The sequence below is a fragment of the Gorilla gorilla genome, chromosome X (genome assembly GCF_029281585.2).
Source record: "Gorilla gorilla gorilla isolate KB3781 chromosome X, NHGRI_mGorGor1-v2.1_pri, whole genome shotgun sequence".
Classification (NCBI taxonomy): Eukaryota; Metazoa; Chordata; class Mammalia; order Primates; family Hominidae; genus Gorilla; species Gorilla gorilla.
The window spans coordinates 100,243,244-100,315,332 of NC_073247.2; positions in this window are offsets into that span (position 1 = coordinate 100,243,244).

The window sequence follows — 72,089 nt, forward strand, 5'->3', positions numbered from 1 at the left end:
AGGCCTTGCTTTGAGTTCTCACACCTTTCTGGATGAAACTAATGTAATTATTTCATATATTTATTGATGTCTCATGCCTCCCTAAAATGTCTAAAACCAAGCAGTGCCTTGACCACTTTGCGCACATGTCATCAGGACTTCCTGAGGCTGCGTCACAAATGCATCCTCAACCTTAGCAAAATAAACTTTCTAAATAAACTGAGACCTGCCTCAAATTTTCGGGTTCACACTTTTGTAACCATGGGGAGATTCTGAGTGGAAATGCCCCTGAACTTTGACAAATCTCCTATCAGGGCTTCGTACCAGCATGAGCTAACTTCATGGCTCAAACCAATAGGACAATTTGCTGAGAGCAGCCCCTTCCAGAGAAACTCTGATCTCCCAAAATTTGGTTGAGATCGAAAGTTTCTTTTGCCATACAACTCCTCTTATGTATTTATTTATTTATTTTTTTCTGGAGTTTTACTTGCTTCCAACACAATGAAGGCAAGTTTTTTCCTGCTTCCAATGTGACGGAAGTCACGTAACTACTTTATGGAGTTTGAGCTTGCTTCCAACAGTGGAGTTTTTGTTGTTGTTTTTTTTTGTCTGTTTTGTTTTGTTTTGTTTTCATGCTTCTAGGATGGTAGAGAACAGCCTAAAGCCTGAGACCCATCACCAGGTAAGAAACTGGTTTGGGATTCTGTCTTGCAAATTCTTTTTAAACAACTAAAGTTAGCATTAACAACCAGCTGATGTTAATTTCTGTTTACACTTAGAGCGCTCAGAAGTTGTATAATTTGTGTGATCATTTTAAGTTTAGCAGCATAAATTTAAAAAGATTTTGTTGTTGTTGTTAAAGGAGCTCAATGGTTAAAAGTGAGCTTAATTGAAAGGCTAACATCCAAGATGTGTGTGTGTGTACGTATGCATGTTTTTGTATTTAAAAGGCCTTCATGTTTTTGTTGTTTTTTTTTCTCTCCCAAGACCTTGTCTTGTTTTTGAGCAAAAGTTTTTTTTTCTTCTCAGTTGACTGAATTCTGTTTTCACCTGATTTTTTGACCTAAATAGTTATTGCAACAGAGGATACTCTTGGGCTTTTAAGGAAGAATGTGGTTTAGACACTCAGAAATGTCTTCGTTAAAAAAAAAAATAAATAAATGCAGTGTAAAAGCATCTCCCTCTAGCACCAGCAGGCTTTTTCTCTCTGTACTTTATGATGTAAATTTTGCTATTTGATTTTCACCTGAGTTGTTTCTTTTAATATGCAAATTAAGGTTGTTTAGCTGACAACTGCAGAGTTGTAAAACAGGTTATCAAGAATCTGAAAATGTCAGACAGTAAAAAAACGGGGAGGGGGGTCCTCATAAATCTATACAATGTACTTCCTTCCTCATGCCTAATCTATGTATTTGTGTTGTGTACACAATGTTTCACTACTAAAAATATGTAACAGAGCTTTAATTAATTGGCTTAAAGAAAAATAAAAGCGCTTAAATCAGATTCTAAAAAAGAAAAGACTAGTTAAATCCTTTTTCAAGTTTATGTAACTTAAGTGAAATCTTTAATAAATAAGCTAGCTTTAAAGTTATTGCCGGGCACGGTGGCTCATGCCTGTAATCTCAGCACTTTGGGTGGCCAACGCAGGCAGATCACCCTGGGTCAGGAGTTGGAGACCAGCCTGGCCAACATGGTGAAACCCTGTCTCTACTAAGAATACAAAGATTAACCGGGCATGATGGTGGGTGCCTGTAATCCCAGCTACTCAGGAAGCTGAGGCAGGAGAATTGCTTGAACCCGGGAGGCAGAGGTTGTAGTGAGCTGAGATCACGCCATTGCACTCCAGCCTGGGTGACAGAGGGAGACTCCATCTCAAAATAAATAAATAAATAAAATAAAATAAAATAAAATAAAAATTATTGGTAAAGTAATATTCAAAATATCTTAAGAATTGCCAGCGTACATTTTGGTTTGCATTTATTAATGAAGCAATTTCATACTTATCCCTGCCAAACACTATAAGGTGTCAATATTTGACACAAGGGTTACAAAACTATAAACCCAGCCCTAAAAAGAATGATCTTTGCTCGTGTAATTTTTAATAAAAAAGACATTGATATGGGTTTAATGAAAATAGCCGGTTCTAGAATTTATTAAGATTACCATAACTTCTAATCCTGTAGTTTTAGGCAGTTTAGTCCACAGACAGTAAGGTCTGTTTTGGGAAAGGACTGTTACTGTCTTTGTTTCAAAACTAAAGTATAAACTAAGTTCCTTCCAAAGTTAGTTCCGCCTATGCCCAGCAATGAACTAGGACAGCTTGGGGGTTAAGAGCAAGAAGAAATCAATTAGGTCAAATTTTTCTCTTACTGGCTCAGTTATAATTTTACAATGGCAGTTTAATAACTTAAATTCATGACTATCACAGTTTTCATAAATAATCTAGTAAACAATTAAAATAAAATAATTAGGTAAATGTAATATGACAAATACTTGTGGACAAACTGGATATAATTTAGAATATAAAGTTATATTAATTAAATAATAAATATTTCATTATTTGGATATTTTCCAATAAATATATATTGTAGGAAGACATTCTTGCTAAAAATAAAAAAAGAGAGAAGTGTGTCCTTTTAAAAGAAAGGTAAAAAACTTTTGTCTAATTCAAAGCTTATTTAAAGGTTATGTATAAAACAAGGTAAAAGGAACCAGGAAATTAAAAAAAAATGTAATGAACATTATTGAAATAGATTATTTTTTTGAGATAAAAAAACTTAAAGAGAAATAATTTTTATATAAGAAAAAATTTTGTATGGCAAATTTAGTCCTCAAATAACTGGTTGTATTATTATTAAGTTTTGGTTTGCTTAGGAAAAAAAAATGAGATAATTTTTTTTTTTTTTGATACTGAGCCTCGTTCTATTGCCGAGGCTGGAGTGCAGTGGCAGGATCTCTGCTCACTGCAACCTCTGCCTCCCGGGTTCAAGTGATTCACGTGCTTCAGCCTCCCGAGTAGCTGGGATTATAGGTGAATGCCACCAGGCCCGGCTAATTTTTGTATTTTTAGTAGAGATGGAGTTTTACCATGTTGGCCAGGCTGGTCTTGAACTCCTGACCTCAAGTGATCCACCCACTTTGGCCTGCCAAAGGGCTGGGATTACAGGTGTGAGCTACTAGGCCCGGCCCAATAATTTTCTTTATAAATTAAAATTATTACATCCATGTATCTTCCTGTATGTGCCTTTAAAGTCCTTGTAACATTGAGTTACAGGGCTTTAACTCCGGGGTCTAAAAAGGACATCAAGTCCTGCTAAATCTTAAACACTGACGACAATTAAAGCCTCTTCGTCAGGCCCCATAGAAGATGCCAATCAAAATAAACTGCATTCCTGAGACACAGGGCAAGAAATTAAAGCTATTCCATTCTTCAAGGCCCAGGGACTATCGCGCAAGAGGTGGCTGTGTAAGATTGCAAGGGCCCATTTTGAAAGATAAAATAAATTCAGTTTCTCTATAAGTTAATTATCAGTGTCAAACGCACATTGATGCAAAACCAATATATGGCCCCTTGTGTCAGATTAACAAGGTTTTCTTGAAGCATTAACCAACTTCTTTATAAAGGTTATAAAGGTTATAAAAGGCTTATGGAAGTTATATTTTATAATGAAGATTAAATTTTATAGATTGTTTACAAAATTAAAAAAATGTAATTGACTTCATGCTGTTTCTATTAGGGCTTCTTGTTTAGAAAATTAAGTCTCCTCTCTCAGAGAATGAAAGTTTTTGCTTTTTTTTGAAATCCTTGAATTATCACTTTGGTTAAATAAATAACTTTGCAATGACCTGTAATCCTATTTTGTAATATCAAGTGTTTTAAAGCTTTTGTATCTGACAGACTTTCCAAAATCAAATTATAAATTATGTATTTTTCTAACCTAATTAATCTTTTAAGACACTAGGTTTCCTAAAGTCCAAAAAATGACGTAATTTGGCTTATTAGGTATAAAAATTATACAGAAAGCATTGTCAGATATGAAATGGTGTTTGATCTTTGGCCCGTATTTGTATAAATATGTTATTGGTATGTTTTCCACAATTATGGGAAACTCCTGTAATTCTGATAGAACTTAGTGTATATTATCAGGAATAATCAAAATTGTTATGTTAAAATTATTGTGTGCCACAGAGGTAAAACATTTCCTTGTCAATTGTGTCTTTTGAGTATGGCTGCCTTAAAACTTTTTTTCATCCATAGACAATAACAATTGTCTTGTTTTGGTCCTCTTTAGAAGGTGGCTTTATAATTAGCTATAAAATTCCAACAGGTGCTCTTAAATGCAGGTTTCTGATAACTTTGGAAATTATGACATCAGAATAGAGAAAAATATTTCAGGATTCATAGAGAGGTAAAATGTTCATGAGTATCAGGCGGAACAGGAATTAACTGACTGCATGGACTGAACCAATTGTTTTGACTTTTTGCTTAAAATGTTTGCTGATTGTTTTCTTTTTCAGAGTCTTAAAACTTTCTTTTTTTTTAAGCTATTGACAGCTTTTAACAATTTAGTATAATCCTATCAACAAAATTTGGAGCATATTTGTTTCTCTCTACCTGCTTTTCCAGAATTTGGAAACTATCTGTGAGAATTCTTAACTTATGGCAATACAGTTATTTGAATAAGTGCAATAAGAATCTGTTTTCATTCATAACAGGACACAATTGGAGAAACTGGTTATTTTACCAAGGCTTTGGAATAGTGTGCTTTCCTTTAAGGAATCAAACTTGACTTATGGAGCCAATAAAAGCCCTTGGAAAACTGGCCTCACGTTCTGTGTACACAGTCTCTGTACAGGGTTTCTGACCTGTGGTAAGTAAAGAATGTCACTTTCTGACAAGCACAGAAGCCTCAGATTTATCCTGGAACCTCAAGAAGAGAGGAAATTCAACCAAATCGTAGGTATTTGATGGCACAAATCCATGACTGGGCTCAGCTTTAAAAAAGTATTATCTGGGCCAGGCGCGGTGGCTCACACTTGTAATCCCAGCACTTTGGGAGGCTGAGGCGGATGGATCATAAGGTCAGGAGATCGAGACCATCCTGGCGCACATGGTAAAACTCTGACTCTACTAAAAATCCAACAAATTAGCTGGGCATGGTGGCAGGCGCCTATAGTCCCAGCTACTTGGGAGGCTGAGGCAAGAGAATCATTTGGACCCGGGAGGCGGAGGTTACAGTGAGCCGACATGGAGCCACTGCACTCCAGCCTGGGCAACAGAGCGAGACTCCATCTCAAAAAAAAAAAAAAAAAAAAAAAAAGGATTATCTGAGATTCCTCCTATGGAACAAAGTTCCATCAAAGCCAATTTTACAGCCTATGTAAAAAATAATTATTCTTGCTGCACTATACACAAATAATTAGGCCAAGCATAATAAGCAAACCGGTTTTACCATGATTTGTTTTTAGTAACATGGGAAACTGGAGAGAGAATAAAATTATGTTTCAAATCGATTGTACACTTGTTGTTAGATTCTAGTCTTGCCTAATGGGATTTTTTTTCCCCCAATTTTTATTATTTTCTACAGTTCGGTCTCAATTCTAATTTTTCTTGGTTACAAGTCTTCAAAATAATGTTTTCAATTTTTTTCCTTTTTTTTTCATTTATCCTAATTTAGAGTCAGTGAAAACTCAGCTGTGTTTTCTTAAAACCCTATGGACTGAAGAAAGACAAACTTCAGAAGAAAATAACATTAACATATTTACATACATAAGCCACTTCCATACCTGCCTACTAATATATGGACTTCAGAGTAATGTGGCTTATATTGATTTTTCTAGGATTGTTCTTTTGTTTGTTGTTGTTATTTCTCCTTTCCTCCCCGCTGTTTTCTCTTCACAGGACATGAGACTTCACAACCTGCTAAAAATGAGCTTTCGGGACCTACCCGTCTAGGAATAAACCATCCTAGCCATGAGAGACAGATGAAACCTGAGACTAGAGACTCATTTTTCTTGCAAAATGCTATCTCCAGAAGACTTCGAAAAACTAAAGGGAGGAAATGTGAAAGGAAAATATCTTGGACTGTTTCAAGCTGGGAACCTCTCAGGCCAAATCTGCCTCACATTCTATTCAAAGTCATCTCTCTGCCCACAGAGATAGATGCATATTTTGATTGGCTCCTTGGGAAAGACTTACAGAAACTCAAAAGAATGCAACCATCTGTCTGTCACCTACCTGTGACCCGGAAACCCCCAGTGGTGGGGACTTGGTTTGAGTTGAGGCAGCCTATCTGGACAGAACTAATGTACTTCTTACATGGATTAGATTGATGTCTTATGCCTCCCCAAAATGTCTAAAACCAAACTGTACCCCAACCACCTTGGGTACATGACATCAGGAATTCCTGAGGCTGTGTCACGGGCGGATCCTCAACTTTGGCAAAATAAACTTTGTAAATTAACTGATAGCTGTCTCAAATTTTCAGGGTTCACAAGAATATAAAACAATTGAACTCATAGAAATAGAGAGTAGAATGGTAATTATAGAGGCTGGAGGGTGGGGAAAATGGTGAGATAATAATCAGAAGGTACAAAATCTGTTAGGATACATTTTTTGAGTTGTATTGGACAGTGTGGTGAATATAGTTAATAGTAGAATATTGAGGCAGGGCGCGGTGGCTCACGCCTGTAATCCCAGCACTTTGGGAGGCCAAGGCAGGTGGATCACGAGGTCAGGAGATCAAGATCATCCTGGCTAACACGGTGAAACCCCGTCTCTACTAAAAAAATGCAAAAAATTAGCCGGGCATGGTGGTGGGCGCCTGTAGTCCCAGCTACTCGGGAAGCTGAGGCAGGAGAATAACGTGAACCCAGGAGGCGGAGCTTGCAGTGAGCCGAGATCCCGCCACTGCACTCCAGCCCGGGCGACAGAGCGAGACTCCGTCTCAAAAAATAAGTAAATAAATAGATAAAAGATAATAATAATAATAGAATATTGTACATTTAAAACATTTTTAATTTTTTTAAGAGTAAATTTCAAAGGTTCTCACCAAAAAAAAAATGTGAAGTATTTGAGGTAATGAACATGTAAACTAGTTTGACTTCATTATTTCACATTATATTCATAAATCATCACATCACTTTATACTCCATACATTTATACAGATATAAATTGCCAATTTATAAGTAATAATGCTATGAATTTGTACCACTTCAAATGTGGCTTTTTTCTTGATTTGGCATTTGCTTGATTGCAGGAGACATTTCATCATTTTTCCAGAGCTACATTGAAGTTATTTTATTCAGGATCTAATTATATTTTTAATGATTCCATTAGGGTATGAGGGCCTGGAACTTCCTAGTCCACATCTTGCTGAAATCCTCCTGGGTAATTTTTAGACTGACTTTTAGCCACCATAAAGAGCTCATATTTAAAGTAAAACACACCTGAAAAATAATAATACCTATCTCAAAAGATGATAGCAAAAATTAAATGAGAAATATATGAAGAGATTCTAAACCAGTGCTTGTGAGATATAGGTTTGCCTTAACTATTGATAAAAGAACAACTTCAGCTGAATTAAATGTAAAGGAGTTTAATTTAGCAATGAATGATTCACGAATTGGGCAGCCCCCATAATCACAGCAGATTCACAGAGACTCCAGGGGAGCCTCGTGGTCAGAACAAATTTACAGAGGAAAAAGGGTAAAGTGATGTACAGGAATTGGAAGTGAGGTACAGAAACAGTGAGATTGGTTACAGCTCAGTGTTTGCCTTATTAGAACACAGTTTGAATACTCAGCAGTCTATGAGTGATTGAAGTATGGCTGTTGGGATTTGCCAACACTCAGCTATTGTTACACGTGCATATACTACAAAGTTAGGTTTTCAACTTTGTCTGACTATTAAGCTAGGTTACAGTTCATCCACGAGGATGCAAATATAGAAGTAGGGAATCCTTGTCCAGACATATTTAGTTTGCTTTAACAATTCTCCCCTTTGGGTCATTTTCTCAATTTTGAGAGATTGATCAAAACTTTAGTCATTAATATTACTGTCACTGTTGTAAATGTACTTATATGGTTTTGAAACCCACAGTAGAACAGCGGGTTTTGCAAGGAGGGAATAAGGACTGAGTAGAGAGTACCTCCTCATGCTGGAACAACCTGTTTACAAGAGAAGAACAAAACCTGGTCTGTTCTAGGATCTATGTGTTTTCTTAGAGCCTTAGCTTGATTATGTTACATTTAGCACGAGTGACTCCATTTTAGTTTGGTTTGGTTTGTTGGGGCCTAGTGCATGAGCTCAGTCCAACATAATGGCTTCCCATAATTTTTTTTAAAAGAAAATTTCCCTTTTTGGGCCAGATTCTCACTTAGGTTAGAGTGTGATAAAAACTTAGGGCCTTAGCACCACTCTCAGTTACCATCATTTTAAGTTTGCAGTCTCAGCGTGTCATTCATAGGAGGTTACAGTGTCCTCATGGTCTCACATTTCTTCCAGCTTTTGTCATTCCAGTTGAAAAGATACCATTAGACATTCCAGAGATGGCTGCATGAAAACATTTAAAATCCTTGAGAGAATACAGTGCACCAGGGAGACTATTATTATAACGATTGGGAGGATAACACCAAGAGTTTGGAGTATGATCCTTACCCAGGGTCTCCGTAAACCAAACCACCTAAAATTAAATTGATTAAAGAATAAGCTAGATTAAGAGTGTACTCGCTTGACTAAGTGGTCTTTCCATTAATCCCTACAATTGAATTTTTATTATCTATATTTGATGTGTTTCTCCATAGGCCACAAGCATCAGCATGAAACGTTCTTAACGCAACAAAGTAATTAAGGTTTAAATCATAACACATCTACTTTTTATTTGAGTGAGCACTTCTAAATGACTTTTTCCTCACTAATCCACAGTATCCGAATTTAACAAATGTGTATAAAGATTGTGCTTTAGTAAAAATTAAATGAAATAAAATAAGCAAATAATTTTAACATAGCATCTAGTACAAAGTAAGAATTTAATACATGTGAACTACTCTAAGGGCTTGTGTTTCCCAAGTAAACCCACTAATTTCACACTTGGTGAATTTCAACTGTGTAAGCCTTTTTGGGGGATTGAAACCTTAATTTATTTTCTCAGAGTCTGGCACACACACATCAAAACTATGATCAGTTATCATTAAGAAAACCAATTTGTCCCTAAGACCATCACAGAAAAATCAACCTAATATACACCTACTACTATTATTACTATAATTTTAACTGTATTTGTGAAACACTTGTATTTAGTCCAATATACAGGTGCCACTTTTAATGGAGGATACTAAGCAGTTTAAGATGACAGAAACATCCCCATTCTGGGAAAGAAGTGAAGTGTCAGAGAAATGTATAGTAATACTTGAAAGCCTTTTCTTTCCCTTTGTACCAGTCCTAAAACAATTCTGAAGCAGTTATTTTAAAATCTGAGCTTATTATTTAGTACCCTCATGACTTGCTAGCCAAGTGCTGCTACTTAGCCTTACAATCAACATTTCCTTCTGGTTTCTGACAGGCAGTTCTAGTCTTCTGTACAGACTAAGGCAGCATGTCAAGAAAGGGGATTCACGTGGGACATTTTACCATAAAAAGGGAAACACACCAAAATATACATACAAACTTTACTGTCTTTTTCCTTCCTATTGACTTTCCTGGCTAGTTTTCTCATATGCAAATCTTTTTGTTTGATTTGAAAGTGTATAACCTAATGTCTGTTCCTATTAGATATTTGAGGATGTAGTAATCAGAATCAAGGGCTTATTTTCTCACATATTACAAATGCATGGGCGATAGATTTAATCAGAAAAAATAATATGCTTCAGAGTGCATTGAAGGGAAATCTATTCTGGAAGCTATCTGCAGGCTTTCACAACTTTTGCTATCATCCAATGTTGGTAATTGAGCTGTAAAACGGCCAGAGTATGTAAGAGTAGGTTAGCTCCACCAGTAGATGTTTAAAAATCACCAGAAGCTCATGGGCATATCATTAATCTAATTATTTCCTAACTCCTAAAAGATGTCTGTCTTTCTACATATACTGTAAACTTTATTTCACTCCTTCAGAAATTCCTGTCAACCAAATGTCAGCTACATAAAAATGTCAAGAAGAGGGGAAGAGCCTAGCATTCTTTGTGCTTTTTTTTCCTTTTGCTTGGGATTTCCCAGCTGTTCAGGTAATGAAATTTAACTGTATTCTTGCCCTCTTCCAGAAAAATACCTAAGCCTGGGTAATTTATAAAGAAAATAGGTTAAATTGGTTCACAGTTCTCAGGTGTTATAGGAAGCATCATGCTGGTATCTGCTTGGCTTCTAGAGATTGCCTCAGGAAGCTTACAATCATGGTGGAAGGCAAAGGGAGAGCAGGCATGTCACATGGCCAGAGTGGGATCAAGAGAGAGAGACAATGGGGGAGAGTTGCCACACACTTTTAAATGACCAGATCTTGTGTGAACTCAGAGAGAGAATTTGCTTGTCACGAAGGGGATTGCCTAAGCCATTCATCTGAGCCCATAACACAAATTCCTCCCACCAGGCCACACCTCCAACATTGGGCATTATAATGTAACACGAGATTTGGGCGGGGACAAATATACAAACTATATCAGATGGAAAAAGAAAAGGCTGTAATCTGGGAATAAGGAGAAGCGTGTGCAAAGAGCCTGAAGTGACAGCCATCATGGCTATTTCCAGGAATTATATATAGTTAAGTATATTGAAAGATATTTGATTTCAAGAATATCTAGAGCTGGAAAAGAAAACAATGTTCACTTTGTGAATGAATTTACCTATAAAATGGAGGGTGGACTTTATTCCAAATCCTGTGTAAGATCATTGAAAATTTTAAAGTAGAAGAGTGTTGTGAACAAATTTTCCTTTTAGAAAGATCACACTGGCAACTATGAGGAAATTTCATTAGTAATAGGGTGAATGGAGGAAAGAGAGAGAAACTAGTAAACTGCTATACCATCATAGGCAAAAGATGATGATGTCAAAGAGGAGGCAGTGACAGTAGATTAGGAGAGAATGTTTAGAGACATACTAATAATGCAGTATTTTCGGAACTAGGATAACATGTTTATACAGAAGGCAAAGAAAGAAAAAAAAACAGTCATAAAATGACTGTAAATTGTGTTTTTAAACACAAATTTACAATAATGAAGAGAAAAGCAGAAGAGTTACATTGGAAGCCAGAAGGCAAATGGATGTGTAGCAACTGCTTTAGCATCCCTTTGGAAAGCTGAATCCTGATAAGGCAATTAGAAAAACCAAGATGCAATGACATTTACATTGGAGTACACATATTTGACTTGCAGGACACCAAATTCTGCTGGCTTTTCTCTCCTCGTTGCTACTCCTTCTCAGTCCCCTCTTCTGATTTTTCTTCATTCTCTTGACCTGAAAGCAATGGTGTATCTTGGAGTTTATTCTTGGACCTCTCTCTGTTGTATTTACATTCTCTTCTTTGGTAGTGTCATCTAGCCCCATGACGTTAAATATTGCCTCATTTTCAAATGGATGGTAAGAATAACTTCCTGCTATTTAGTCTAACAACTTCAATTTTGGGGGGCTTCTATCTCTTTCTCTCATTCTTCATCTGATCTGCCTAAAAATTATCTGTTATTATTTCAAATTATTTTTAGAATCCAAACACTTCACAGAACCTTTGCTACTACACTCACACATAAATCATTGTTTTACCTCTTACCTATATTAATGCAATAGCCTCTTAGCTAGTTTCCTATTGGTCAACAACTCCCCAAAAGACTACCAGAAAAGTCTACTGATCAAGTAAAATAAGTTTATTAGACTTATTGAAGTAAGAGAGAACACCACATTGATAGGCTTAGTAATATGTTTCAAAAGAGGGAAGTCTCGGGTGATATTAACTTAGCTTAAAGGCCTCAGCTTGGTAATATTAGGATAGGCCATTCTAGGTGGTAAATTAGTTGATATTGGGTAAAGATTAGAACTTACAAGCTTTATGTTGGTGGGCACAGCAAGGCAGGAGTATTATAGTGAGTAATGATGATTTAGTAGTTAAGTAAGCTATAGTCTTAATTCACAGACTTATCTACAAGCAACAGGTATTTTTTGGAACAAAAAACTAAGATAGTTTGGCGAACCTCAATATTTTTTAACATACAGGCCAAAAGAACTTATGCTTTCTCTCAAAATTATTAAACACACGGATGAGAAACAATGTAGGTTTCAGTTCTCATCCCTTTCTTCTAACCTTGCTTCACTTTAATCAGTTCTCAATAGAGCAGTGGGAGTAATTCTTTGAAAGTACTACTAAGATCAAGTCGCTACTATATTACAAACTTTAAATAGCTTCCCATCTCATCAGCAATACAAGTCAATGTTTAAAACATGGCCTACAATGGCTACAAGATCTGATCACCACCTTTTTTTTTTCCTATATCTCTTCACTAACTTATATTCTCCTTGTTCATTCACTCTATCCACATTGGCTTTCATATTGTGCCTCAAACACACACCAGTTATACTCTTAGCTCAGTTATTTTTTACTAGTTCTTTTCTCTATTTTGGACACTTTCCCCAAGATAATCATATATATAATTTTCACTTAAGATACCTTTTCCAGCCAGGCCCAGTGGCTCATGCCTGTAATCCCAGCACTTTGGGAGTCCGAGGTGGGTGGATCACGAGGTCAAGAGTTAGAGACCAGCCTGGCCAACATGGTGAAATCCCGTCTCTACTAAAAATACAAAAACTACCCAGGTGTGGTGGCACGTGTCTGTAACCTCAATTACTCAGGAGGCTAAGGCAGGAGAATGGCTTGAACCTGGGAGGCGGAGGTTGCAGTGAGCGGAGATCACACCATTGCACTACAGCCTGGACAACAGAGGGAGACTCTTCTGTAAAAAAACAAAAAAACAACAACAAAAAAAACAAACTTTCCCAGGCTGGGCGCTGTGGCTCACGCCTGTAATCCCAGCACTTTGGGAGGCCAAGGCGGGTGGATCAATTGAGGCTGGGAGTTCAAGACCAGCTTGACCAACATGATGAAACCCTGTCTGTACTAAAAATACAAAAATTAGCCAGGCATGGTGGTGTGTGCCTGTAACCCTAGCTACTCAGGAGGCTGAGGCCAGAGAATCAGTTGAACGTGTAAGGTGGAGGTTGCAGTGAGCCGAGATGGTGCCACCGCACTCCAGCCTGAAAAAAAAAAAAAAAAGGAAAAAAAGGTACCTTTTCCAATGTCATCTTTCCAGTGAAGCCTTCCCTGGTTTTGCTACATAAAATGGCAATCTCCATCCCACTTCTTGCCTCCTTCTCTGCTTTATTTTTCTTCATGGCACTTACTACCATATCTGGAATTTAAAAAATAGTTTAATGTTTATATTCACCAATTAAAATGCAAGCTTTGTGCAGGTAGATATATTTGTCTGCTCTTCTCACTGCTTTGTTTCCACTGTACTCAGCAGTTTCTGGAACACACTAAGTGCTCAATAAATATTTGTTAAATAAAATAATAAGAAGTACTTAGGAATTTGTGGTACTAGATTCCTATAAGAATGGAGGGTGCGATTATCTCTCCTAGACTTGGAAAATAATCAGTTATCGTAAGTTCATACATTGCTCATATATTTTTTGTTTTTCTTTAACTTCAGAGGAAGCCTTTACTCATACTAAGTTCATTCATGCACTCATTCATTCATTGAACAAGCACTTATGAGTGTCTTTTATGTTCTGAGAATGATGACAAGTGACATGACATTTCATGAGATGAATGGACAATTGAGAAAGGAAAAAAGTCTAATATAATAAGCAATACTGTGTTGGATTTTTATGTCTACTATTCCATTTAATTTTTATGGCAACACAGATGGGACATAATATTATTATCCAACTTCTAAAAATGAATAAATTAAAGCCCCAAGAGAACCTAAGAATACAAAACTTGCCAGTTGAAAAACTGAGACTTGAATGCAGCATGGTTAATCTAAAAAGTCCATTATTCTTTAATGAGCAAAACATAATCCGTTTTTTCAATTGTCATTGCACAATTTTTGACCAATTTACTTTATTATAGACCACATTTATCATTTACTAAATTCTTACCTAGCTTTTGTCTTAAAGCAAACACATCTTATATTTTAAAATGGATCAATGCCAATTGACAAATAAATTGGGATACAGTTAAGAATGAAGAAAGGAATAAACATTTAGTAGGTAATAACAGTTTCTGCTTTATTCTGCCCTTTGATGTCCAATATTTAATCTGATTGCTTGTATTACATATACATTTCTACAAATGGTAGCACACATATCTCTATTTACTCACCCACTTGCCTAACTCCAAAGTTGGAGTGGGTTATGGCATTAAGTTCAATTTTCAACATCTCTAGGTTATATTAAGGTCTTTAAAACAGAATCAGGTGTAGATTTTTTTTTCACATGCTGAACCATAGTTAAAAGACAAGTGATCTTCCATTAATAGCCCAGTATATGCAGCTGTCAAGAACTTAGAGTACAACTACTACCAAAGCCCTCATCCTGCACAGTAGAGAAAGGAAAACATAAGGTAATCACTGATTCATGGCACATATTTTACTGAACAGGAATAATAAAGACTAACTGCCATAAGAGTGGAGTCTTTTCCTGGGTTTTCTGAAAAAATATTCTTCCATGGAAATCCATGGGCACTGGTTATGCCCTCTTGGAGAATTTTTGTTGTCTATTTTCCTCCATGGATACATCTGGATTTAATAATGAGGAGGGTCAGTGTGAGATCAAACTACAGGGGACCACAGGAAAGAGTAAATAGGGAGGCTACATTCATTACGAGAGTTAATTTTCAGGCTGAGGCATTTTAACCCCTGAATTTAATGTGATTGCACAAAGTTATATAAAGTACTATCGCCCACTACTATTAGACTCTCTGGCTACTTTAAGAGTTTATTTTGCTATATTTACTATTATATCTCTATCAAAAGAAATCAGGGCATGTATTATATGCTTTTTAAAGTTATCCATCATATGTGTGTCACATAAAAATGTTCTAGTACATGCTCTCAAATTCCTAGTATCGAGAACTAAATAATCTCAAGGTATAATTTTTCCAGCACAAAATAAAGTGCAGTGACATTTATCCCAGTCTGCATACTCTTTGATGATATACAGCTCAAGGTTGCATTTTTGTTAACTACATCACCATATTTCTACTTCTGTTGAGTATATTGTCAAACGAAATCAGAGAAACTGTCGTATGTGCTGTAATGAACAATGCATCACCAACACCCTTACTTAGATAATTAGAACCTATACAAATTATCTTATATTATTATTTGATTTCATCTCGTCATATTCTGCTCATATTTCTTACAGCATGCAGTTATTGAGTGCTTTCTCTAAATTGTGAATATTAGGAAATGTGGGGAAAATGCCAAGTAAAAACATTTCAAGGTTCAAGATTGTGATTTGAATACACGTATTATTTTTCCTATTAGATTTAAATTATTTAAAAAAATAAAAATAAACAAATCATAATGTAAGAGATTTGGAAAATATATAATTTTCTTATATCAATGGTCCAGTAATGTAAAGGGACTGCTGTACAATATAAAAACTTCTAATTATTAATTACTTGAAACCCAAGTGACCTTCTCTCACATTTTCATCTCATATAATGCTAAAATGAGGCAGCCAATTATATTGTACATGAAATGGATTGTATTTGAATTAGTTGAGAACATTTACTCTGAGACTTTCTAAAAGAAGAAAATAAAAATTCCAATATAATATAGGGTATTACACTTAAGGTCAGAAAGAAATTTCATATGTACAGTAAAAAAATGAGAGCTTGTATAATGTTAGTATTTGTGTTATACTATATAAAGCTTAGCCATACAAAATGTAAATGGCCATTCTGCGTTTTTAGCCAAGTGTAAAATTAACACCAGATATTCATAACCAGGTAGTATCGTAATTATGTTAAGCAAGATTATAATTATTATAAGGTAGTTTTGGCACAATTAGAAATAAGAACCCATGAAATTCAGTTTAAGACAAATTACATTATACAAATCCCACTATTTACTGAAGAATAGCATAAAATGAAAATAGTGTTGAAATGACTGTATCTCAAATACATATTCTTCTCTTTTTGAGTTATCTCGAATTATTGATGAGGGTCTAGTAACACATCCTGTTCTTTTCCTTACCTTAATCTTGTATGCCATTGTATATTGTTGATATTCCTCATTTAAATTATTTTTTCCCTTGGTTTCATGGGCATTATTACTTCCTTATTCTGCCTAATATCTGTGAACATTCTATATTTTTCTTCTCCATGGTCTGCTCTTTCTTTACCTTCACATGAAATATTGGTGGTCCTTTAAGGTCTATTATGATACGCAGTGTGTTCTTATTCTATACACATTCAGTGCTTGGTGCCGTGGGTCCCCATAGTTTCAAATGCCACCTAATATGCTGGTACCTCTCAGAACTGCCTCTCCAGCTGTCATGTCTTCCCTAATAAATATATCCGCCTGCTTATTGATAGCTCTATTTGAATACTTCATATTTTAGATTTAACAAGTACTATATTGAATTAGTGATCTCTGAATCAGACTTGTTGCTCCTTTTATATTTTGTATATTGATAAATGTTATAACTATCCATCTAGTCACTCAACTCAGAAACTGGCCTTCTCCATTTCCCTTATTGTCAATATGTAACTAGGCATCAGACTCTCTCTAGTTTAGTTACTTAGAATTTCCTAAATGATTCGTTACTTTCTTCTTTCCTTAACCATGGTCTGTCATTACCTCATGCCTAAGGCATTACAGTTTTTCAAATTGATGTCCAGGACTCCAGTTTTGCTCTCCTCTAATCTATTCTCCACACTGATATTTGAGTAATATTTTCTAAACTTGAATTATGATTATTTTATTTTCTTATGTAAAGCAAAGTTAATTGTTATTGCTCACATCCAATGGTCTCAAATTTACTGTATGTATGAATTCCTTGGAATTATATTCCAATTTATGTTTATACCATGTTTTCTTTATCCATTCATCTCTCCATGAATATTTGTGTTGCTTCCACATTTTGTCTATTGTGAATAAATCTGCTATGAACACTGGACACTTGTTTAAAATGCAGGTTGTTCAGTTCCCAGTACCAAAGACTGAATTATTAAGAGCACAGTGGGGCCCAGGGACCTGCGTGCCAAACAAGCCCCCCTCTTGACAATTTCTACATAAATGGAATTTATGTAGAATAAATTCCAATAAAGCTCAAATATTGAGAAAAATTAAAATAAAGATTAAAAGCCAAATATCTTGAGATGACATAAAATGAGGTATCTTCTGATTGTTGATGTTCATGTAATACCATTACTTGATACATAAGGTTTCTTTTTTTAATTATTTTTATTATGGTAAAAGACACCTCATATGAAATCTACCCTTTTAGCAAATTTTTAAGCATACAGTACAATATCATTAGCAATATGCACATTTTTTACAACCGATGTCAAGAATATTTTCATTTTGGAGGACTGAGACTCTACTCACTACACAGAAAATGCCTATTTCCCACTTCCCTCAGCCCCTGACAACCATCATTCTACTTTCTGCTTCTATGAGTTTGAATATTTAAGATCCCTCAAACAAGTAGAATCATATAATATTTGTCTGTGACTAGCTTATTTCACCTAGGATAATGTCCCTCCAGTATCACCCATATTATAGCATATGACAATTTTTCCTTTTATATGGTTCAATAATATCCCATTGTGTGTGGGGGTGTATGTATATATTCCTTATACATTTATCTGTGTATAAAAATTAAGGTTCTTTCCACCTCTTGGCTATTTTGAATAAGGCTACAATGAACATAAAGCGTAAATACCACTGAGATCCAGCTTTGAATTATTTTAGATAAATATCCAGAATTAGGATTACTGGATTATATGGTAGTTCTATTTCTAATTTTTTGAGGAAACTCCATAGTATTTCCCATACTGAATATTCCACTTTACATTTTCATCAGCAGTGCACAAGGGTCCAAATTTCCCTACATCCTCATCAACACTTGTAATTTTCTGTTTTTGTGAAAATGGCCATCCTAACAGATTTAAGGTGATATATTTCATTGCAACTTTGGAGGATTTTGTTTACACTTTTATACTGGTGAATATACGTAAGTTTTACTGTTTTAACCATTTTTAATTGTTCAATTCAGTAGAATCAAATACATTTATAATATTCTGCAACCATCACCACCATCCATGTCCAGAACTTTTTTCATCTTCACAAACCAAATCTTAATTCCCATAAACATTGCCCATTCTCCCTTTACCCTTGTTCTTACAACAACCATTCTACTTTCTGTCATCACAAATTAGGCTATACCAGGAACCGAATATAAGTAGAATTATACAGTATTTGTCTTTTTCTGACTGGCTTATTTAAGTTACCGCAACACTGTTAGTGTTACTCCATGTTGTAGCATGTGTCATAATTGTCTTCATTTTTTAAGGCTGAATAATAGTCCATTGAATTTATATACCACATTTTCTTCATCAATTCATCTCTCCATGGATATTTGCAATGCTTCCACACTTTGGTATTGTGAATAAAGCTGCTCTGAACATTGGAGAAAAAATGCTATCTTTTTGAGTCTCTGCTTTCTTTTTGGCATATACACAAAAGTAAAATCTGGACAAAATTACAGTTGAGTAGATGGAATATATTGTATGTATGCTTATGGTAATTCTGTGTTTAATAGAATTAAACATGGTAATTTCATATTTAATATAATTAAAAGTATGGTAATTCTGTGTTTTAAGTTGTAGAGGAGCTGTCATAATTACAGTTGAATAGATGGAATATATTGTATGTAAGCTTATGGTAATTCTATGTTTAATAGAATTAAACATATGGCAATTTAACATAATTGAAATATGGTAATTTTATGTTTAAGTTGTTGAGGAGCTGTCATATGTTTTCCATAAAGATTGTACCATTGGCGTGCACCTGTAGTCCCAGCTACTTGGGAGGCTGAGGCAGGAGAATCATTTGAACCCGGGATGTGGAGGTTGCAGTGAACTGAGATCGCACCACTGCACTACAGCCTGCGTGACAGACCAAGGCTCGGTCTCAAAAAAAAAAAAAAAAAAAAGAAAGATTTTGCCATTGTACATTCCCACCAGCAATGCACAAGCGTTTCAATTTTTCCACTACCCTGCCAACACATTATTTTCTATGTTTTCTGAAAGAGTATTTTAATTGACAATTTTTGTACATATTTGTGGAATACAGTGTAATATTTTGTTACATGTATACAATGTGTAGTGATCAAATCAGTGATTAGCATATCAATAATCTCAAACATCATTTCTTCATGGTAGGATCATTCAAAATCCTATTTTCTAGCTATTGCAAAATACACAATAAATTAATGTTAACTATAGTGACTCTGTAGTGGTATAGAGCCCTAAAACTTACTCCTTCTTCTTCTTCTTTTTTTTTTTTTTTTTTTGGCTATTTTACCAGTTTTTACAATTCACATGTCATATAACCCAACAATTTAAAATTTACATTTCAGCCAGGCGCGGTGGCTCACCCCTGTGATCCCAGCACTTTGGGAGGCCGAGGCAGGTGGAGCACCTGAGGTCAGGAGTTCGAGATCAGCCTGGCCAACATGGCAAAACCCCGTCTCTGCTAAAAAATACAAAAATTAGCCAGGCATGATGGTGCATGCCTGTAATCCCAGGTACTCGGGAGGCTGAGGCACGAAAATCACTTTAACCCAGGAGGCAGAGAGAGGCAGAGGTTGTGGTGAGCTGAGATTATGCCACTGCACTCCAGCTTGGGTGACAGAATGAGACTCTCTCTCTCAAAAATAAATAAATAAATAAATAAATAAATAACAATACAGTAAAATGAAATGTAGAATTCAAACATTTTTTAAGATATTCACAAAGTTGCAGAGCAATTACCAATATCTAATTCCAGAACATTTTCACCACCTCCTAAACAAACCAAAAACCCATTGGAAGTCCCTCCTCATCTTCTTCCAACCCTCCTAGCCCTAGGTAACCACTAATCTGCTTTCTGTCTCTATATAACTTGTCTGTTTTGAACACTGCATGCATATGGAATCATACAATACGAAGCCTTTTGTTACTGTTTTCTTTCACATGTTTACAAGGTTTATTGCCATTGCAGCATTTATTAGAATTTCATTCCTTTTTATTGCTAAATAGTATCCCTCTGTGAGGATATACCACCTTTTATTTATCCAAATACTTACAGCCAACTGATCTTCAACAAAGCAAACAAAAACAAAGTGGAGAAAGTCCACCCTATTCAACATATGGTGCTTGGTTTATTGGCAAGCCACACGCAGAAAAATGAAACTGGATCGTCATCTCTCACTTTATAGAAAATGAACTCAAAATGGATCAAAGACTTAAATCTAAGACCTGAAACCATAAAAATTCTAGAAGATAACCTTGGAAAAACTCTTCTAGATATTGGCTTAGGCAAAGAGTTCATGACCAAGAACCTAAAAACAAATGCAGCAAAAACGAAGATAAACAGAGGGGACTTAATTTAACTGAAAAGCTTCTGCACAGAAAAAGATATAATCAGCAGAGGAAAGACAACCCACAGATTGGGAGAAAATACTCACAATCTATGCATCCAATAAAGGGCTAATATTCAGAATCTACAAACAGGAAAAATTTGACTCCCTGTTATTCCAATTTGGATGCTCTATATTCTGTGTTTTTCTCTTGCCTAATTGCATTGGCTAAGACCTCTAGTACTATGTTGAATAAGAGTGGTGAAAGTGGTATTCTTGTTTGTTTCAGTTCTTTTTTTTTTGAGACAGACACTCGCTCTGTTGCCCAGGCTGGAGTGCAGTGGCATGATCTTGGCTCACTGCAACCTCCGCCTCCCGGGTTCTAGCAATTCTCCTGCCTCAGTCTCCTGAGTAGCTGGGACTACAGGTGTGCACCACCATGCCCGGCTAATTTTTGTATTTTTAGTAGAGACGGAGTTTCACCATGCTTGCCAGGCTGGCCTTGAACTCCTGACCTCGTGATCTGCCCACCTCAGCCTCCCAAAGTGCTAGGATTACAGGCGAGAGCCACTGCACCTGGCCATTTGTTTCAGTTCTTATAGAAGGAGCTTTCAACTTTTTCCTATTCATTATAAAACTAGTTGTGGATTTCTCATATGTGGTCTTAATTGAATTGAGGAACATTCCTTGCATATCTAATCGGTTGAATTTTTTATCATGGAAAAATGTTGACATTTATTAATTGCTTATTCTGTGTCTATTGAGATAATCTTATTTTTTTCCCTTCATTCTATTGATGTGATATATTATGTTTATTGATTTGCGTATGTTAAACCATCTTTGCAAGCTTGAGGTAAATCTCACTTGATCGTAGTGTATCATCTTTTTAGTGTGCTGCTGGATTTGTTTTGACAGTGTTTTGTTGAGGATTTTTGCATCATCTATTTTTATCAAAGTTATTGGCCTGTAGTTATGTTGTTGTTGTTGTTGTTGTTGTGTCCTTATCTGGTTTGGGTATCAGGTTCAGGCTGGCCTCATAGAATGAGTTTGAAAGAATTTTCTCCTCTTTTTTTTTGGAATAATTTAAGAATAATTGGTGTTAGTTTTTCTTTAAATATGTGGTAGAATTCAGCTGCAAAGCCATCAGTCCTGGGCTTTTCTTTGTTAGTAGAAATTTTATTACTCATTCTACTTCATTACTTGTTTTGGTTTGTTCAGTCTTTTAATTTCCTTATGGTTCAACGTAGGTATCTTGTATTTGTACAGAAATTTAGATTTTCCAATTTGTTGATGTATAGTTGTTAATAATAATCCTTCCTTATTCTTTGCATTTCTATGCAAAGGTGTTAGAAATAATATCTCCTTTTTGTTCCTGATTTTATTTGGGTTAATTTTTTTCCTATTCAGAACTTTTTTTTTTAAATTTTACTTTACGTTCTGGGATACACGTGCAGAGCGTGCAGGTTTCTTACGTAGGTAGACATGTTCCATGGTGGTTTGCTGCACCTATCAACCCATCATCTAGGTTTTAAGCCCTGCATGAATTATTTGTCCTAATGCTCTCTCTCCCCTTGCCCCAAACCACCGCCCCACTGATGGGCCCCCATGTGTGATGTTCCCTCCCTGTGTCCATGTGTTCTCATTGTTCAACTCCCACTTATGAGTGAGAACCTGCAGTGTTTGGTTTTCTGTTCCTGTGTTAGTTTGCCGAGAATGATGGCTTCCAGCTTCATCCACGTCCCTGCAAAGGACATGAACTCATTCTTTTTTATGGTTGCATAGTATTCCATGGTATGTATTTGCCACATTTTCTTTATCCAGTCTATCATTGATGGGCATTTAGGTTGGTTCCAAGTCTTTGCTATTGTAAATAGTGCTGCAATAAACATATGTGTGCATGTGTCTTTATAGTAGAAGGATTTATAATCCTCTGGGTATATACCCAGTAATGGGATTGCTGTGTCAAATGGTATTTCTGGTTCTAGATCCTTGAGGAATTGCCACACTGTCTTCCACAATGGTTGAACTAATTTACATTCCCACCAAGAGTGTAAAAGCTTTTCTATTTCTCCACAGCCTCACCAGAATCTGTTGTTTCCTGACCTTTTAATAATCACCATTCTAACTGGTGCGAAATGGTATCTCATTGTAATTTTGATTTGCATTTCTCTAATGACCAGTGAGGATGAGCTTTTTTCAATATGTTTGTTGACTGCATAAATGTCTTCTTTTGAGAAGTGTCTGTTCATATCCTTTGCACACTTTTCAATGTTTTTTTTCTTATATATTTGTTTAAATTCTTTCTAGATTCTGGATGTTAGACTTTTGTAAGATAGATAGATTGCAAAAATTTGCTCGCATTCTGTAGATGGCTTCTTCACTCTGATGATAGTTTCGTTCGCTGTGCTGAAGCTCTTTAGTTTAGTTAGATCCCATTTGTCAATTTTGGCTTTTATTGCAATTGCTTTTGGTGTTTTAGTCCTGAAGTCTTTGCCTGTGCCTATGTCATGAATAGTATTGCCTAGGTTTTCTTCTTGGGTTTTTATGGTTTTGGGTTTTATATTTAAATCTTTAATCCATCTTGAGTTAGTTTTTGTATAAAGTATAAGGAAGGGTCCAGTTTCTGTTTTCTGCATATGGCTAGTCAGTTTTCCCAGCACCATCTATTAAATAGGGAATCTTTTCCCCATTGCTTGTCTTTGTCAGGTTTGTCAAAGATCAGATCGTTGTAAATGTGTGGTGTTATTTCTGAGGTCTCTGTTCTTTCCCATTGGTCTATATGTCTGTTTTGGTACCAGTACCATGCTGTTTTGGTTACTGTAGCTTTGTAGTATAGTTTGAAGTCAGGTAGCATGATGCTTCCAGCTTTGCTCTTTTTGCTTAGGATTGTCTTGGCTATATGGGCTCTTTTTTGGTTCCATATAAAATTTAAAGTAGTTTTTACTAATTCTGTGAAGAAAGTCAATGGCAGCTTGATGTGAATAGCATTAAATTTATAAATTACTTTGGATACTATGGCCAATTTTATGATATTGACTCTTCCTATCCATGAGCCTGGAATGTTTTTCTATTTGTTTATACTTCTTGTTGAAGAGGTCCTTCATGTCCCTTGTAAGTTGTATTCCTAAGTATTTTATTGTCTTTGTAGCAGTTGTGAATGGGAGTTCACCCATGATTTGGCTCTCTGCTTGTCTATTAGTGGTGTATAGGAACGTTTCTGATTTTTGCACATTGATTTTGTACCCTGAGACTTTCATGAAGTTGCTTATCAGCTTAAGTATTTTGGGGGCTGAAACAATGGGGTTTTCTAAATATAAGATCAAGTCATTTGCAAACAGAGACAATTTGACTTCCTCTATTCCTAATACCCTTTCTTTCTTTCTCTTGCCTGATTGCCCTGCCCAGAACTTCCAATACTATGTTGAATAGGAGTGGTGAGAGAGGGCATCCTTGTCTGGTGCTGGTTTTCAAAGGGAATGCTTCCAGCTTTTGCCATTCAGTATGATAATGGCTATGGGTTTGTCATAAGTAGCTCTCATTATTTTGAGATATGTTCTATCAACACCGTGTTTATTGAGAGTTTTTAGCAAGAAGGGATGTTTAATTTTATCAAAGGCCTTTTCTGCATCTATTGAGATAATCATATGGCTTTTGTCATTGATTCTGTGTATGTGATGGATTATGTTTATTGATTTGCATATGTTTAACCAGCTTTGCATTCCAGGGATGAAGCCAACTTGATTGTGATGGATAAGCTTTTTGATGTGCTGCTGGATTCGGTTTGCCAGTATTTTATTGAGGATTTTCATATCAATGTTTATCAGGGATATTTGTCTGAAATTTTCTTTTTTTGTTGTGTCTCTGCCAGGTTTTGGTATCCAGATGATGCTGGCTTCATAAAACGAGTTAGGGAGGAGTCTCTCTTTTTCTGTTGTTTGGGATAGTTTCAGAAGGAATGGTACCAGCTCCTCTTTGTATTTCTGGTAGAATTTGGCTGTGAATCCATCTGGTCCTGGGCTTTTTTTGGTTTGCACGTTATAAATTACTGCCTCAATTTCAGAATTTGTTATTGGTCTGTTCAAGGACTTCTTCCTGGTTTATTCTTTGGATGATGTATGTATCCAGGAATTTATCCATTTCTTCTCCATTTTCTAGTTTATTTATGTAGAGTGTTTATAGTATTCTCTGATGGTAGTTTGTATTACTCTGGGATCAGTGGTGATATACCTTTTATCATTTTTTATTGTGTCTATTTGATTCTTCTCTTTTTTCTTATTAGTCTAGCTAGTGGTCTATTTTGTTAATCTCTTCAAAAAACCACCTCCTGGATTCATTGATTTTTTTAAGTGTTTTTTGTGTCTCTATTTTCTTCAGTTCTGCTCTGATCTTAGTTCTTTCTTGTCTTCTGCTAGCTTTTGAATTTGCTTGCTCTTGCTTCTCTAGTTCTTTTAATTGTGATGTTAGGGTGTTGATTTCAGATCTTTCCTGCTTTCTGATATCGGCATTTAGTGCTATAAGTTCCCCCTCTTAACACTGCTTTAGCTGCGTCCCAGAGATTATGGTACATTGTGTCTTTGTTCTCATTGGTTTCAAAGAAGTTTATTTCTGCCTTTATTTCATTATTTACTCAGTATTCATTCAGGAGGAGGTTGTTCAGTTTCCATGTTGTTGTGCAGTTCTGAGTGAGTTTCTTAATCCTGAGTTCTAATTTGATTGCACTGTGGTCTGAGAGACTGTTTGTTATGATAGCCACTCTTTTGCATTTGCTGAAAAGTGTTTTACTTCCAATTATGTGGTCAATTTTAGAATAAGTGCTGTGTAGTGCTGAGAAGAATGTATATTCTCTTGATTAGGGGTGGAGAGTTCTGTAGATGTCTATTAGGTCCACTTGGTCCAGATTATTCGGGTTTTCTATCTTTTTTCTCACTTAGTTTAGCAAATGGTTTGTTAAATTTACCATTTAAAAATTGTTTTATTTATATTTTGTATTTATTTTTCAAATTTATATTTCATTTATTTCTGCTCTCTTATTCAATATTTCTTTCCTTTTACTAGTTTTGGGTTTGGTCTGTTCTTGCATTTGTGTTTCCTTGAGGGTCATGGTTAGGTTTGTCTGCTTAATATTGTCCCATGAGTCTTACAGGCTTTCTTCATTCTTTTTACTTTATTTTTCATCTGACTGGGATATTTCAAATGACATATTTTCAAATTCAGACATTATTTTTTTCTGCTTTATCTAGTCTATTCATGCTTTTTATTGTATTTTTTATCTATTGAATTATTTAGCTTTAAGATTTCTGTTGGGTCTTTCTTATGATTTATATCTCTTTGCATAAATTCTCATTTATGTCATGAATTATTTACCTGGTTTCAATGAATTGTTTATTTGTATTCTCTTGTATCTCACAGAGTTGCCTTAAGATCATTATTTTGCACTGCCTTTCAAATATTTTATAGGTACCTTGTTTTGAAGTGTCTGTTACTGGAAAGTGGTTATATTTCTTTAGAGATATTATGTTTTCTTACTTTTTTATATTTCTTTTGTAACTATGTTGGTATCTGCACACCTGATGAAGCATTTGCCTCTTTCAATTTTATGGAGTAACTTTCACAGGAAAAGACATTTTCCTGTAAATTTGTTCTATAGTGTCAGTTGGGTAGGACGCTTTGGCTTTAATTCTGGGTATGCACAGTAGTGTAGTCTCTGTGTGACTTCTTTGGCTTTAACCAGTGTCAGCAGTGTCTACAGGTGTCTCAGTTGCTTAGACTGTGGGTATTTGTGGAGGCAGTGGTGTGGCTTTGCTGAGGGTGGGGGGCTCCAGGAAGGCCAGATATTAGGTCTTGGCAGGTAGGCATTCACCAAGTGTGTGCATTTGGTGGCTCTACCAGTTATTGCAATTTCTATTTGAATTTCCCTGGTGATTAGGGTCATAGTCCATTTGGACTGGTATACAAAATATCACAAACTGGATAGCTTATAAACATTATCAATTAATTCTTCATTGTTCTAGAGACTGTAGTTTGAGATCCAAGTGCCAGAATGGTCAGGTCCTGGTCATGGCCCTCTTTTGGGTTATAGACTACTGACTTCTCTCTGTCTTTACAAGGAAGAAGGGATGAGTGGTTTCTCTCAGGACTCTTTTTATAAGGGCACTAATCTCATTCATGAGGGTTTCACCCCCATGACTGAATCACCTCCTAAACTTCCCACTTCCTAACACCATCAATTTGGGTGGGAGAATTTTAACATATGAACTTTAGGGAGACATAAATATTCAGACCCTAGGGATTAGTAATGTTTAGCATCTTTTTATAAACTTGGTCATTTACATGTTTTTGAAGAAATAGCTATCCAAGTACTTTGCTCATTTTAAATGGGATTATTTGGATTTTGCTATGGATTTTTAGGAGTTTTTATACTTTGCATATTAATCTTTTATCAAATACATCATATGCAAATATTATCTCCCATTCTGTCCGTTGCCTTTTCACTCTGCTGCTTATTTTTTATGCTATATGGAGCTTTGTGGTTTATATAGTCCCACTTTTTAAAAAATTTTTCTGCCTGTACTTTTTGTGTTAGATCCAAGAAATTCATTGTCAAGGCCAGTATTATAAAGATTTTTATCTATGTTTTTATTTCAGAGATTATAATAATGGTCCAACTTTTTTTTTTTTTTTTTTTTTTGAGACAGAGTTTCACTCTTGTTGCCCAGGCTGAAGTGTAATGGCGCAATCTCGGCTCACAGCAACCTCTGCCTCCCGGGTTCAAGCAATTCTCCTGCCTCAGCCTCCCGAGTAGCCAGGAATACAGGCATGCACCACCACGCCTGGCTAATTTTGTATTTTTAGTAGAGACGGTGTTTCTCCATGTTGAGGCTGGTCTCGAACTCCTGACCTCAGGTGATCTGCCCGCCTCGGCCTCCCAAAGTGCTGGGATTACAGGCGTAAGCCACCACGCCCGGCCGGTCCAACTTTTTTTTAAGTGGCTATCTGGTATCCCAGCACCATTTGTTTAAGAGATATCATTTCACCATCGTGTAGTTTTGGCACCCTTGTTAAAGATCGTTTTACAGTATATCCATGGATTTAGTTTGGAGCTCTTTGTTTTACTTCAATTATCAAGTGTCAGTCTTTATGCCAACATCCTATGGTCTTGATTCCTACTGATTTGTAAAATATCTTTTAATCAGAAAGTTTGAAACCCTCATCTATGGTCTTCTTTCTTAAAATTGTTTTGGTTATTTAGCATCCCTTGTGGTTCCACATGGATTATTATCTTTTTGTATTTTTGTGAAAAACAAATGAGTCCTATTGAAAAACATTAGGTTTTTTATAGAATTTGCATTGAATCTGTAAATTGCTTTTGGTAGTATAAGGCATTTTAACAATATTAGTTCTTCTAACTCATGAACATAGGATGTTTTTTCATTCATTTGTGTCTTTTTTAGTTTTCTTCAGCAATATTTCATAGTTTTTACTGTACAAATCTTTTACCTCCTTGGTTAAATTTATTTCTAGGTTTTTATTCTTGTTGGTGTTGGTGTAAATTGGATTGTTTTCTTAATTTTATTTACCTATTTTTGTTGCTAGTATACATAAATGTAACTACTTTTTGTAGGTTGATTTTATATTCTGCACAGTTTCTGAATTTATTAGTTTTTACAAGTTTTATGTGGAATTTCAGAATTTTATATATATAAGATCGTGTCATCTTTGAACAGAGATAATTTTACTTTTTTCATTTTGATGTAAATGCCTTTATTTATTTTTCTTGCCAACTGCTCTAGCTAGACTTCATATTATTCTGCTGAATTGAAGTGACAAATATAGACATCCTTTGGTTGCTATTCCTTTGTTCCTGATCATAAGGAAAAACTTTCAGTCTTTCACCAGTAAGTATAACATTAGTTGTGGATTTTTTATAAATAGCCTTTATTGTGTTGAGAAAATTTCTTTTTTCTCCATATTGTTAGCATTTAACTTAAATGGCTTTTGTGTTTTATCAAATGCTTTTTCTGTATCTATTAAAATGATCATGTGATCTTCATCCTTCTTTCTTCTAATGTGTTGTATTACATTGTTTGATTTTCATATGCTGAAACATTTTTATATCCCAGTGATACATTTTGCTTGATCATTGTGTAGAATCCTTTTAATATGCTGTGGAATTTGGTTTTCTAGAATTTTTATATCCATGTTCATTAGGGATATTGGCTTGTAGTTCCTCTGTCTTACAGTGTCTTTGTCTTTGGCATGAGGGTAATACTGACTTTATCAATTGAGTTTAGAAGATTTCCATCTTTTTCAAATTTGTGGAAGAATCGTAAACTAGAGAATTGTTGTTAATTCTTTAAATATTAGGTTGAATTCACCTGTGAAGCCATATTGTCCTCGGCTCTTTCTTGTTGGTAGTGTTCTGATTAATGATTCAATCTTCTTCTAGTTCAGACTGTTTTCATGGTTTAGTCATTGTGGTTTGTATATTTCTAGAGATATATGTATTTCTTCTAGGCTGTCAAATTTGTTGTTGAATAATGCTTTGCAGTAGTTTCTTAGGATCTTTTTTTTCCTTTTGGGATTAGTTGTCTCCTATTTCATTTCTGATTTTTTTTACTTGAGTCTTCGCCCTCATTTTTTTTTATTCTAGCTAAAAGTGTATCTATTTTCTCTGATATTTTCAAAACACAACACTTAGATTTAATTTTTTTCTAGTGTTTTCTATTTATTTATTTACTTCTACTCTAATCTTTATTATTGCCTTTCTTCTGCTATTGTTTATCTTTCTTTTTCTTTTACTAGTTCCTTGAGGTGCAAAGTTAGGTTGTTTATTTGAGATAGTTCTTCCTTTTAAAGAAGTAAGCATTTAACACTATGAACTTCCCTTTTAGTACTGATTTTGCTGCATTCTATATATTTTGGCAAGTTTTTTTTTCATTTGCTTCAAAATGTTTTCTAATTTCACTTTTGATTCCTTCTTTGAATCACTACTTGTTCAATAATGTTTAATTACCAAATATTTGTGAAGCTTCCAATTTTTCTTCTGCTATTTACTTCTGGTTTCATTCTATTATGATTAGAAAAGTACGTGGTATAATTTAAATCTCCTGAATCTTTTAAGACTTGTTTTGTAACCTCAAATGTGCTCTATCTTGAAAAATGTTTCATGTGTACTTGAGAAGAATGTGTATTCTATTGCTGTTGGGTGAAATGTTCTGTATATGTCTGTTAGGTCCATTTGATCTATATATTGTTCATGTTCTCTGTTTATCTATAGTCTATACAAATGTTCCATCCATTATTGGAAGTGGAGCATTAAAGTCTCCTATTATTATTTTATCACTGTCTATTTCTCCCTTCATTTATGTCAATGTTTGTTCCATATATTTGGGTGCTCTGTTATAGGGTACACAGACACACACACACACACACACACACACACACACACACACACACACACACATATATAATTTATCTTCCTGGTGAATAAACCTTATATACATGTATATGTGTGTGTGTGTGTGTATGTATATATATGTGTATATGTATATATATACACACATATATGTAAATATATATACATAAATGTCTTCTTTATTTCTTGTGAGAGTTTTTGACTTAAAGTTTATAGTCCATTTAGTCTGGTATAAGTATGGCCACCCCTGCTCCCTTTTGGCTACCATTTGCATACTGTACCTTTCTTCTACGCTTTCACTTTCAGTCTATGTGTGTTCTTATATTTTTTTATATTCTACATACAAATGTTCTCAATACATGTGTCTTTAAATCTAAAGTAAATCTCTTGTAAGCAATGTATCATTGGATTTTAAAAATTCATTGCGTTCCTCTTTTCATTGGGTGGTTCTATCCATCTACACTTAAAGCAATTGCTGACAGGGAAGGACTTATTATAGCCATTTTGTTGTTTTCTGTCTGTCTTGTAGCTTTTTTGTTTTTTCCTCTTTTTGTCTTTTGTGTTTCCTCATTTTTTTTTTAGTGACATGCTTTGATTCCTTTATCATTTTCTTTTATGCATCTTCTATCAGTATTTTCTTTGATGTTACTGTCTTACCTGTTATAGTAAACTATCATAGACTGGGAAGCTTAAGCAACAAATATTTATTTATCTCTATTTTAGGGCTAAAAATCTGAGATCGGGTGTCACCATGGTTGGGTTCTTGCTGAGGGCCCTCATTCTGGTTTATAGTCAGTTGCCTTCTTGATGTATCTTCATGAGAGAAAGTAAAATCGTCTCTCTCATTTGTCTCTCATCTGTCTCATAAGAACACTAATCCTATTCACAAAGGCTACATATTCTTGATCTCATTACCTCCCCAAAGCACCACTTCCAAATACCATGATATTGGGTCTTCAGCATGAATTTGGGGGGAGGCACAAACATTAATTTTTATAACAGTTACCATTTGGCTTACATAAAACATCTAATATATATATATATATATTTTTAAAGCTGATAACAACTTAACTTGAATTGTACACAAAAACCCTACTCTTTTATTTTGCCCCCAGATTATGTTATGGACATCACAAATTACATCTTCTATTGTGTGTCCATTCACCTATGCCTAAGTTATAGTTATTTTTATACTTTTTTCTTTTATCTTCTGTATTAGAATAAAATTGACTTGTGCAGTGCTGTTATAGCAATATTCTGCATTTGTGTATATATTTCTTATTACCAAAGAACTTTCACTTTCCTATGCTTTTATGATGTTCTTTAGTGTTCTTTCATCTTGATGAACTCTCTTCAGCATTTCTTGTAATGCAAATCTGGTGGTAATGTACTTTCTCAGCATTTGTAAACACTTCTGGGGTATTCTTTATTTCTCCTTCATTTTTGAAGCACAGTGTTGTCAGATAAAGTAGTCTTGGTTGTATATGAGCCTTAATTCTACTTTCTACAAGCCTGTGGAAAATATTTTTGTTAGTTAGGCTTACGATATTATTAACTATAATCTTCTTGCAATACTTGCATGTTCTTATGTTTATCTTTACTTTTTCGAAGGTAAAATAATTTTCTGCTGCTTCCCAAATTACTTTAACTGTCAACATTATAAAACCTTGAGATGAAAAATCTAAAACTTCAAAAATTTAAATTTCCTTACTCAAGCTTTCTAATTTCTGATTATGAAATATCATTTGCACCAATTAACAAAAACAAGGTACTCTTTATAACCCATTTCTAGTTCCTAACCTAATTATTCTTCTTAAATGCTTGAATATAAATGTGAAATTGAACAAATTTGAGGTTCTTGCGTCACTCCTATATCTAAAGTATCTGTTTTGCTAGTGTATGTTAATAAGAGTGTGGGAAAATTGTGCTGTAATAATCGTGAGGTTAGATGCTCATCTGATGTTCGCAGCTATGTTATATTACCAACCATTTTCTCTTTTGTAATTGACCAATGTCCACACATTGAAGATTTTTAAATATTTAAATATCATTATGCTTCTTTGGTTTTTCAATAATTTTAGGAAATGATTAGCTAAATCTCCATACTTCTTACGAATTTTATGAAATATAAGTTTAAAGAGTAAAGCCAGTACTCAAAACTTAGCATGTTTGCATTAACTGTCATTTATCTATATTTATACCTCTGTATATAAATACAGAAATAATTACAAAAATGTAAATGTAAAAATATAAACATCTGTATTTATATATCTGCATCTCTATATATCGGCAGAGGAGAGAGAAATACAAAGACAGAGAGAGAGAGAAAGCTATTTGGATACATTTTAATTTCTGATAATAAAGTTATATGTTTAGGGATTTACAATAACCTTACTTATTACGAATAATCAGTGGCATCAATAATAAAAGAATTCTGCATGTCTTCAGCTTCTACATTTGGATCAAAATTTTCTTGACATAATCTATATCTATTTTTTAAGGTGAGAACTGGTGACTCACTTTAGTTTCTTTTTTCCCCAAAAATTGGATATTTAAATTGACAACCTCAATCTCTTCCAGCTTTACAGAAATACACAATCTGTATATACTCATTCATATGCATAGTGATATTTGTTGATTAACTCACTAGTCCTCAATTATAGCCATTAATTTCCTTGTGTTGATAATAATTCTTTCTTGATATAGCACCATGCTTACTGAGATTTTTCTGTAAAATATTTCATAAAGCATTATACTTCGATACTTACTTTTGGAATATTAGATTTGATAGTTACAAAAATAAAGATGAATAATTACATAACATAATAATTATTAATTATAATAATTCTCAAAATCGTTTGTTGTAAAGGGCATATTGTTAAAAATATCTTCACTCCCCTTTCTTCCCTTTTACTGTGGGATGAATGTATTTTCATGCCCTATTAATGTTAGGCTTAGATATGTGACTTGTTTGTGCAATGGCATATGAACAAATGTGATATACAAATGTCCAATAAATGCTAATTATTGGCACTTCTCATGAGGGTCTGATAGATGCCTGCAGAATAAAATGTTTTATATAACAGACATTAATTCATTCTCGGTACTAGGATAGGAAAACACATCATGCAAACCTTAGCGCTCTGTTCAGCCTGAATCTAAACCAAGTCAACATTAAGAGAGTTAAATAGAATCATAGCCAACCCAAAGACTCAGTACTGATAAATATGTGTTTACTACAATTCATGAGATTTGTGAGTTACTTATTACTGCACCAAAGGCTGGCTAATACATTATGTTTAGAAAAGATATATATCTGAGGTGTCTTTTGTTGTAAATAATAATCGTATCAATATAAAAAACTGCTGTTGCTTAGTCAACATTGGTTTATTTTTTTCACAGACAAAACAATGTAATACAGGAAGTACTTACTGTTGGCATTTATTATGTGTCTCTTGGTGTTTCTTATGTTTCCTTCATTTATCTCAAGATGGCTGCTGTAGTTCTAGATATTGCGTCAGCATTCAGTGCAGAAGAACTGGAGAATAAAAAAGAATAACATTGGCCGGGCGCGTTGGCTCACGCCTGTAATCCCAGCAATTTGGGAGGCCCAGGCGGGCGGATCACGAGGTCAGGAGATCGAGATCGTCCTGGCTAACACGGTGAAACCCCGTCTCCACTAAAAATACAAAAAATTATCTGGGCGTGGTTGCAGGCGCCTGTAGTCCCAGCTACTTGTGAGGCTGAGCCAGGAGAATGGTGTGAACCCGGCAGGCGGAGCTTGCAGTGAGCGGAGATCGCGCCACTGCACTCCAGCCTGGGCAACAGAGCGAGCCTCCATCTCAAAAAAAAAAAAAAAGAATTACGTTTTTAAAAATTTAATTGGGAAATACAAAACTTGTCCAAAGGTAACTGGCAGACTTCTAGAACTGGATCACATGAACACTCATATCTATAATGTAGCCTAAGAAATAGGGTAACACATTGCTCTTATAGAATTAGAAAAATTCTCTTTTTTTTCCCCCCTGAGATGGAGGTTTACTCTGTCTCCCAGGCTGAAGGGCCAGTGGAACCATCTTGACTCAATTCAACCTTTGCCTCCCGGTTTCACATGATACTCCTGCCTTAGCCACCTGAGTAGCTGGGACTACAGCCACGCGCCACCATGCCCAGCTAATTTTGGCGCTTTTAGTAGAGACAGAGTTTCACCATGTCGGCCAAGTGGTCTCAAACTCCTGACCTCAGGTGATCCGCCTTCCTTGGCCTCCCAAAGTGCTGGGATTACAAGCATGAGCCACTGTGCCCAGCCCCTAGAATTAGATGATAAATTCTGATCCATTGCTTAAGACTGGTACAATGTTGTCCCATACAAAATTTGGCTTCTAACACTAAGAGAGAGAGGAGAAAATGGTTATGAATATTGGGAAAACACAAAAAATGATTCTTACTGTCAGTATTGTTTATTAGGCCCTTTAATGCTTGCTCTGTCTAGTCACCTTTAATGTCACTGTATGGTAATCTACATGCTTAACACTATATATATTATTATTATTACTATTTTTTGAGACAGAGTCTTGCTCTGTTACCCAGGCTGGAGTGCAGTGGTGCGATCTCGTCTCACTGCAGCCTCTGCCTCCCAGGTTCAAGCGATTCTCCTGCCTCAGCCTCCAGAGTAGCTGGGATTACAGGCATGCACCACCACATCCGGCTATTTTTTGTTTTGTTTTGTTTTGTTTTGTTTTTAATTTTTGAAGAGACGGGGTTTTGCCATGCTGGCCAGGCTGCTCTCAAACTTCTGGCCTCAAGGGATCCACCCACCTAGGCCTCCCAAAGTGCTGGGATTAAGACTATATATTTCAAAAACATGTATTGATGTCTTAGAAAAAAATTCCCTGCATTAATAATGGGACTTGATTAACAGATGTTACATAGTTAATTGAAACAGAGTAAGCACTAAAGTTAATTGAAGCAAAGAAAATGCAGTATCAAGGTGTAGACATCTCCACTTAAGGTTCATATTTAGTGGGCAGTCATCCTAACAACACTGCTGAAGACCACAAAATTTAGTGTGTCAGATTTAGTAATAAAGTAGATAGATCATATTAAAATGCAGTAGAAGTACATAGTGTGAGAAAGTTTATGGGCCGTAGTATTTCGTCACATTCTCCTATATGATTGGATGCTGTATATTATAACGCAATCTTAAGATGTTCAAACTAAGGTTGGGGTACTGCTATAAAAACCCTGTAATGCAAAATAATTTAATCTCCACAAGGTAAGTCTCTATATATGTTGCCTTCATGCTTTTAAAGGTTATGAGAAAAAATACCCTTTTAATACTAAGTGAAATCCAAAATACAATCAAGGACCTAGCTTTTGCATACAGGTTTAACTTTTGCCCTTCTATGTCAGTATTTTGCTCTGAAAATATCAATGCCACACATTCTCTCAACAATGCAATCCTTTCTTGGTTTAGTTAATATCACCTTCCATAAACTTAGTAAACCTTTTGTCTTCTTTTCTAGAAAAGCTGAATTTTACTTTACTTGGAGTATAAGTCCATGAATATTTTGAAGGAACTTATTTTTAACATGTTGATCCTTCTATTAGTTTTAAAAGCATCTCATTACTTTTATGTAATTAAAATATAAGATACAGTGGCAATTAACTTGTCATCCCCCTCCTGTGGTGTTAATTGGACATATGAACAACTTCTTGCTCATTTTGGCTTTAATTTCTTCTGTGTTATTTTTTTAAAGTAAAAAAAATTATATTTTTTTGTATTAAAAATGGAAGATTGAAGATTAATGTAAGTTAAAAATATCAAATTGTATATGAATTTTACAAGTGTATTGAGTCCAAGAATGCTCTCAGTAATAGCAGTTTAATATATTTCTATTAAGAATTTAGAAATGTACATTGCAGTAAACATCAGAAAAAACAGAATCAGCTTCTTAATATACCAAGTGACTAAATAAATAAATCACAATGAATAAAGCTGAAGTATATTCCCAGATCAATATGTAACATATCAATAAAATCATGGTTCAGAGGTGGGAACTGGATTAAATAAATATTTAAACTTATTAAAATCTTTGATAAAATAAAAATAATCCTTAAAATATAAAGAAATGAAGATTAGTTTACCATGATTTTTATGAGTATAAAATGTGTAAATAGACATGGTAGACATTAGGATATGATAAAGTAATATTGACAGTGATCTTAGTTTTTTAATTCACCACTTTAAAGCCAAAGAAAAATAGGTTTTTCTTTAGATGAAGGGTTTTTAAAAACAGTTAACCAACTTAATAAAGGCCTCAGAAAATAGAAAGTTAAGTCGTTTTTGATGAGTTAAATGATGGCATAGGAAATATCAAAGTCCAATAGTCAGAAATTCATTGTACTGCTTTTTTTTGCTTTTTTTTTTCTGACTCAGTAGGAAAAGCTTAACCCAAGAAATCCCACTCATGTATTTCACATCTTCCAACAAACATTTATGCCTTCCTAAAGACAAATTTTAAGATGAGACCAGTAAAATGCCCTTCAATAGCATTTAATAGAGGTATATAAAAATAAGAGTAGAGTGCTTTCTTTAAAGAAAAGAATAAGCTTTTTCACTATTAGTAGTCATGCATGAAAGAGGAAAGACTATATGCTGAAAAAATAAAGCAATTATATCAATACAGCAAGTTGAGAGCTAAAGATAAAATTAAAGAATTATTGTGGTCGGGCACAGTGGCTCACGCCTGTAATCCCAGCACTTTGGGAGGCCAAGGCGTGCAGATCACAAGGTCAGGAGATCGAGACCATCCTGGCTAACACGGTGAAACCCCGTCTCTACTAAAAATACAAAAAAAAACTATCCGGGTGTGGTGGCGGGCACCTGTAGTCCCAGCTTCTCGGGAGGCTGTGGCAGGAGAATGGCATGAACCCGGGAGGCGGAGCTTGCAGTGAGCCAAGATCACGCCCCTGCACTCCAGCCTGGGCGACAGAGTGAGACTCCATCTCAAAAAAAAAAAAAAAAAAAATAAGAATTATTGTATTTCTTCTCCTATAACTTACAGCTACTGTGGGAAGCTACTAATCTGATTTATCTAATATGCTGGTACAGTAGTCTATACGAAGATCTACTAAAAAAGTAATTTGAATATTCTTGATGTATTCAAATACATAAGACCTAATATCTTGCTTCCTAGGGTGCCGAAAATGAGTGAGGTTATTGTAGAGTAACTACTTACTAGTTCTAAGAACTTTTAGATGCATGGGAGAAATTCATGAATGTTAGAAAAGGGGAACTGGCAAAGGTGAATGTCTAGAAATTGTACATTTCTATGTTTAAGCTTTATGGCTTAGAAAATTATGATAATTAATTTTTCAAACCCTTAGAAAACTATGGGTTTGTAACTAACATTCATATGTTCAAAAAATATGTTTCGGTATATTAAATGCTTTCTAAAATACAATTATAGGCTTGACATATTAAGTAGAAATTACAGAAATCTGTCTTTATCTGGGAAGGTTTAATTCAGAGACAAGAATATATAATGAACAGAATAAAATGTGTAGTCTAAAGCATAAACTTTACTCAGAACTGAAGTTTCTGAGGCCATGATTAATGGTTAGATTTGAGGTATGTGAAGAACCAAAATATTAAGACATACACACACACACACATTTACATACACACATCACAAATAGCTTGCAAATGAAACCAAACAATAAGACCTATATGGAGAAGAAAGAAAATTAGATACAATTTAGATAAGTTTGTACAAATTGAAAGACCCCACACAAGTCATTTAACTGCTATATAATTGTTTTCTCATTTGAAAAATTAGGGTGTTAGACTAGATAATTGTTAGGGTTTCTTATAGCTGTAGAATTTTACAAGTTTGTTAGAGACAACCTGCAGTTTCGAGGACAGTGTTTAAAATATCCAAATGTAATTTTTAAATACAAGGATATTTCCCTTCTCACTGACCAAATTTCCTCCCACAAACTCCACCTCAAACAAAAACTCTTTTATCAGGGAGAAGTAGATATTATCTTAGAGATCATTTTAGATCTGTTGATTTAAAATACAGTTTAAAACACAGTTGTGGTAGTAGTACTGCAATGTAGACATAAAAATAAGAAAAAATGTTTTGAAAGAAGAAACAACAGACCTTGGTGGTTGATTATACATGTGTGGAAGATAAGGTAAAAGGAGAAGAAAATTTAAATACATCTTTAATTTGTGAGCCTTGTACTTGACCGAATCATACTATCATAGATTAAATTGGGTGAGACAGATGAGGACATAGTTTTTGAATGGAAGATAACTACTTAAATTTGTAGAGATTGAATTTAAGAATATGGGCTTGAGTGTAAATATCCACTGAAAAATTTAAAGTACATGGTAGAAGCCTGATAGAGTTATCAAGGATAGGGTCTAATTTACACTACATACTAACTGAGGGCATTAGGCCTTTATAATTTGTTTTTGTCTTATTTGTTAAAGTCAAGTAAGTACAAAATTTTGGCAAAGGGCCTGGCACATAAGTTCTAAATAATTGGCAGAATAATCCCTTCAATTTCCTTCATCAGTGTTTTATAGTTTTTATTGTAGAAATATTTTACTTCTCTTGTTAAAGTAATTCCTAGGTTTTCAATTTTATTTATAGCTAATTGGTTTCTTTTTTGGATTGTTTTCTGTTGATGGAAAGATGTTTCATGATCATGGATTAAAAGAATCAGTATTGTTAAAATGTTCATGCTACCCAAGGCAATCGATAGATATAATGCAATCCTTATCAAATTATCAATGATATTCTTAACAGAAACAGAAAACAAAATCCTAAAATTAAATGAAACCACAAAATATAAAATAGCCACAGTTATACTGAGCTAAAAGAACAAAACTGGAAAAATCACATTACCTGACTTCAAATTATACTACAGAGCTATTGTAACCAAAACAGCACAGTACTGGCATAAAAACAGACAAATAGACCAATGGAATATAATAGACAACCCAGAAACAAATCTATGTATCTACAGTGAATTCATTTTTGACAAAGATGCCAAGAACTTACATTGTGGAAAGGACAGTCTCTTCAATAAATGGTTCTGGGAAAACTGGATAATCATATGCAGAAGCATGGAACTAAACCCCATCCCTTGCCATATATAAAAATCTTATCAAAATGGATTAAAGACTTAAATCTAAGACCTCAAACTATGAAACCACTAAAATAATATTTTGGGAAAACTCTACAGGACATTGGATTAGCCAAAGATTTATTAAGTAATACCCCACAAATGTAGGCAAGCAAAGAAAATATGGACAAGTGGGATCCATCAAGATAAAAAGTTTCTGTACAGCAAAGAAAAAAATAAAAAAAGTGAAGAGCAAAGGATATGGTTTGGATTTGTGTTCCCACCCAAATCTCATATTGAATTGTAATCCCCAGTGTTGGAGGAGGGGCCTAGTGGGAGGTGGTTGGATCATGAAAGAGGATGTCGCACTTGCTGCTCTCATGATGGTGAGTGAGCTCTCATAAGATCTGATTGTTTAAAAGTGTGTAGCACCTCCCCTTGCTCTCTGTTTCTCGCTCTCTGGCCATGTAAGATGTGCCCACTTCCCCTTCATCTTCCACCATGATTGTAAGTTTCCTGAGGGCTCCCCAACCATGCTTCCTGTGGAGTCTGTGGAACTGTGAGTCAATTATATCTCTTTTCTTTATAAATTATCCTATCTCAGGTAGTTCTTTATAGCAATTCAAGAATGGACTAATACAATAACCCACAGAATGGGAGACAGTATTTGCAAACTAACCATCTGACAAGGGACTAATAATCAAAATATATAAGGAACTCAAGCAACTTTATAGGAAAAATTTGAATAATCCAATTAAAAATGGTCAAAAGATCTCAATTGATGTTTCTCAAAAGAAGACGTACAAATGGGAAACAGGTAGATGAAAAGGTGGAAAACATTATTTTTCATCAGAGAAATGCAGGTCAAAACTACAGTGATCTCACCCAGTTAAAATGATTTTCATCTGGAAGAAAAGCAATAACAAATGCTGGTGAGAGTGTGGAGAAAAGAGAACCCTTGTACACTGTAGGTGAGAATGTTAATTAGTATAACTACTATAGAGAACAGTTTGGATGTTCCTCAAACACTAAACATAGAACTATCATATGGTTCAGCAATCCCACTGCTGAGTATATACCCAAAAGAAAGGAAATCAGTATATTGAAGAGATATCTGCACTCCTATATTTATCACAGCACTATTTATTCAAAATAGCCAAGATTTGGAAGCAACCTAATTGTCCACCAATGGATAAATAGATAAAGAAAAATGTGATGCTTACACATGATGAAATACTATTCAGCCATAAAAATGAATGAGATCCAGTCATTTGTGACAACATGGATTTTTAACTGAAAGTCATTATGTTAAGTGAAATGAGCCCAATGCAGAAAGACAAATGTTGCATGTTCTTTCTATTCGTGGGTTCTAAAATCAAAATAATTGAACTCATTGACATAGAAAGCAGAAGGATGATTACCGGAGGCTGAGAAAGCTTGTGGGTAGTCTGGGGGAAAATGGAGACGGTAAATGGGTAAAAAAAGTTTAAAAGCATGAATAAGACATACTATTTTATAGAACAACAGGGTAACTGTAGTCAATAATAACTTAATTGTACATTTTTAAATAAAGTAAAATTGGATGTTTTGTAACACTAAGGATACTTGCTTTACAGAATAGATACCACATTTACCATGATTTTATTACGCATTTCATGCCTATATTAAACATCTCTTGTACCCCACAAATATACACACCTAGTTGGTACCCACAAAAATTAAAAATTTGAAAAAGAAAAATATATCTCATGTTACTATTTCCCATAACTACATTTATTCATTCAGTCATGTAGTAATTTAACAAACATTTATTTATAACTAACTTGCTTTGTGTCCAGGATGAAAATTGACATTTTGTCATTCTGTACTGATGCAGCTTTACTATTTATATTACATACTTAATAAGATCTTTTACAAATTCAGGAAGATGACATTTGTTTCTTAGACTGTGACCCCAATGTCCAATTTTTCTCTGCCTATGTCTATAGGTGAGTACGCAGCATGATTTCTAGATCTTGAGAAACAATAAGAAATTTTTTGACATCCAGAGCCCTGCAATTTATTCTTTTGTTCCTCAACACATATATAAAATCTACAATGAATTTTAATTGCAGAATTAAATATCTGTTTCTAAATGCTGAAATATAATCAACCTTACTCTACAGAAAAACTCCAAAGCATCACTCTTATCCTGTTAGTATCTATAGCCATTGTGCTTCAAAATAAGACATTTTGCTTCACACTTGACTTTAAATTAAATTCAAAAAATACTTTGTGTCGTAAGTACACTTTGAGTTTATATCCTGGGCCATGATAGTTTCTCTTTATATATTAGATCTTTTCTTAGTTTTGTCAAATGTGGTGACCTTCAGCTTTGTTAAGTGGGAATTCCTTAGCATTCCACAGATTTGCCATGTTTTTCACATTCTTTCTCAAAGCGCCCTGACAACAAAACGAGACAAAAACATTATTGATATCTTTTATTTTAATATTATAGTGTAGAATGTAACTAACTGATTGTTAGTGTAGAATACTGTATAGTGTAGAATATCACTAACTACAAATTACTTTTTAGTAGAGGAAAGTGTATTATATTTTCTGGTACAGTCTTGGTTTGTCACAAGTACAAAATTATAAATTGGACCAATAGGGAAAAAAAGAGACTATAGGAATGCATTACATAAATGTTAAGGGCAAAGATATATATACACCAAAAGTATATTTATAATTGTACACCAAAATCATTATTCATGATATTAGGTGAAGTATATGCTGTTACCTATTGTGACATTTGGTAGAGTTTTTATGATGGTTCAAATCTTAACCAATTTATTGAACTTTTAAAATGAAACCTTTGTTCACGTGGAAACTCCATCAAGGTTTCTAAATGTTACTAATACTTTTAGGCAAAATATCAAATTATTTTTATTGCTATGCCAGAAATTATAAGAATCATGTGTGCTATATAGGAATGTATTAATGAAAGTACAACAACAATTTTCAAAGAGGTTCTGAGAGATCCCTTCCCCCACTTGAGGAGAAGAGAGAGAAAAGTGGGGAGAATTTTGTCTTGCCTCTTGATACTGGCTCAGACACAATAGGGTAGGGCACCAGTCACAAGGACCTATTTCCTGGATGACACATCTAGAAACGTGATGGGCCACAAAAAAATCTAACTCCTGATTCCAGGCCTTGGCTCCTAGATGGCATTTGCAGGCTCTCACTGGGCCACAGGAGAGTCCACTTTACTGAAGGGGGATACTCGGGCCTTGCAATATTCACCACAAGCTGATGGAAGAGTCCTTGGTCCTTGAGTGTACATCTGTGATAGCCAGGCAGTATTTGCCATAGGCCTGGGTGATGGTGGCCATTGGGAGAGATTCCTCTGCTTTAGGAGAGAAGAGGGAAGAGTGGGAAGAACTTTGTCTTGTGGCTTGGGTGCCAGGTCAGTCACAGTAGAATAGAGCGCTAAGTCGATTCCTAAGATTCCCAAATCAAGGCTCTGATTCCTAGATGATATCTCTGAACCCAAGCAGGGTCTAGGGGAGATGCACTGCCCAGAAAGGAAGGAGACATATCTGGTCGAATTCACCACTTAATAGTAGAGCCCTTGGGACTTGATCGAAAGTAAATGTTAGTCAGGCAGTGACCACTGTGGACCTGGTGAAAGACCTAGTGCTGTGCTGGCTTTGGGTCTGACTCAGCACAGTCCCAGTGGTTGTGGCCACAGTGTTGCTTGTAGCACTCCTTCCCCAACTCCACACACCTACACGTGCACACACACATGCACACACACACACACACACACACACACAGAGACTCCATTTGTTTGGAGGAAAGTAAGGGAAATGAACAATATACTCTGCCTGGTAGTTCAGAGAATTCTCTCTCATCTTTCCTAAGACCATTAAGGTGGTACTCATTTAGTCAACAAGAGCCACAGCGTTACTGGGCTTGGAGTGACTATTAATGCAAATACAGCTTCACTGATCATAGACTTAGATCACAACATCCAAGTCCCTTTGAATACCTGGGAATTGCTCCCAAGAAGGATGGATACAAACAAGCTTAGACTGTGAAGACTACATAAATACCTAACACTTCAATGCCCAGACATTGATAAACATTCACAAACATCAAGACACCAATGACCAATCCAGGAGAAACAGAGATATGTGACCTTTCAAACAAAATATTCAAAATAGTTGTTTTGCTGAAGCTCAATGAAATTCAAGATAACACACAAAGAGAAGATATTCAGAATTCTATCATATAAATTTAACAAAGATATTAAAACACAAAGAATAAAGCAGAAATTTTGAAGCTATAAAATTCAATTATGTTGAAGAATGCTTCAGAGTCTCTTAAAAGGAGAACTGATCAAGCAGAAGAAAGACTTAGTGAGCTAAAAGACAGGCGATTTTAAAATACATGCCCAGAGGAGCCAAAAGAAAAGAGAATCCAAAAGAAGAAAGTGTGCCCACTGGATCTGGAAAATAGCCTCAAAAGGGCAAATGTCAGAGTTATTGGCCTTAAAGAAGATGTAGAGAGAGAACTAGAGGCAGAAAGTTTATTCAAAGGGATAATAACAGAGAACTTTCCAAACCTAGAGAAACATATCAATATTAAAGCACAAGGAGGTTACAGAACACCAAGCAGATTTAATCCGATAAGACTACTTCCAAACATTTAATAATCAACCATCCAAATGTCAAAGGCAAAGAAAGGATTCCAAAAACAGAAAGAGAAAATAAATAAATAACATAAAATGATGCTCCAATATGTCTATCAGCAGACTTTTCAGTGGAAATCTTACAGACCAGGAGAGAGTGGTATGACATATTGAAGTGCTAAAGAGAAAAAAAAATCTAAGGGCCGGGGATGGTGGCTTACGCCTGTAATCCCAGCACTTTGGAAGGCCAAGGTGGGCAGATCATGAGGTCAAGAGATCGAGACCATCTTGGCCAACATGGTGAAACCCTGTCTCTACTAAAAATACAAAAATTAGCTGGGCATGGTGGGACGCTCCTGTAATCCCAGCTACTCAGGAGGATGAGGCAGGAGAATGGCTTGTACCCGGGAGGCGGAAGTTGAAGTGAGCCAAGATTGCGCCACTGCCCTCCAGCCTGGTGACAGAGCAAGACTCCGTCTCAAAAAAAAAAAAAGGAAAAAAATCTAAGAATAGTATATCCAGTGAAAATATCCATCAAACATGAAGGAGAAATTATTTCCCAGATGAACAAAAGCTGAGGGATCATCAACACCAACCTGTCCTAAAAGAAATGTTAAAGGGTCTTATTTATTTAGTCTGCAAGAAAAGGATGTTAATGAGCAGTAAGAAATCATCTGAAGGTACAATAGTCACTGGTAATAGTAAGTACACAGAAAAACACAGAATATCATAACACTGTAATTGTGGTGTGTCAACTACTCCTATCCTTCAGTTGAAAGAATAAAAGATAAACTTATCAAAAATTATAACTAAAGCAAATGTAAAAGGCATAAAGAGTATAATAATATAAGAATAGGAACAAAAAAAGTAGGGGAGATGAAGTTGAAGCATCGAGTTTTTATTAGTTTTCTTATTGCTTGTTTATTTATGAAATCAGTGTTAAATGACAGAAGTATGAAATAATAGGTTATGAGATATTGTTTGCAAGCCTCATTGTAGCCTCAAATTAAAAAAAAATACAATGGATACACAAAAAATAAAATGGAAGAAATTAAACATATGACTGGAGAAAATTACCTTTAATAAAGGAAGACAGAAATGAAGGAAAGAAGGAAGAAAAGACCAGAAAACAAATAACAACATGGTAGGAGTAAGTCTTTACTTATCAACAGTGACATTGAATGTAAATGGACTAAACAATAAAAAAGACATAGAGTGGATGAATGGATTAAAAAAAAATCCTAATGATCTGTTTCCTACAAGAAACACACTTTACTCTAAAGACACATGTAGTCTGAAACTAAAGAGATGAAAAAAAATTCCATGCCAACAGAAACCATAAAAGAACAATAGTAGCTATACTTATGTCAGACAAAATACAGTTCATTACAAAAACTATAACAAGAGTAAAAGTAGGTATTATATATGATAAAGAAGGCAATTCAGAAAGAGGATATAATAATTACAAATATATATTCACTCAACAATGGAGCACCATTGTCGCCAGCCGGGTCTCACTAATTCGGGCCTCCATTACAATTGTCCCAGTACTTACTGTGTAACTAAGTTAAACGTTTAAAGCTGATTGAGCCAGTGCCCTTGTACAAAGCCTGGACTGTAACAAAGAGCCCATGAAGAGTTTTGCCTAGGCTTTTCCTGGGCCCTGAAGCATGACAAGATAATGAAGGAATTCTTAAAAGGACCCTTTTAGGATGAAACAAGTTTTATTGGGGGGTATGAAGAAACTCCCCAGGCTTCCACAAATAAGTTTCTTGGGGTCTAAAGGAACTCCTCAAACCTTTATGATTTAGAGGAGATAAGATAAGGGTAATCACCCCAGCACTTAGACCCATTAAGATTAAGTAAATTTACTGAGCCTCCAGAAGAAGGTGTTCAAGACTCAGGCCTTAGTTACAGGTTAAAAGAAATTAATCCCTTATGTCTTTAGATGAATGCACACTTACATGTAGGCATATAGCTTAGAAGGTATATAAGCTCTGGAAAACTTTGTAATTTTGAGTTGGTCTGGTGATAATTTCCAGGCCTTCTCCCTGTAACCAGTTGCAGAAAACAAAAACTCTTCTTACTCTTTTTCTCCCCAGTTCACCTGCATCTCATTACTGGGCCACGAGAAATAGCAGCCCAGCCCTCAGTTTGGTCCAGGAACACCCAGATATACAAACAAAATATTATTAGAGCTAAAAAAGAAGATAGATGCCAATACAATAATAGCTGGAGACTTTAATACCCCACTTTCAGCACTGGACAGATTATGCAGACAGGAAATCAACAAAGAAACATTGCAATGAATTTGCACTATAGACCAAAGGGACCTAATGGATATTTACAGAACATTTCATTCCATGGCTGCAGAATAAACATTATTCTCCTCAGCACATGCATCATTCTCAATAATAGACCCTGTGTTATTCTCATTCCTCAGTTTCCATGTACTCCTTGGGAGGTTACCATAGCTGATGAAGGATGTGTGCAGAAATCAAAACACTAAGAAAACACTGACAGGGCAGAAGGGATTCAGTGGCTACAAGATGGCTGGGCCAAACCTTATTGAATTATTTTTAGTACCTCCCTGCCATCTTGCCACATGGCCTGAATGCAACATAATATCAGAAGTGGATGGTTTTTGGTCAGAGTTCCAAAATTGGGAGACCAAGAGAACCTGAATGTAAAGGAGAGGGAGGACTTTGGGAAAGCAGGCCCACAAAGCTGTTTTTAAAATCCTGAACTTGCCTAAGACTAATTCATGGGTAAAATCTCAATTTTCTTGCCACAGTTTTTGAGAACTAACACATAGATCTTATTTTCAGGTGGAGACTGACAACTAGGCAATGATTACGTGTGACAGATCATATAAACAATACAATGGCTTTGAAAACAAAATTGACGTTTGAACCACAGCCCATAGAATGTGGATAAGAACTCACAGCCTGAACCAAATATATGTCAGTTGTCTGTTAAAACAAAATATTAGCCCTCCGTATAGGATGTAAAGAAGACCTAAAGTCTCAGAATATAATATTCAAAATCTCCAGGCTACAATTTAAAATTACTCAGGCTATCAATAAGTGCAAACAATTAAAAGACACCAATAAAGAGATGACACAGATGTTAGAATTACCAGGAAAAGTATGTTATCAAAAAATTGTTCAAACTTTTGAATGAGAAATTATGATGATCTTGAAACAAAGGTTACAATAAAAATATCACAAGGAAATGAAATATATTTAAAGAACCAAGTGCCATCGGGGGTCTTTCCTCTGGCAGGGGTATCTCAGGCTTGTCAGAAGCTACCCTTTCCAGGTAGTTATTAAAACTGGGCCTCTCCTCCACTTTGGACAAAAAAGTGTGCTTCCTTAGGTGATTGCTTTTTGTATTGGAATTTATCTACTTGCCCTCCCACCTGCTCAGTGTCTCTGGGCATGGATAAGGAGTATCAGAAATTCCTCTTTTTGTCACATGCTTTTGCTTTTAATATTTTTTTCTTCTAACGTTCTTTAGTTAAACTATAAGAAATATCAGTATAGATTTCTTTATAGTATTCCAGTGCAGGATATTTGGACTCCCTAAATCTGAGGATTTGTGTATTTATTCAATCAGCAGTAGAAATTGCTCAGGCTGTGTCTATTTAAAAACTCACTAATTTGTCAAAGTTGTGTGGCCTCCCTTGCTGTAACATTTAGTCAACATCTGAAGTCATTCTGTACTTAAATCCCTAATTTGCCAAAGTTGTGGGACCCCTCTTGCTGTAATGTATATTCAACATTTGTTGAAGTTTTCATCCTGTACTTATTTCTTAATTGTTCTTGTTAGTCATCCCTCCCCTGTTTGTGATTTAGCTTTCTGTGGTGTTTCAGTTACCCTCAGACAAGCACAGTTCAAAAATAGGTGAGAACCATACAATTATATATATGCATATAATATATTAATTACATATAAATTATTATATATATTATATGTAAGGAGAGACCACATTCACATTATTTTTATTTAGTATATTTTTATAACTATTATATTTTTTATTTTTTCTTGTTTTTCTCTTATGGTGACTTGTAAATTGAACTTTATCATGGGTATTCATGTATTAAAAAAACATAGTATGTACAGTGTTCAGTACTATCTATGGTTTTGTGCATTTACTGGGGGTCTTGGAATGTATTCCCCACAGATAAGAGTAAAACTACTGTAAATATTTATTTTTGTTTGTGTACTGCACACTGTATAAATTATTAAGCTCTTAATTCTGGTTTCTTATGTATGCATTTATGTTTAATTGTCAAATTATTAGTTTCAATGTACTTTTTATTACAAATGATTCTATTTTTTCTTTTGGTCAAATTAGGCTTTTTTAAAGTAATGCTTTTTTCTTTTAGTAGGATTTTCAATCTACCTTTTATGGCCATGTTTGAATTAGGTGTTGAGCAGCTTTCATGGACTATTTCTTTCTGTTGCAAGTTTAGGAGCCTAAGTGTTGCTTTTGTCTTGAATTCTTGAATAGCCCAAGTTTTTGTTGTTGTTGTTGTTTAGAACAGGTTCATGGTGTCTTTGGCAATATATTTATCTCTAAATATAGTGGGCTTTATGTCTACTTTCTTCTTATCAATTTCATGTACCAGAAACTTCATCCAAACTTTTTTTATTGAAATAAATTTCATGTTCAATCTGTTTTTTTGGCTTGGTCTGCATGCCCCTCTGTCTCTCGCATTATTGTTAACAACTATAAATCCATTAAAAAGAATACGTGGAAAGGCCACATTTTTAATTTGATCTTTGTGGCAGAGATGATTTTTTTTTCATTGAGTAAACTTACTATTCCATTGTCCCTTAAAATCGTCGGTCTTATCTTTTACTATGTAGGGCCTCAAATCAATGGGCTTTCCTATTTCTATGGAGACGTTGATCTCTGAATTCTGTCTACTAGTCCTGTCAGTACACTTGAAAATAAGCTAAATCTTATATGAGCTCATTTATTTCTAAGAATACTTTGCAAAATGCATATACTAGCCAAAGCACAGCAATTCTTCTCACTCACTTCCCATAGTGCTACAGACTCACTAGGCACAAGATGTGCATTACAAAACATTGTAAGCAACAGTTTTACAAAATATATTACACTCCATAATTTAAAATTTTCAAACTTGAATATTAGTTTCCTCACTCCACAACTGAGCCAGTCCCAAGTATTATTTTTTCCATAAGAACAGCTTACTTTTATGTATTTTGCTTGATATGTATTGTGCATCTTATAGAATACACAGTAAGCAATAATCATTTTTAAATGTTGATAAATTTGACTGCAATAAAATTAAGAAATTCATCAAAGTGTCTACTAAAGGTGAAAACACACATTACTGTCTTTGAGAAGACATTGAAACACAAAGATTAGAGAAAGAGTCACAATCCGCAATCTGCATAATCAAGAAATCCAAGATAAACAATTGAATAGAAAATGGGAGAAGAAACCTTGTTTTATTATGTCAATATCCTCTCATATCCCTTTGTCGTTTTTTGTGCATACATTTGCCGGTATGCCTTCATTCCTAAGAGCCAACATGTGAGACTTTTTATAGAGGAAGTTTGAATAGTTTGAATAGTTTGGTTTAGCTTATCTAAATGGGAAGTAGAAATTAACTGGGAAACTGCATTGTTCCAGCAGAACCCCTTAACGGAGTAATTGATTGTGGTGGCATGAATGTTCATTGCTCTCTTCGGCATCCCACAGCTATACTGATAATTGCGCCACAGAAACACTTCCTCATAAAATACCACTGTGTGAATCCTCTCTAGTTCAGGGAGCTACAACCTAAGATAGACACAAACTCTCACTTTAAATAGAGAACATAAGCAGCAAACCAACTTATGAAATGAAACAAAATTTTAGTGGTCAGGGAAATAAAAATTAAGTTTATAATTAGATTCGATTTTATATCATTTAAATTGGTAAAATGAAGATGTCTGAAATCACCAAGGGAAACTGTTCATTCAAAGTTATTACAATACACTTTAAATGAGGATATGAACCAATGAGAAATCTATAAATCACCCTCAGGTGTATAAATTGGTACCAAGACTTTCGTAAATTATTTGACATTGTTTGTTTGTGCACATTTCACGACTCAAAAATTCAATTCCTAGATATATGATCTGGAATCTTGCCACTCAAAATGTGGATTACACCAAAAGCATCAGCATCACGTAAGATGTTGTTAAAATGTGGAATTTTAGTTGACACCTCAGATCTACTGCAACAACACCTGCATTTTAACAAAATCATTTGGTAATTCATATATAAGCTACATTGTAAGAGTACTGTCCTAGTGCTCAGGGAATATTTATGTCCTTACCTACATTTGCTAGTCTGGGTCAGGTGACTAGTTATGGCCAATGGGCTGAGAGTATAAATGGCATGTGTCACTTCTGGGAACCACAGGTTTAAGACCAGGTACATGACGCTCCAGATCTTTCTTCGCATGCAGTGGTGGCTTGGAAACCGTGTTTACTGTATGGGGTATCCGAATGATGGGTCAGCCTGAAACACTGATTTATCCTTGGAGGCGTCCAGACTTAGAGTAGATGTTGCCTTAAATTTTATGTTGACCCACACAAAGTTCAGGTTTTGTACTAATTTATGTTTTCTCTTTTTCTTCTGTAAAATAAGAAACACTTGAAACTTTCGAGATGTAAGCTTGCAGCAAGAAAATTTTGTATGATTGATTCATACCGCCTTTCCTGAAATATTTCCACAAAATACGTATATTCTGAAATAAAAGCAAGTAGTAGACAACATTGACATTTTCATGAAAAATTGCCTAGATATAGAGGGTAAACTTGCACAACTGTTGTAATTCTTTAGCACAACAAAACAGAGACAACAAACTGTCAGCAAAACTGTAGTATAAATCCAACACAACTGAACTGCATTTCTCTTAATCTACTCCTCTGAGCTATGTATTAACCGTTGACAATCTTTCATAATTTTATGTTTATAAGGCTTAACTGTGACACTACTATCTGCTTATATTGAGAAATTGTTCATTCAAAGTTATTAGAATACACTTTAAATATTATATACAATTCCAATGTCTCCTTATTGAATGGAAATACTATTTAAAGGCATAGTAAATTATAATTTTTTCCCTTTTGCCATTAGTTGACAGAACACATGCAAGTATTTTCTAATTATTTTTGTGTAATGTAAAATAAATAATTAATCTAACTCATGACCCATAATGTATAGTCTTCTATTCAAATAATTGCACAATTTTGAAAGTTCTGAACAATTATTATTATTTTTAATTCAAATGTTTACAAACTTAACACAAAAATTATCATTTAATGTACAAACAAAATCAGGCAGATTTAATCTGATATCTAAACTATGGTAAAGTTATGATTGGAGAGAAAAACTCAAGCCTCCCAAAGCCACTGCTTTTTATCTGGATTAAAGCTGGGGTTTGAGAATACTTGTTTCCTAAGAAACAGTTAACATAAATTATTTTTTCAAATTCCCCTGTAAGTACTAAGAAGTTTATGTACCCAAAGTTATTTAAATGATATTTTTTTCAAAATTTATTAGAAGCTTATTTTTTCTTCACGTGCACCATGGGAATTTTAAAATTTGGTATAGAGATGTCTGTGTGCTTACTTATGGCTAACAATATTTAGTAGTAAAATTATGGGTAGTGTTTTGGATATTCTGGACTGGCAAATAATGCCCTAGATATCACTTTCTTTTTCCTAGATGACGCACTATCTGGATTGTATCTCTTCTTGATTCCTCACAGAAGTCAGCTAATTTGGAAACCTAAGACAGGATTTTTCAGAAGAGAAGAAGGAGAAGAATAAAAATGGAGAAGAAAAGAAGAGGAACTATACATAAATAGATGATAGTTGTAACCTGAAGACTCATAGGTAGGTAGGTAGGTAGATAGATAGATAGATAGATAGATAGATAGATAGATAGATAGATAGATATAGATAGATAGATAGATAGATAGATAGATAGATAGATAGATAGATGGATAGATAGATAGATAGATAGATAGATAGATAGATAGATAGATATAACCTAAGCATTACCTCCCATTCCATAGTTAAAAATGGATCATCAACATGGTTCAATATATTTCCCTGGATATTGCCTCACATGCTAATGAAAGACCACACCACTCTGAAAAGTCCCTCTACAAATATGTCTAGGCATTTCCAGGGAGTAGTTTACATTTGCTTATGTAAAGTGTAATTTACTACCATGACATATGTTTTGGGCAATACCGTCTCTTTTGGATCCAACTGCCAATGTAGTTGCAATTGACTACTATACATTTTCTGTTTTGGCTGATATTCTTTATGGATACTACTATACTTGCTGTGTAGCATCAGGAATGCCCATGCTAAATTCAGTTACTAACACTAATTTACTGAAACCCTGATGAGGCTAAAACCTTACAGTGTTCTGGGGTGAAATGAGGAACAAAGTCTCTCTACCATACATGCTTTACTGTCTGCTAGGGAGTCCCAAAGCAGTAAAACTCTCTGTGGACTTAATAATAAAATAAAACCACTACTATATTATAGGACTAATTTTACTCAGCGTTAGTATTATCAATATAAACACATTTTTAAAGACATTGTTCAGTATTTCTAATGTCATTCTAATAGTAGTCAAGTAGTTCTTGAACATTAGTGACTCAAAAGTCTGCTTATTTAGCAACTACTGATGAATATAAAAGATTTATTTGGGGATTAAAAGGACCAAAATTTAATCCTTTTTTATAGGCTAGTTTGTTTGATTTTTTCAACCTGGAAGTTTTCTGCTAACCTTATAAAGTAAAGACAAGACTTTATTTCCTTTTTTCTTCTTTAAGAGAGTATAAAAATATCATTAATCATGTAGCAAGTTTACTATTTCCCATCTAGCTAAGAAATCACTATAAGAAGATGAGAGAATAATGGGAAAGAAAATGATGTATGCTTATGCCACATTCATATTCCACCTCTCCATATGTTATTTTTCATCCAGTTTAGATAAAAATAACTCTTTATTGTTAATTCTACATTGATACTCAACCCAATATAAATCCTTCTGGAATGCAATACTTTAGTTTTCTTTGTTGTATTTTTATTCAGAACTTAATATCTCAAAGGATGACAGCCCTGGCTTAGCATTAACAAATTTGCAATGAGTATTTTATTCTTAAAACCAGAATTGTGTTTTTTTCTAAGCTACTTTTTAATATATTTCTCTGATCTGCTTTTCTTTAATAGGGGTCATTATGGGATATTGAAATAGTAATTAATTTCATTTATTCTTAAAATGTCTGCCCCTCTGAAGCCCAGTAGGTGCTTTCCTTGTATTCGTCTAAGAGTGGCTTGCAAGCAGATAGAGGAAGTGGAGAGTTTGTTGGCCAAGCCCTTAATTCACTGTATGCTTCTTAACAATAGCTTTGGACTAGCACCAACTCATTCTCACTTCCTTTTTCCTAAAAAGTGTCGACTCTACGTAGGTAGGTCTAAATAAGATGCTAAAATCATAATTAACCCTGGGCAGTAAATGGCAACGAATGAGCAATAATTTTGGAAGCTATACACACGAGGAAAGATTTTAACTTGGAGATAGTATCACAGAAATGATTCAAAGATGGACATGTATGAAGACATAGAGATGCTAATAGTTGTGTAAGATTTCACAAGGTATAAACTGAGATTTGTGCCAAAGTCACAAATATAAATTTCACTTGGAGACTTCTACATCCTAGAAAAAGTAAACAATACAGTAGACAGCAATTGGAATTCATATGGCACATTTATAACTGCTCTTTAGTGACCACCAAGCAGCAAGTGTCCTCTATCAATGTTACTGTAAGTAAGCCTAATATCATCAGATACATATTCATCCAAAGAATTACATAGGTCTAACTATGCATGGAATGAACTAAGGAATAATGATAGTTAGTGATGCTTCATATGAGAGGTTTATAGTGCCTACTTTAACCAATGCTTTCTATGATGTACTGTACTTAGCCAAGTTCTCCACGACACTACCTCTTGAGGCACCAATAAGATTTTATACACTCCAAGAAGAATTAGAAGTAAATGGCGTTGGAGCAGGTTAGGATTTAGAGTTTTGGTGTACATTTAAGCATGGAGCTTTCCTTATGAAACAAAGGGAAAACTGTGATATCAAAGCTGTATTAATTGCTGGGAGTTTATAGTATTTTGCAAACGCCCACATCTTTTCCTTCATCAACAATAACAAAATATTTCACCTAATACATGGTGTCCATTTGATAAATTTTTAAGTCAAACACATTTTTTATCCAGAAGGTTAAAAAAAACAGATCAAGATGAAGAAACTCTCTCATAAGAGAATGTGCATGGTGGGATAACATGATTTGCTGTGGTAACAACAACAAAAAAAGGCATTTAAGGGAACAGGTTGGAGCAAAGTATGATAGGTATGGATTAGATAAGGGTTTTTTTAGGGGAAAGGAATTAAGAGGATTCAGTGAGATGTATGATGCCATAAAATAGGAAGATACAATTGCATTTTATGAGTGACGGTGGACCATATATTTATAATCTCCTAAATATTTAAAAAGCCATAAACAATGTTAGCAACTTATGTGGGGGTTTTGCTTTAAAAATTGTTCTAGTAATGAAGTAATTTTTTAATAAATATCACCCATTTGTCTTAGTTGTAATATATATTTGTAGTATTGTTTGATTAAATTTTATCTTTCTCACTGAACTGAAAACCCTGTGAGGATTATAACCACTTTGCCCACTACTGCCTCTACTATCAATACAATAATTCTTATCACATGTTAGATGCTCAAAAAATATTTTAAATGCATGAAAATAATATTTATTTGATCTATATAACTATGAACATCAATTAGTTCAATAAAATATAAAAAATTCTAAAGAGATTAGAATAAGATTACTATATTTAAGTCTAGTGCTCAATTTTACAATTTAGAAACCATATTTTGTTTTTGTAATTACCCTTCATTAAAGAGTTCTGTCAAACTATTCATTTACAAGGTTCAGCTTGAAAGCCATGCAAAAATCAGAATAATTCAAAGGTGACTTTTTATTATAATAAAATAATGAATATTTTAGATTTTTGTACTAGCTATTCCTCCACAGGAGAGGAGTTTGATTTTTTCTTTGAATTTCTATATTAGAAAATGACAGAATATCAATGAAAATGCCTAAATGTTCTGTAAATAATTTTTCAAACACTATGCTTTTGTTAATAAAAATGAAAGAATATTTACTGCAAGTTTTGACCTATACATAGAATATTCAAGCAATCTAAATACAATTATTATTCCAAATATTTTGATAGAGCAACAACAATACATCCAGGTTAAACCTTTTTCTAAAAAAAATATGCTTTGCAACTGCACCAAAATCTTTATTAAAGTATTTGTTGAACAAATACTATGTGACTAACACTCTGATTACATATATGTTTATATACATAATATATAGTATTATATAGATAAAATTTGTTTCCATATACTTGTTCATTCCATGAGCCTTCACTTTTCAGAAATTTGAAATAGTGATATCCATTGCTTTTGGGAAGCTGCCATAGAAGATTCAGATTTGTAAAGACATTACATTTTTATATTTCTGTTTTTAAAATGTCAAAGTTTCCATTTCTTTTCCAAGGATAAACCAAGAAGACTTGATAAAATATATAATCAAGCAGAATCACTTCTCTGCTGCAATTTCTCCCCTTCACAAATCTACGAAGATCCTCTGAGAAGAGCAGGAAGAAGAAAAAGTTAGAAAATAAACAAGGGAATTATATATAATGAGATCTCCGAGAATGGGCATCTATGTCCTGTTCCCACCGCGGAATAGTCTCCTAAGTGAAGAATAGCCATAACGAAATTTAGAAATATGACAACAGAGACTAAAGGCACCCTCATTATGTCTGTTTACCCTGAGAAGTAGCAAGTATTACAATGTTTAACAAATCATTGGACACTAGAAAATAAAGACAATTGTATGTGGTGCTCAGAAAGTTAGAATGGAGGCAAAAATATAAAGGAGAAAAATATACATGACCTAAAAGGACAGGAGTAGAAATTCTAAACTGAATATAAATGCACAAGATAACAGTATTCAGCCACCAGGAATACTGGTGTCTCAAAACAGTAGTGAAGGTGAACCACAAAATTTAAATTGTATTGTATGGACATCCAAGTTACATGACATATATGCTTGTGAGTGTTTGTATGTGTGTTGTGTGTGTACATATGAATGTGTGTGTACATATGAATGTGCGTGTATGTGTGTTGGCCATCAAAAGAGGACTATCTGAAAACATGAGATATGTCCTCGTGTCCGTGAAGCTAAAGAATCAGAACGCTTTAATAAGAGTGAAGTTTTTGAAAGTGACAAGTATTCCAGAGGCAAAAAGGAGAGGAAAGTTGACTTTCAAAAATGGCATTTTAGTAAAATAGTAAAATAGAAGTCTCATTCTGCAAGAAGTAGAATGTGTGAGGAAATGGAAATAGCATAAGAAGGTGAGTCATATGAATATTTAGCAGTAAAAAAGAAAAAGAGATGATTGCTTAACACTAGATTCAGGGCCCTGCAGACCTTCCATCCTTCATGGCAGAGGCTTGTCAGAGGACCAAACAACTTTGATTCGCAGAATTATTTTAGTAGTGAAAGGGTGAGGTTTCCCAAAAACATTTTTTAGAATAATTGTAAGGCATCAGAATCCCGTGAACCCACAATATCTGAGACAGGTCCAAGTCAATTTAGAAAGTTTATTTTGCCAAAGTTAAGGATTCATGCCCATGACGCAGCCTCAGGAAGTTCTGATGACATGTGCCCAGGGTAGTCGGGGCACAACTTGATTTTACACATTTTGGAGAGATACAAGACATCAATCAATATACGTAAGATAAACATTGGTTTGGTCTGGAAAGGCAGGACAACTGGAAGCAAATGTGGGACAACTTGAAGTTGGGAGGGGGATTTCAGATTAGAGTTTATAATTAGCTTTTCCAAGAGGGCATTCAGATATGCATTTATCCCAATGAGCAGAGGGATGACTGAATAAAATGGGAGGCAGGTTTGCCCTAAGCAGTTCCCAGCTTGACTTTTCCTGTTAGCTCAGTGATTTTGGGGTCTCAAGATTTGTTTTCCTTTCACAATCCTCTACAATTTTTTTTTCATTAAGTAAAAGCCAATACAGATGTCGGGATTCATTTCACATAAAATAATTTACTCTAACAAAACAAGGTCAGGACCAATTATGTCCTCGAGCATTATTAAGAAAAAAAATAATTTAAACACAAAATGGTTTTAATCTCTTCAAGCTGTGCAGGGATATTGCTATGGAATTCTTTGGTCAATTACACGTATCTGTTTCAAAGAACTTCTTGATTTCTGCCTTAATTTAATTATTTACCCCAAACTCATTCAGGAGCAGGTTATTCAATTTCCATGTAATTGTATGGTTTTGAGTAAATTTCTTAGTCTTGCTTTCTGATTTGATTGTGCTGTGTTCTGAGAGACTAATGGCTATTATTTCAGTTCTTTTGCATTTGCTGAGGAGTATTTCACTTCTGATTATGTGGTTGATTTTAGAATATATGCCATGTGGCAATGAGAAAATGTATATTTTGTTGTTTGGCGGTGAAGAGTTCGGTAGATATCAATCAGGTTCACATGATCTATTGCAAATTCAGGTCCTGAATATACTTGTTAAATTTCTGTCTTGATAATCTGTCTAATATCATCAGTGGGGTGTTAAAGTGTCCCACTATTATTGTGTGGAAGTCTGTGTTTCTTTGAACATCTCTAATAACTTGCTTTATGAATCTGGATGCTTCTCTGTTGGGTGCATATATATTTGAGACAGTTAGACTTTGGTTGTTGTTGTTGTTAAATTGAACTCGATGCCATTATGCCATGCCTTTATTTGCCTTTTAAAATCTTTGTTCATTTAAAGTCCGTTTTGTCAGAAAGTAGGATTGCAACCCCTGCTTTTTTTGTATTCCATTTGCTTGGAAGATTTTTCTCCTTCCTTTCATTTTGAGCCTATGTGTGTCATTGCATTTGAAATGGGTCTCTTGAAGACAGGATAACAATGGCTGTTGGTTCTTTATCCAGCTTGCCACTCCGTGTCTTTTAATTGGGGCATTTATCCCATTTATATTTAAAGTTACTATTGATAGGTGTGGATTTGATTCTGTCATTATGATGTTTGCTGGTTCTTGTGCCGACTTGTTTATGTGGTTGCTTTATAATGTCACTGTGGTCTGTGTACTTCAGTGTGTTTTTGTAGTGGCTGGTAATGGTCTTTTTCCCCCCCATATTTATTGCTTCCTTCAGGAACTCTTTTAAGGCAGGTCTGGTGAGACCAAAGATATAACATACCAGAATCTCTGGGACACAGCTAAGGCAGTGTTAAGAGAGAAATTTATAACACTAAATGCCCACATCAAAAAGAAAGAACTCATGTTAACAATATAACATCACAACTAAAGAACTTGAGAACCAATAGCAAACAAATTTCAAAGGTAGTAGAAGATGAAAAATAACTAAAATTAGAGCTGAAATGAAGAAGATTGAGACACAAAAAACCATTCAAAGATCAACAAATCTAGGATCTCGGTTTTTGAAAAACCTAATAAAATAGATAGGCCACTAGCTAGACCAATAAAGAAGAAAAGAGAAAATTGAATTGAATCCCTGAAGAGACTAATAATGAGCTCTGTAATTGAGGCAATAAAATATAACCTATCAACCAATAAAAGCCCTGGACCAGATGGATTCACAGATGAATTATGAAAGATATACAAAGAAGAGCTGGTACCAGCCCTACTGAAACTATAGCAAAAAATTGATGAGACAGGACTCCTCCTTTACTCATTCTATGAGGCCAGCATCATCGTGATACCAAAACCTGGCAGAGATACAACCAAAAAGAAAGCACTTCAGGTGAATATCCTTGATAAACATAAATATAAAAATTCTTAACAAAATACTGGCAAACCAAATTCAGCAGCACATCAGAGAACTTATCCACCATGATCAAGTAGGCTTTATTCCTGGGATGCAAAGTTGTTTTGACATAGGCAAATCAATAAATGTGATTCATCACATAAACAGAACTAAATACAAAAACCACATGATTACCTCAATAGATGCAGAAAAGTCTTTTGATAAACTTCAACATCCATTCATGTGAAAAATTCTCAATAAACTAGGTATTGAAGAAACATACCTCAAAATAGTAACTACCATGTATGACAAACCCACAGCCAATATTCATACATGAGCAAGAACTGAAAGAATCCCCTTGAAAACTGGAATGAGACAAGGATACCCTCTCTGTCCACTCCTATTCAGCATAGCACTAAAAGTCCTGGCCAGGGCAAGCAGGCAAGAGAAAGAAAGGGCATTCAAACAGGAGGAGAGGAAGTCAAACTATCTATGTTGGCAAATGACATCATCCTATATTTAGAAAACCCCATAATCTCAGCATAAAAGCATCTCAAGCTGATAAACAACTTCAGAAAAGTCTCAGGAAACAAAAGCACTGCCCAAAAGTTACTAGCATTCTTATACATCAACAAAGTCCAGCCAAGAGTCAAATCAGGAATATACTCCTATTCACAATTGTCACAAAAATAATAAAATACCTAGGAATACAACTAACTAAGTGAAACATCTCTACAAGGAGAACTGCAAACCACTGCTTAAAGAAATCAGAGAGGACACAAACAAATGGAAAAACATTCCAAGTTCATGGATAAGAATAATCAATATCATGAAAATAGCTACAATGTGAAAAGCAATTTTTAGATTCAGTGCTATCGCTATTAAAATACCATTGAGATTCTTCACATAATGAGAAAAGCTATTTAAAAATTCATACAAAACCAAGAAAGAGACTGAATAGCCAAGGCAATCCCAAACAAGAATAACAAAGCTGGAGACATCACACTACCCAACTTCTAATTATGCTATAGGGCTACAGTAACCAAAACAGCATTGTACTCATACAAAAACTGACATATAGATCAATGGAACAGAATAGGAAACCCAGAAATAAGACTTCACACATACAACTATGTGATCTTGGACAAACCTGACAAAAACAACAATGGAGAAAGGACTCCCCATTCAATAAATGATGCTGGGATAACTGGCAAGCCGTATACAGAAAATTGAAACTGAACCCCTTCTCATATGGTTTGGCTCTGTACCCCTATCCAAATATCATGTTGAATTGTAACCCCAGTGTTGGAGGTGGGGCCTGATGGGAGGTTATTGGATCATGGGGGTAGTTTCTAATGGTTTAGCACCATCTACTCAGTGCTGTCTCATGATAGAGTTCTCATGAGATCTGGTTGTTTAAAAGTGTGTAGTACCTCCCCCTTTTCTGTCTTTCTCCTGATGCCACCATGTAGAATGTGCTTGCTTCCCCTTTCCCTTGTGCCATGATTTTAAGTTTTCTGAGGCCTCCCCAGAAGCTGAAGTCTGTACAGCCTGCAAAAACATAAGCCAATTAAAAGTACTTTTTCTTTTTAAATTATCCAGTCTCAGGTATGTCTTTATACCAGTGCGAGAAGGGACTAATACACCTTCCGTACACCATATTAAAAAATTAACCAAGATGGAACAAAGACTTAAGTGTTCAACCCCAAACTACAAAAACCCTGTAAGACAATCTAGGCAATACCATTCAGGGTGTAGGCAAGGGAAAATATTTCATGACAAAGATGAAAAAAGCAATTGCAACAAGAGCAAAAATTAACAAATGATATCTAATTAAACTGGAGAGCTTCTGCACAGTAAAAAAAACCAAAACAAAACAACAACAACAAAAAGCCATCAACAGAGTAGACAGACAACCTACACAATGGGAAAAAGTTTTTGCAAACCGTGCATCTGACAAAGGGCTGATATCCAGCATCTACAAGGAACATAAATAAATGAACAAGAAAAACAAAAACATTAAAAAGTGGATAAAGAACATGAGTAGACACTTTCCAAAAGAAGACATACATGCAGCCAACAATCATATTTAAAAAGCTCAACATCGTTGATCATTAGAGAAATGAAAATCAAAACCACAATGAGATACCATCTCACACCAGGCAGAATGCCTATTATTAAAAAGTCAAAAAAAGAAAAAAAAAACAGATGCTGGCAAAGTTGTGGAGGAAAAGAAACACTTATACACTGTTGATGGGAATGTAAATTAATTCAAACATTGTGGAAGACAGTGTGGCATTTCCTCCAAGTCGTAAAGACAGATACACCATTTGACCCAGCATTCCCATTACTGTCTATATACCCAAAGGAATATAAATTGTTTTATTATAAAGACACAAGCATGTGTATGTTCATTGCAGTACTATTCACAATAGCAAAGACATGGAATCAACCTAAGTGCCCATTAATAATAGGCTGGATAAAGAAAATGTGGTACATATATACCATGGAATACTATGCAGCCATAAAAATGAATGAGATCATGTATTTTGCAGGAACATGGATGGAGCTGGAAGCCATTATACTTACCAAGCTAATGCAGGAACAGAAAACCAAATATCACATGTTCTCACTTATCAGTCAAAGCTACATGATGAGAACATATGGACACATGGAGAGGAACGACACACACTAGGGCCCATTGGATGGTACAGGGTGGTATGAGGGAGAAGATCAGGAAAAATAACTAATGGGCTCTAGGCTTAATACCTGGGTGATGAAATAATTTGTACAATAAACCCCCATGACACAAGTTTACCTATGTAACACACCTGTGCATGTATCACTGAACTAAAACGTTTTTTAAAAAGACACATAAAGAGAATTACACTTACATGAACATTGGTTGTACACAGTCTCCTAGGTAAACGTTTTAATTTCTTTCAAGCATCGTGTGGCTTTCCTGCTTATGCATGGTAGCTGCCTACCCTCCTAAGAAGTTGAACAGCCGGGGTACCAGTATACTCACTGTGGCTCTCTTCAGAAACTGAATCAGTTACGGGTACTGCCATATTTGAAATAACAACTTTTGGATTAAACAGGGAATCTGGACCTCTGAAACCAAGTAAAAGCCAAGGAGTCAGTAACCAAATTAGTTTCTGCCAGGAAAAGGAGAGATTAATGATAGAGGGATTATTTTAGTTCATTATTTAGAAGTAGGCTTTCCTGCAAGCAATCCACCACACTTCGGGAGTCAGGTTACCTAGAACTGATATTCATGGGAGTCCCCATTTGTCTTCTTGGGATGTATGAGCTGCTAGGTAACTTGAAACATTTTTAGCTGTATACACAAGGATAAGCTGACATTGGTTGATATAGATAACCTAATTATTCCCTAATTTACAGCTGAATTTCTGCCTTTATTTGTTTCAAAATTGAAATTTAAATATAATCCAGTAAGAGTAATGGGCCTTATTGAACACTTTTGCTAGTCCTGTTCTTAACATTTTCACAATAGTATTTTTAAATAAGGAAATTTAACTTTTAGTCATTAACATAAGCTTTTTCTCTATAAGTCATTCTTTGAAAACCTCCATGATACACAGTTCCTATTATGGTGAATTACAGTTCATCTGCCCAAGACAGCACCGCAACCCTGATTTGGCAAGTACTAAATTTTACAAACTAAGCTGTGAGAGACTGTTATGTCACCTGTCTATATATTTTTTTAACTAGACTACACACTAGTAGCCTTAATAATTAAATTATAAATGCAAAGTATGTATTGATCTGAAATAGCATTTAGAAATAGCATTTATCTATGATTAGGACTTAACATGGATTTTGTAAGGGCTCGCATATATATGAGAGTAACATTGTAAAAGATAAAATTATTTGAACAAGACAATTTAAATGCAGTTTAATGTTACCTTTCTACGAGACAAAGCAGAGTAAACAATTTAAAACATGAACACTTCCTACTTTCCAGATATTTTATGTTTCTCCTAATAGAGTATACATACGGCTAAATTATTTTTTCTTATTTCCTCTGGCAATACTCTCACATTTTACAGACATAAGCTTGAATTAATTTTGATGTTTAAGAAAACATCCTGTATGATAATTACTATGAAATAAGAGGTTTCTTTCACTTTCTCTTATGTTACATCATATAAGCCTATCCCAGAACATTATTGGGATTAACATGTGTCTTACATTGTGATTCTAATTCATATTGCATTATCGGTCAGGTCACTGCTATTTTCTTTTAATCTATTATTTTAAATAATTTTATTTACCTCAGACTTAAACAATGATTGTGCATTATTTTTTTAAAGATAATTGATACATAATAATGGTATATATTTATGGAGTATAATATGATGTCTTGATATATGTATACAAAGTGAAATAATGAAATCTGAAAGAGTTGAACTCATATAAGTAGAGTGTAGAATGGTGCTTACCAGAGGCTAGAGGTTGAGGAAAAGTGGATGGGGGAAAGGTGAAATACTGGCCAAAGGGTACTAAGTTTCTGTTAGACATAGATACAAGTTTTAGTAATCTATTACAGAACATAATGACCATAGTTAAAAATAACATATAGTTCAAATTTGCTAAGAGTGGTTTTTCCATGTTCTCAATACAAAAATAAGTATGTATGGCAATGGCTATGCTAATTTACTTTATTTAATAATTCCACCTTATTTATTAGTTTTTCATTTCTGCATAAGGAGTTACCAAAAATTTACCAACTTAAAACAACACACACACATACTAAATCACACTTTCTGTGAGTCAGGAGTCAAGGCACAATTTTGTTGTGTCTTCTGCAAGGCTGCAATGAATATGTTGGCTACGATTGGGTTCTCAGCTAAATGCTCAACTACAGATGGATCCACTCCCAAAGCCACTCAGGTTATTCTCTTGAGGTTGTAGGGCAGGAGGCTTATAGTTTGTTGCTTGATGTGCATGAGGTAGGGTGCTTCTGTCAGTTCTGAGAGGTTGCCTGCAGATTCTTGCTATGAGTCTCTCTCCATAGGCCCTTTTACAATATGGCAGCTTACATTTTCAAAGCCCAGAAAGGAGAAAGATAGAGAGTTATATACCATGAAATAACCATAGGAGTGACAGTCCATCGCTGTTTGTATTTTATTGGTCAGAAGCAAGTGACAGGTCTCACACTTATAGAAAGAACATTACTCAATGGCATAGATACCATGAGGTGGGGATTATGGCAGTCACTATGGGGACTAACCACCAGAGACTGATTTTTTCCTTTGGTAGTGCTTTTTCTATGGCTTCACCCACTTTCAGAGGTATTTTGCCTTGGAATCCTAATTTGATAAGTTTTCCATCAATATAGTTAATTAATTAAATCCTGAACAGTTGCTTCTAATAGTTGCCTATTGCAATTGTAATGAACAAAGCCATTTTGACAAAAAATAATCCTCAACTGGAAATTTTCACCAAATTTCAAACAAAATACAGAAAAGGTAAAGGATTATAGAGATAATTTTAAAAATAAAAGACTAGTTATGCAATAAACCGTGAATGATAAAAAATGCTTAAATAAAAGGGTTAAACAAAATTTAAGCTTGAAATCGAAAATCAAATACAAGATTTCATCAAATGAGTTTCTTTAACATCACAACAATTAAGAATAAATAATGAAAGCTAAAACCATTAATAATTTAACTGATAAGCACATGTTTACTTTATAATGTGTAAAGACAGTCTTTCACTCCCAGCCCATGCACAAATGTTGACAACACATCAGTCATTACATAAGTGACTATGCACTGCAAACATCACTAATCTGAAATGCTGTGCAAACATACATGTTTTAAAGTTCAAATTGATGTATTTTGTTTATTCTCTGTGTTACAGATGTAATATACTGTAGCTTTATCCTCTTAGCTCCATTATACAAGCGAGAAAAATATTTCTTTTCTGCCTTACACACTCACACATCTGATGGCATGTTGCAAAGACACATATCCTTTATCTGTTTTGGTGTTGCTTTTGTTCTGAGGCAGGTTCAAATAATGCCAAACAGAAGTGACATTTGTATAATACTTATTTGATAATAAAAATAGTGGAATTAAACTTGAACTACAAGTAACGTTTACAAACAACCCTGAAGTTGTAATTTTTCATTCATTATCCATGCTTGTTATTTTTTTAAAAAAGAATGAAAGTACTACTGAACAATTGATAAATAGGCTAATAGGGATTCTGAGACACAAAGCATAGTGGAGAAGAATAAACCCCTCAATACATTGTAAACTTCAAATTACATTTTTTTTTTGTTAGGAATGAAATCACCAGATTGTGCTTTTTCCACTTAATGTGAAAAGACGTTTCACAATATGTTACTTATCTTAGTTAAAGAAATGTTGGCAATGTTCTACAAATATTGTGTCTGTTATAATGTAAAAAGACATGCCAGAATGCAATGTAAGAAAGTTTCATATATTTATCTAAGAGAAGTTCAAATCCAAACTTCAACTGAAGATGAGAAAATCCCTTATCAGTCTTAAAGACTTTAGTTCACATAGCTTCTAGAGCTTGATCAGAAACTGAATATGCTTTCTATTTTTTGGATCCTTTTAAATGGTATATATTTAACAATACCCAGCTGCTCCTACTCAAGTCTCATTTAACCTTCTGTCTGTCTGAAGACCAGTAGATTTTAAAGGAAAAACTAAGACTTTAAAATTGAACCTCCTGGGGTAGTCTAAAGCCGTGTACCAGATGATTAGTGTAGAAAATGGCTCAATTTATAAGTGTGCAACTCTAAGTCCTACTTAGCTTGTATAATGAATTATAAAAATAATGAGTTTGAGTTGTTTCACTTATTTAGCCTTTTCCCTCAAAATGAAATGTTACAATGAAAACAATTAAATGGGGAAAAATGATGCCTTCATAATTATTGGCCTTAAGTGAAGACTGCTTATTATTTGTACCAATACCTCCAGTTCTCCTAGGAAAAAATGTGAGGTCAATACTTTGGTTCACATTTTAAAGCTCGAATTTAAGATTCACATAACCAATAAATGGAGCATGAAAAGAAAGGACAAATGCTAAATTAGAAAAATTCTTTATGTAGACTGCTATTTCCATTCATGTCCAAATAAAAATAAATTACCTTCAACATGAATCAATCTAAATTGTCAACTGAATTCCGAACTAAGATGATTTCTCTACAGCTAATAAGCATATTATATATATTTACACAATTTACAACAGGTAAATATAAACATTACATTAAAAAGAGTTTCATTTCACTGGGAAAAGAAATAAACATATTTATTTAAGCTTATATACAATAAGAACTTTTTTCATGTTTATGTAACAAAATTGTAGATTTCCCAACTTAAGTATGCATGGCATACATATATATGTATAAATATATATATAATATATGTATGTATGTGTGTACACATATATGTACAAACACATATACACAGATAAATATCTATGTATCTATACTTTTGTCTACAAAAGTATACTCTACTCAACACATGTAAAGTGTACTTAAAGACTATAAATAGCTCAAAAGAAATAAAATTCCTCACTCTAAAATCCAAAACAAAAAGAATCACCAATATTTCAAACAACAAAGCCATAAATGTATTTCAGACATTGTATGTCTGTATATATATATATGTATTTCATAAATATCCATGTATATATACATATATAAATATCTATGTATATATATACATGTATATCATGAATATATATACACACAAATAAGTATACTTGTATATGTGCATATATCTACCAATAGAATGCATTTATGTAATTGTAAAATGTGAAGAATTACTAGAAAGAAATAATTGTTACTTTGTTACAAAGCTTACATACCAGGTGCATATGCATCAACCTTATGAAATATATTACAAACCTCACGATTTCAAGTGCTTTTGTTACTGAAACACCAGGGGTTCAATCTAAGGCTTTCTGCTCACCACATACAAAACCAATCACTGAGACAATTAGTGCCAAGAAAGAAGACTTTAATCAGGTGCTGCAGCCAAAGAGCTGGGAGATCAGTCTCAATTCCATCTACCTGAACAACTAAAACTAGGGATTTATATACCCCTAGTTTTAGTTCTACCCTATGGAAGAAATATAATGATGTTTAAGAAAACAGGAACTAGTGAGGGGCAAGGAAGTAATCATGGTGAATGAAGGGTCTGGCATCTCATTGTCTGGATGTGGTAATCTGGTGAGTTTCAGTTCTTTGATACATTCCCAGGAGGCCTGGGAATCCTTTCCTGAGGAAGGAACTCAGATAAAACAAATGTAAGTTTCAAACTTTAAGACCAGAAGGGTCAATTTCTATGATTATAAAAAAAAATCTATCTATGGGACTAGTGGATATGTTTCAGATCCCTCTTTCTATTTATCAGTTCCTCACTTATGGGGAATCTTGTCATCAATCTTTCTGGCTGCTTCATGCTGAGGAGGAGCATCATGGGCAGCTCCATACCATAGGTGACCTCATGGCCACCTGGGAATCAAAGGTTACTCTAATACCATAATTTTTTTCTGAAACACAATATTTTTCCCTCCATCCCCCAACTTCCACCAAAGACAAATCACAGCAGAACCAATATACCTACAAAATTCGCTTTAGTCCAATATACATGGCCTGATTACCCACACAAAGTGTAACAGGGATCATTGTCCATATAGGCTATCCTAAATTGGCTTTGCTAGAACAACTCACAAGGCCATTTCAGTCAAAGCCCTGAGAAAATAACCAATTCCTCCAACTGTGTCTCATTATGAAAGAAAACATTTTTGTTAACTATATGCAAAAAAGCCACATTGCCATGAATTAACAATATTCACAAATAGATTACAAATTCTGGAGAAATTAGGCAGACAGAGAAATGTGCCTCGAATTTTGTTTACAAAAGTATACTCAGTATTTGTAAAGTATACTTAAAGACTATGAATAGCTCAAAAGAAATAAAATTCCTCAGACTCTAAAATCCAAAAGAAAAAGAACCACCAATATTTCAAACAAAGCCATAAATGTATTTCAGACCTTCATTAGTTTAGCCCATGTGATAAACTTCTGCTCTGCCTTATATTGCGTTAGCAATCTTTCTGAGCACATCAGCCTTTCAATTAGTGCCTTGGAAGTTTTCTCTCTAATCCAATGGCACAGTCTCCAAACTTACCAGAAACCTGCATTCAAGAGTCCTTTTCATGAACTTCCCCAAAGAAACAAGTTCTGGACTGTAGCTGGTGATAAGTCCCTTTTTGAGAAGGATCAAAGCAAACAACAATTGTGGGTGACAAAAGTCTTAAGACATCCATAGTTAAAGACACAGTTGACAAAGAAATCTGATTATTTCTGTGGCATACAAGTTAACATAATACTCTTGTTACTGATAATGTATATTAAGACATATCAGAATTTTAGGAATCTCATACAATCCTGGAACACATATTAACAACACATCCATATGAATATAACCCAAAGGAAGCTAAACACTACCTCAGAGTGATAATGCTTCCTGCATAATTCTAACATAACAAATAAACCTATTAAATTTAATATGTCTCCCTTGAACTTCAGTGAATCTAATATCTAAAAAAATTAGTTTGAGGTCAAAAAGCCTGAATTTAGAAGTTGAAATTTCACTCTTCGGAAGTTTTCCAAATATCAAAGTTTTAAGACACGTGATACAACAAAATAGGATCACAGGTAACTATAAAATAGGCATTCATTTGGCAAAAGGGATAAAACAAAAAATGTTTACCTTTTGATAGAAAGGAGACTCAATTGCTCAAACAATAAGACCTAATAAAGATAGCATGATGCCAACTAAATCTGTCTCTCCCCCTCTCCATTCTTTTCCCTGTAGTTTGTTCTAAAGGTAAACAAAATATTTTCTCTTCTTAATATTACACAAACAATGAGAACACATGGACACAGGAAGGGGAACATCACACTGTGGGGACTGTTGTGGGGTGGGGGGAGGGGGGAGGGATAGCATTAGGAGATATACCTAATGCTAAATGACGAGTTAGTGGGTGCAGCACACCAGCATGGCACATGTATACATATGTAACTAACCTGCACATTGTGCACATGTACCCTAAAACTTAAAGTATAATAATAAAATAAATAAATAAATAAATAAACTAGATGATGACAAAAAAAAAAGTTACACAAACATTTTGTCCAAAAGAGAAAACCAAAATTTTACCTTTGTATGGGGTATTATTAATGTTAAAGTGAATTTTAATAAAACCTCGTAAACAAATGTTTTATAATTTTTATCAGTTTGACCATAATGTAAAATTTTCATAAACTTTTTTTTTTTTTTTTTTTTTGAGACAGAGTCTCACTTTGTCACCCAGGCTGGAGTGAAGTGCTGTGATCTTCACTCACTGCAACCTCTGCCTCCCGGGTTAAAGCGGTTCTCATGTCTCAACCTCCAGAGTAGCTGGGATTACAGGTGTACGCCAACACACCCGGCTAATTGTTTTTGTATTTTTAATAGAAATGGGGTTTCACCATGTTGGCAAGGCTGGTCTCCAACTCCTGGCCTCAAGTGATCCGCCCACCTCAGCCTCCCAAAGTGCTGGGATTATAGACGTGAACCACCATGCCCAGCCTCATAAAATTTTTATAACCTTTTACAAATTTTTATGAAAATGCACATCAATGCTCCAAAAACAAAACCCTGTCATTCTGACACAAGGGCTCAGACACTGGCCTTGCATCAGTGTGCTGTTGATATTAATGCTTAATATGTAAACACAATGAACTAATCGCTTCTAACAATCTCATGTACCCCCTCTTCTGTGATAGTCTCTGGGTCTAGAATAATTAAATAGTTTCAGTTTCTAGGCTTGTGTCTCACAAAAGCAGTTCATTTTGATTGTCACCTTCTCTAGAGTCTGAAAACGGGATTTGACAGGTGTAAATGCACAAAATTTATCAAGGGTTGCTGCTTTCTTCAGACCCAGGATTCAAAGCCCTGTAACTTAATAGTACAAGGATTAGTTAATAATAGGATATTTATACTACAGAAAGTCCTATCGTACTGTCTTACATGTTACAAATTAAAACAATGTGATTTGGTGTTTAGGAGTTAATGCCTGCAGCCCTTCAAACCACCGTATCATATTAGTTAGGTTATTCTTTGCATAGGTCTAATTGCTAGTATTCTAGTGACAGAACTGTGACCAAAAGCATCAAAAAGTGATGGGTTCTATGCCAAACTTATGGAGGAAAGACACCTAACTTTTCTCTCCATCAAAAAAAGGTAAATACAAATATCAGTTTAGAAAACTCAACATGAGAATAAATAATCTTTCACTTAAATATTATACAATAAAACAGGAATGGGCCAGGCGCAGCGGCTCACACCTGTAATCCCAGCACTTTTGGAGGCCGAGGCAGGTGGATTGCCTGAGCTCAGGAGTTCGGGACCAGCCTGGGCAACACAGTGAAACCCCGTCTCTACTAAAATACAAAAAATCAGCCAGGCTTGGTGGTGTGCGCCTGTTGTCCCAGCTAGTTGGGAGGCTGAGGCAGGAGAATTGCTTGAACCCAGGAGGTAGAGGTTGCAGCGACCGAGATTGCGCCAGTGACTCCAGCCTGGGTGACAGAGCAAGACACTGTCTAAAAAAAAAAAAAACACACACGAGCAAAGTAAGAACAAGCACACAGTAATTTTTTTCAGCTATTTAAAAGAGCATCATCACACATTTCCAAGACTTGTTTCTGGATACATTACTGACAGCTTATTACATAACTTTCACCACTAAAATCTTCAGGCCAGTACAACACTTGTACATATTTTTTTTTTCAAGTACGCACATGATTGCCCATCAATGAAAAATGGCTTTGAACTCAGTGAGACCAAGAACCCACCAATTCCAGACACAGCTTGGGATCAAAAATCACTAGAAAGTCTCATTTTTTATTACCACTTAATCTAAGTAATGTTACTGAATTTTAATAACGGTAAACACAACTAAAGTAGTTTGAGAAAAATCTCAATATAATTTCCTTAAGGACAAAGCCAGTCTTTTCTGAACACTAAACCTTTATATCCATATCACAGTTTTTTTCTTTTATTAAAGTAAGAGGAAATCAACTCAAATTACTGATTTCAATGAACTATCTTGGAAATAAACACTATTTAAACATATCTAATCTCATCTTCTTTTTCAAATAACAAAATGTATAATGTATTGTTTCTGTTCAGAACATATAAAAATAAGTCTTTTATTTTTTGGTTTTTTTGGCCAGTAAGTATAAAGCTCTTGTAGCTCTCTAGATCATCAGAGGTAAGTAAAAGCAACCAAATTTTAAGTGGCTGGCGTGTTCTGTCAATTTTTGCAGGCTTTGCAAATGTAGCTTAGGAATATAAGATGAATTCAGCAAATGATGTCTTGTTAGAAATGCATAGAAATCAAAATGACTATTCATGGAACCAAAGAAAAGCCTTCCATTAGAAATTAAAAAACATAAATAATCTTATCAAGTAAAGCCCAAAGGAGAACAAACAACAAATAAAATTAAAAAATTAGAAACAAAAACAGGAAATAAACAGAAAAGCAATCCCTAAATGTTCTCCTATGTAGTGTATCTTGGAGGTTGAAGTGATACCCATAGAGAAAAAAAAATCACGTGGTAAATATTTTACTCCCGATACACAATTTAACATCTTTAAGTTCCCCAACACTACTACATAGTTTGTGCAATTAAGATGCAATTAAGAAATTCACTTTAGGTGCATGACCAGTAAGTACCCTAGTGGTCATACTATCTATGCAGAATCTCAAATACAGTGTGAAGCAATACAAAAATGCATGTGAAATTTGGCTCTGTGCTAAATCTGGCTTCATGCTTAGCTATATTTTTAGAAATTGCCAAACTGCCAATGTATTTTTTACATTATTTATTATTTTGCCTTCATCAAGAGTAAGGGCATTAAGTATGAGCAGTTAATTAGCCAAATTTGTCAACTTTTCTATTAGGTCTAAAAAATATTTTATTATCTAAACTTTTTCAATTTCCTATTTTCTCTGTATGTACCTGAAGACAGACACACAGAGAAACAGGAAAAACTACATATGATTTACACAGACCATCTATAATATGCTTAGACTTTGTTTTGTCCCAGATTTATTTTTAATAGTCATTTTACCTTAGGACAAAAACTCACCATACAAGATCTTTTCTCGTATAAATTATTCTCTTCTTTATAACCCTCCTTACCAAAAATACACCT